Source organism: Pseudorca crassidens, chromosome 12 (assembly GCF_039906515.1).
Source record: "Pseudorca crassidens isolate mPseCra1 chromosome 12, mPseCra1.hap1, whole genome shotgun sequence".
NCBI classification, from domain to species: domain Eukaryota; kingdom Metazoa; phylum Chordata; class Mammalia; order Artiodactyla; family Delphinidae; genus Pseudorca; species Pseudorca crassidens.
Genome location: NC_090307.1, coordinates 17,486,063 through 17,558,151, shown reverse-complemented (window position 1 = coordinate 17,558,151; position 72,089 = coordinate 17,486,063). Strand labels below are relative to the sequence as shown.

General features: G+C 44.3%; 1 protein-coding gene and 1 long non-coding RNA gene across 3 annotated transcripts; one reads left to right on the top strand and one right to left on the bottom strand.

Annotated features, from left to right (window-relative positions):
• Positions 1–43,311: 43,311 nt before the first annotated feature.
• On the bottom strand, positions 43,312–59,113 carry LOC137203256 (uncharacterized). 2 transcript variants are annotated; one of them, XR_010933011.1, is made up of 3 exons: positions 58,935–59,113; positions 50,102–50,250; positions 43,312–44,266 (listed from the first exon to the last, which is right to left on the bottom strand). It is a non-coding gene; the product is annotated as an uncharacterized lncRNA (long non-coding RNA). The 2 variants fall into 2 exon arrangements; XR_010933010.1 differs by lacking the exons at positions 43,312–44,266; positions 50,102–50,250 and adding exons at positions 56,841–56,941; positions 57,458–57,650.
• Positions 57,909–71,648, top strand: ST8SIA3 (ST8 alpha-N-acetyl-neuraminide alpha-2,8-sialyltransferase 3). The gene is made up of 4 exons (XM_067698971.1): positions 57,909–58,585; positions 59,989–60,108; positions 62,517–63,074; positions 65,609–71,648. The coding sequence occupies exons 1-4, from the start codon at positions 58,407–58,409 to the stop codon at positions 65,889–65,891; spliced, it is 1,140 nt and encodes a 379-aa protein (XP_067555072.1). The 5' UTR covers positions 57,909–58,406; the 3' UTR covers positions 65,892–71,648.
• The last annotated feature ends 441 nt before the right edge of the window (positions 71,649–72,089 follow it).

Below are 72,089 nucleotides of genomic sequence, written 5' to 3'. Positions count from 1 at the left end.
CCCTGGGCTTCATCCTAGAAGTGAGTCACACAAGTCCTCTCCACCCTCAGATTTCCAAATTTAAAAGGGAATTCCAAGCAAAAGGAAGGGTCATTTCCCTACTCTGAACCTAACACCCTGTCTTTCTCATCAATTTCTCCAACCCTCCTCCTCCAACCTAGAAGGTTCTGCCTCCTTTAAGTGAAGATGGAAAACAGGGATGAAGATGAGTGAGGAGTAAGCAGAGGAACTGCAGGAATACAACAACCCACAGAAGATAATACTTCCTGTCTCATCACACCACATCTACGCTGGGTCCCTGGCACTATGTAGGTTTATGGGGCAAAAATAAAACATACACACAGTGTGAACGAAAACACCTCTGAGTTTACTATGACTTTTGGTTAAGACAGAGCCCCTTGGTTAAATATCCGGTAAAGTGCCTCTGCAGTAGATCTCAATCTTTCTTATTTTGCTTTCAAATTGTGGTAGTTGTTGAGACTTTGGAAATAGTCTCCTAATTGATTGTCCTAGTCAGGACCACCATGGTTACAAGGGACAAAGCTCTGCCTCCAAGTGAATTAAGCTAAAAAGGGGACTATTGACTTGAATAACGTAGACTTGTGGAGGTTTCAGGCACAACTGGAACTGAAACCACAAATGATGTTGTCAGGGCTCAATTTCTCCATCTCTCGGCTCCGAGTATTGCTGCCTGACTGCAGTCTGCCCACTGTGCTAGGCAAGACAGTTGCTGGCAGCCCCAAATTCATATCCCCCTGGTTTAGCAATCCCAGTGGAAACAGACAGGAGTTGACATAGCTCTGGCAAGAAAAGTTCCGGGAAAGGTTCTCACTGGCTTCGCTTGAGGCATATTCCCCACTGTGAACTAATCACTGGGCCACTGGACAAGAAGGAACAGGTTCTGCTCAAGGAGGAGGAGCTCTGTGGCCAGCTGGGAAGGAGCCTTCTGGTAACTAATGACAAATGTCCACCACCCTGGAGACCTCGCCATGATTCTTTCATCCCTTTGCATCAACAGAATCACTGTCCTAAAGCATGAATAAATGCTCGTAATGCCTCACCTCAATAGTCATGCACCCCAGTGTTCACTGCAGCTCTATTTACAATAGCCAGGACATGGAAGCAACCTAAATGTCCATCAACAGATGAATGGATAAAGAAGATGTGGCACATATGTACAATGGAATATTACTCAGCCATTAAAAAGAACGAAATAATGCCATTTGCAGCAACATGGATGGACCTAGAGATTGTCATACTGAGTGAAGTAAGTCAGGCAGAGAAAGACAAATATCATATGATATCACCTATATGTAGAATCTAAAATAAAGGCTAACAATGTAGCTAATAAAGGCTAATTCGTACAAAGGCTAACTCGTAGCTAATAAAGGCTACAAATGAACTTATTTACAAGACAGAAATAGAGTTACAGATGTAGAAAATAAACTTATGGTTACCAGGAGATAAGGGGGGGTGGGAGGGATAAATTGGAAGATTGGGATTGACACATACACACTACTGCATATGAAATAGATAACTAATAAGGACCGCACAGGGAACTCTACTCAGTACTCTGTAGTGGCCTCTATGGGAAAAGAATCTAAAAAAAGAGTGGATACATGTATCTGTATAACTGATTCACTTTGCTGTACACCTGAAACTACCACAACATTGTAAATCAACTATACCCCAATAAAAATTATAAAAAATAAATAGTCATTCTTACATTTAATAAAGTTTTTATTGAACACCAGCCATGTGCCAGTTGCTGGCTAGGTCTTAAAAATAGAGATGAACAAACAGACAAGGTCCTCCTTGGAGGGAGCTTACTTTTCTCGGGATGCCCTCACAAGCCTTGCCTCCTGCTGTCCCTCCAGCCCCATTTCCTCCTCCATCCCTCCAATCCTGCCACAGGTGGCTGGGCTCCTGTATCTGTCTCCAGGCCGGTTGTGTTACACCATCAGTCTGGACCAGGTTTGCTCATCCATATATACATCTAAATATTTCTACCACCTGCTCTACCTTTCACACCTGACTCACCTGCAAGGCCAGCTCAAATGTCTCGTCTTCCTGAAGCCACCTCTGATCGCCCCACCTGAATTAACTGTTCCTCCCTCTGCACTTCCACAGCACCAGCATTCTTACCCAACTTTCGCACATCTTCCGTCTTGTCCAGCATTCTGACTGTTTGCATGTCTGTTTTCTCCAATCGATTGCAATCACCAGCTCAGTGCTGGTGTCCACTAAATGCTACGTAAATGGGATAGCAGTGGCTAAGCAGAAAAATATTTCAATGCTCTCTGCCCTTCAGTCTGCCCTCACCTTGGCGATTTTGCTGGTATCGAGCCAGGCCATTGTGTGACACACACATAATTACAATACACCCCTGAGGGTCTCTGGTTAAATAAATGTGAATGCCATCACAGACTCCCCACTACTAAATATACTATCCCATACTTTGGTGGCAAAGCGACATGATGACCCAATGTGAAGTCAGGTTTTCCCCGTTGTTTGGAATTCCTGCTAACATCCATGGCTGAGAAGGACGTTCTTAGTCTAGAAAACACACAGCAGTTGGGTCCTTCTTCCACAGGTGACTGAGGGGTACCATTTTAAAACCTGCCCTATCACCCCCATCACTGAAGAAAGGGTACTGCAGTATAAGAAGAGGTCAGAAAGGGGTGAAGGGGATCAAAGGAATAAACTTTCAGTTATAAAATAAGTCACGGGGATTAACGTACCGCATGGCAACCACAGCTAATAATACTGTCTTGTATATGTGAAAGTTGCTAAAAGACTAGACCTTGAACGTTCTCATCACAATAAAAAAAAATCTGTAACTATGTATGTGACAGATGTTAACTAGACTTATTGTGGTGATTATTTCTCAGTATATACAAATATTGAATGAGTATGTCGTACACCTGAAAGTAATATAATGTTGTATGTCGATTATACCTCAGTTTTTTAAAAAGGGTCAGCATTTGGGCAAGGGCATCCTTTCTAAGCTACTCATTGGGAAAGGAAAATGAAATGCTTCCCCTCCCTGATCCAAGGGAGGCAACTGCATGACACTTCCTCATGAAAACGGAGGTGTCTGTAGGAAGAAGAGAACGTCTTTACATAAGTCAGGTCTGAGAAACAATCTCTGCAAAACCTCCTGAAAATAAGGTCCCCATGTCTCTCCAGACAATCCATGTGGTCCTCCCTCTCCTCTACTTCCTTGGCTGTGAACTTGAGTGCATTTGACCATGACCTGGCCTCCCTCAAGACTCTGTGAAGCCAAACTGGCAGTGATATTCTTCATAGCCAACACTTACATGGCATTTCACACTTTTCAAAGGCTTCCACATACAGTTGCTCATTGAATTCTCAGAGGAAATGCAACTCACCCTAGACCAGACGGCCAGTTTGAGGTGGAACCAACTAGAAGCCAGTCATCCTGGCTCCTGGATCAGTGAGGGCTCTTCCATTGGAACACAGGCCTGGTACTCTCTTTGCCCAGGCAGCCGGCATGAACACACGACTGACGCGTGGGCTTGCACACGACTGGTTGGTGCAGAACCACCATTTCCCATCATTACTCTTCCTTCAACCAAATCAGGAGAATTTTTATTTAAAAAATGGCATTTCCATAGGCAGGGTCAGGGGCCTACACAATCACAACAACTTACACTAACAAGCACCAACCTTGTTCCAGGCACTGGGCTGAGCCCATGATATCCATTATCTCTAATCTTCTTCAACCCTGAGTAGTAGATATTACCATCTGTCCTTCATAAACAAAGAAACTGAGGCTCAGAGAGGTTAAGCCACAAGCCTGAGTACTCCCAGCTAGGATGCGGTAGGACCTCCCACCTGGAATCAAGATAGCTCTACTTTGAGGTCAACACACTTCCCCTAACACTGGATGTGCTGTGATTACACGGGACATACTTGTCAGGTGGTCTAAAACCTCTCCCTGCAGGCCACTCCTTTGGGCCACACCGTTACCTTCGGGAGGCTACTGTTCAAGTAAAACCTAGTTTACCTACGGTAACATGACACAGACAAGTAGGGGTGAGGAAGGCCTTGAGGAGCTGGAACGTTGGGCAGATGCATCGTGACAGAGGAAGAGGGCTGCTGGAAGGTGTTGGGGTTTGGCCAGGTATACTAAGATTCCACTATGGGACCAGGATCCCAGGGCTTAGCGAGAGACATCTGGAAACAGAACATAGTATGGGCACTGGGAAGGAACAGATGCAGGCAGCTTCCACAGCTTCAGGTTTGCCTTCAGTCAGCCTTCTTTCTCAGTATCAACCTTTGGACAATTTCAAATCTATGGCTACAACATTGCTCCTCCCACTTCTAACAGGCTCTAAGAGCTGCTGGCTCAGAAGTAAAAGGAATCCTCTTCCTCAGTGGATCCGTGACCAGCGTCCCTGAAGAATGTCCTGGATGCGTTGCAAGCAGCGAGGGGTTTAAACAGTCATTGCATTCGTACACAGCCCTCTTCCATCATCATCTTTTATGCGGCATTAATTATTTTTCCTTTTCTTTCATTGAAAAAGCTTTCAAACAGGGAGGATCCTAATTAATTTGAGGCAAGAATAATTTTTCCTACATCTTGTTGCTTCCAGTCCGTGATTAAAATGAGCAATTTCAAAGTGGGCATCTTCAAACCTCGCATGTGATATTGAGTGGTTCTGCTAAATAGCTTTTAGATGTACTGTTCATGTGTTATTTTGATGAGAGCTGGTGATGGTGTTAATTTCTGATAGAACACTATAGAATGCTGGCTTCTCTTTCTGACTAATAGATGTCTTTGTGCAAAGGGAAGAACTCCAGCACCTCATTCAGTCAGATTCAGTTATTTTTTTCCATAATATTGCTCATGGCCTCTCCTCTTCTGTAAATTCCTTCACAGCTTGCCTTGGGATGTATTGTTTCACATACACATAATTGATCTTTCCAACTGAATTGTAGCCTTCTTCAGAGTGAGGCCAAGCTTTTCCCTAACATTATACGTTGCATTATCTTGATCAAAAGTACCAAGTATTCTGCTTGCTTGAATAGAAAAAAGAGATGATTTGATTTTAAGCAGAATCATGTATGTTTCACAGCCCTCGTAGGGCCCTGGCACCAGAAATGGAAAGCCATTCTGACTCCGAGGTGAGCATGCAGGATCGTGCCGTGATTCAAATTTGGGTATCAGTTGGCACTTAGAGGGTTATGAGAGCCGAGGGTATAAATGAAATTGCCTAGGGAGGGAACATAATGTGAGACAGGAAAGAGAGCCTTGGATGGTTCTTGAACAATACCATTTAGTGGCTCGATGAGCGCCCGAAAGGACAAGGAGAAAGGCTAAGACAAGGAGGAAGAACACAATAGCCCACTGCATTGGAGAAAGTGTGATCCAGAACAACTCAACTCTGTTAAATGCTGCTGAGGAGTTAAGCGAAGGAGAGATGTCTGTTAGACCTAGCTGCACAGAGACCTTAGTGAGAAACGTTTCTGTGCAGTGATGGGGGTGGAAGCCAGGAGTGGGTGAGGTATGAGCACCAGGTGAAGAACCAAAGATAGCAAATATGATCGAGGAGAAGTTTGTCTGTGAAAGGGAGGAAAGAACAGGGTGACAGAGGAAGGGGACACAGGATCTGGAGAGGTGTCTCTCCCAGTTTTAAAATGATTCCATCATAGAAATGGGAAAGTTCAAGACGTATGATTACAGAGAACATCCTCTTTAAATATGTACACTCCTCTCCCCAACCCCCCTACACACACATATACACGAGCGATAATGTAGCCATCAGTGTACGGTTTATCCGGCAGGAAAATTCTCCAGATGAAAAAGTAAAGTCCAAAGCTATTCCTTGACATTGATATACCACCCAGCTATCAAGGTTGGCCAACCAATCACATAATGATGTTTGAACCCCCTCTTCTATGAAGCATAGGGATCTCCTTTCATGGGAGATGACGGCCCCCATCCCCTGATGCAAGGATTCCTAGTGTTTATGTGGCCTTTGCCCTATGAAATCTCAGAGGGCTAAGTTCCACCCGGCTTCTAAGCCATGTGCTTTTTGTCTCTTACAAAAGGACCACAGTACCCCTGTGCATTTTTAAACAGTAGTTTGCACCATCTATTCTAAGTCAGACAGACAGGCCTGGGGGCAGGGAATTGTGACTTGCCATTGACAATGGCAGAATTGGCCCTGGACCCCATATTCCCCCAAGCAGGCCAGGGCCTTTCCGCAAAACAGATGGGCTGCTCCATTCTCCCCCTCCCTAGGTGACACTGGCTTCCTCCTGGACTCACAGAGAACTTTAGCTCGCAAAATAGCTCAATAGGTTCCTTGTCCATGCCGCTGCCAGGCCCACCATTTTACAGGTGAGGAAACCAAGGCCCAGAGAGGGTGAATGACTAAGCCAAGTGCACCCAGTTACATCTAAAACCAAGTCCTCCCAACCTCAGGCCAGCGTGCTTGTGTCTGCAACGTGAGTGCACATGTGTAACAGACAGACCTGGGTGCATCCCAGCAACGCAGCAGGAGAAGCAAAGACCTCCTTTTCTTAGAAATCTGACCAACTCCCTTCAGACCCCTGCCTGCACCAAGGACTTGACGTCGCCCCACTTAGTCCCTCTGGGAAGACCCCTAGGTTTCCTGAGCCATAAATATTTAATCCTGAGAGATTTCCTCTCACACTGAGGTGCAGCTAATAACGTCTAACATCTGTGCTAAGTATGACCTGAAAGGAAAGAGTATGAACTTTCAGGCCCATCAGAGTGCGGAGCTTTTTCTTGCCCCCCACCTTAATGAGCCAGCAGGGCCTTTCAAGACAGCAATCTCCACAAGTGGAAGATCTTGGGGCGTGAGTGGTGACTTCTGATCACCACGGAAACCCCCAAATCACCACACTTATTGCTGCCACAGTGGGGAGGGCTGCCTCCCCTTCTCAACCCGTTCCTCCAAAGGCGAGGCGGTCCCTGAGTCCACCAGCTTCTACCGGCCGCCCAGCGTGCAGAGTCTAGGCCCCCCACACTGGCCCCAGCTTGCTCCCTTCATCACCTTCCCTACTGCCCCTGAGACCCACTTTTCGCCAGCCTAGAAGCTTCCAGTGGATTAATTTCTCCTTTAACCCCAACTTTGCAATGGCCCACAGCCCTCTGTTCCCTGCTGTGATCCCAGTGACCTCCAAATCTTGGAAGTCATTCTTGGTTTCCGTGGCACCCGGCAGGCTTACCTCCTAGCCTCTTCCAGCTCCTCGCTCCCCAGTGGCACCCTGTTCCTCGGGTCTTTGTCTAAAGCTGTGGGCGAAATGAAAGGGAGCAGGTGGTTAGACAAGGTAACGTTACTTGTGCCCTTTAGGGCCATGGCCTCTCCTGCTTTGCTGCCTATTCTCCCTTCGTTTTGCCACTTGACTGTCACCACCACATTAGCTGAAACTGTATTCTTTAAGGCCAAACCTCAGGTGCTTCACCTCACCACCTTGCCCTCATTTCTCTACAGCATCTGACACTTTTGACAGCCCCTCCCACCTCCAGACACACTTCCTTGAAATTCCCTCTTCTGGTTTCTGGGGCTTTCTCTGCAGCCTTTCTACCACCTCTTTCTTCTACAGTCTGATGACTTCTGAACCTTTCCTCTTGGATGTTCTCAGCCTCAACATATCTATAGCTGAACTCATGGTCCCCCTTTCAAACCTACTTTCCTGTGTCTTGAACATCACTACCATCTCCAAGCTTGCCAGGCTGGGTACCAAGGTATCATCTTCGACTCTTCTCTATACTCAGCCTGCACATTCAATTAGAACCCAACTGCTATTGATTCTTCCTTCAGAACGTCTCCCAGGCTCACGCTACCCCTCATGCCCACCCCATTCTCGCCTTACTAACTCATGCTGCTCATCACTGAGGGATTTGCCACCTTAAACACTCCCTGAGCCTTTCCAACAGCGATTCCCACTTCCCATGTGAAACTACCGTCCTTGTTCTAAACTTAAAATCCCTAAACATGCCAGCCCTATCCTGCTTAATCACCTAGAGTTCCCATTACTCTAAAGCACGAATTATTTGCTGCAGTCAAACTCTACTTGTTATATTTCTACCTTCATGCAAATGAACATGATTGTTTGCTCTCAGGTTGCTCTCATCAACCTGCCTACAGGTTGATGGTGCTCCTTTCCACCTTAGAAACACTCTCCCTTCCCTTCCACTTGGCCTCATCTTAATCATCCCACAGGGCCTGTTCTAGCCTCACTTCCTCCTTCGTGCACCCGGTGACACCTGGTCACCCTGAACTCTAGTTCTTCTTGCTCTCACTGCTGATACTTCTTCTATTAGTATATAATGTTAATTATTTTATGATGGGTGTAACTATTCAATTCAACGATGTATTCCGACCAAGTCCCCGAGCTAGAGAATACAATAGGTGAGGAGGGGATACAAAGACAATTAAGTCTGTATCACTGGCAGGCTTGAGGGCAAGGAGAAGGATTTAGTCTTCCTATAATCTCCCTCAGCCACCCCCCTCCATTCTTTAGCTTGGATAATTTATGTTTCCTCAATTTTAGGTAAAATCTACGGAGCCTATGCAGATAGAGCTTTCTCTTCCATCCAGATGGAAATTCTGGAACCTCCCTTTTTCTATTATAGACCAAAAAGGAAAAACTGTCATCATGTAGAGTATTTTCACTGACCACAATGCAACACAGTTAGAAATCAACAACAAAAAGTTAACTACAAAAAATATCTGTACTTGTGTTAAAACAAAATAAGATGGAGACTAGACTTAACAATCCTCCAAGCACACAAAGCCATTTAAGCCATGTAAGTAAAACTAAATCTAGCTTATTTTTTATTAAATGAGTGAAACTTAACTTACATTATTTCTTGTAAATGTCTCTGATAAGCGTAATAGAAATTTAAGTCATCTTCCAAAAAATGGTATAAGATAATCACTTTTAATCAATCCCCTGCCACCTGGAAATCCCCACTGTAATAAGCAATCATTGTAAAAGTTTAACTGCTTCCTCATTTACTTATACTTTATAAGCTGTCCTGTAATGTCATGCCCCTGAGTTTCACATCAATTTTGAATTTGGAAACTCCCAGTTCAAGAACTATTCTTTTATGCACAATAAACTCTTACTAAATACTATTTTACTGATCTGGTGGTTTTAATTTTGCTATTTCTGGATTTCTGACACTTAAAAATGTTAAAACATATTTTTAAGTAACTCCCAAGCTAGAGAGGAAATACAAGCAAATTACAAGCTATTTATAACTCGAAAACAAAAGCACCACTTGGCAAAATTTATGGGATGCAGCCAAAGTGGTACTGAGAAGCCAATGAATAGTAATAAACAAGTTTATCAATACAAAATATAGATTGAAGATAAAGGGACTTGACTTTCAAATCAGGAAGAAATAACAACAAAACAACAAAATAATCCAAGGGAAGTAGAAGGAAGGAAGTATAAAAGAAAAAAAGAAATTATAAATTAATCAATAAAATAAAACTGGTACATTGATGAGACCAACCTTTGGCAAGTTTGACTAAGAAAGAGAAAGTACTTGAACACATGGTAACTGAGGAAGGCACGAAGCTAAATTTCAGCCTGAATTTCAGACACAGAGCAAGGACTGTGCAGTCTCAGGCGAGTTCCTTAACTTCCTTCAGTACAGGCCCACCATCTATTAAGTGCAGATAACAAAAAATCCTGCCCCGGCAGTTGCTGTCAGAAATAGATGAGACAGCATTTGCAAAGACTCAGCACATTGCCTGGCTCAGCGAAACCGAAAATAAACACTAGCTATTATGATGTCATTTTAACGTCATGGACTTAAACATATAGAGCAGTAACTCTCAGTCCTGGCTTTACATAAGGATTACTTGTGGTAATTTTTTTTTTTTTTTTTTTTTTTTTGCGGTATGCGGGCCTTTCACTGCTGTGGCCTCTCCAGTTGCAGAGCACAGTCATCCAGACGCGCAGGCTCAGCGGCCATGGCTCACGGGCCCAGCCGCTCCGCGGCATATGGGATCTTCCCAGACCGGGGCACGAACCCGCGTCCCCTGCGTCGGCAGGCGGAATCCCAACCACTGCGCCACCAGGGAAGCCCACTTGTGGTAATTTTTAAAAAACTCTTGTTGAGTGACTATTTCTATTATTAGGGGCAATCTGATTTTCTCATTGAAGAAATAATTTTTATAATTCTCCAAATTATATTGTCAACACAACTGTGCTTCGTGTCCTCAAATTTGGGGATGTCTGATTTTGTATTCTTTTATTCTTTTTTTCCCTGGATAGTTCTTTCCATGAAAAGCTTCAAGATTGGGAAAGTCTGAAACTGAAAATTTTTTCAACTTTTCCTTTCTTTTCCTTTTCCACTTCCAAGAGTCCATATTCAACGGTTAGTTTGAGCAACAAAAATTTTAAAAAAGGAGAAGCTGTCTTAATTTGGGTTCCCCCAGAAGCAGACCCTGAGACAAGGATTTGAGTGCAAGTGGCTTATTTGGAAGGTGATCCCAGGAAGCATCAGTGGGAGTGCAGAAAACTGAGTGAAGGAAGAGAAGGAAGCCAATAAGGTAATGTTGCCACTGTGGCATGTATTTAGAAGTCAAACTCCTTTTCACTATTTGCAAGTCAGGGTAACTGTAATGTCCCCACCCATCTTTTTTTTAAAAGCTATTATTTTCTATTTATGACAATGCACTAACCAAAAAGAGAGAGGCAATCAATCACAAAAGAGCAGAATACAAACTCCTAATGAGCATCTTGGGGTTGAGACTCTCCCTTTCATTGAATAGAGCATCTCCTTGGATTCAGATAGGGGTTATCTCTGTTTTCTGAAATATAATAAGAAATGAAAGTAATAGTAATACTGTGATTTGTAGGATCCCTTTAACTTTCCAAAGGGTTGTCATATTCACTTATGCATTTATTCAACATGCTTTTACAGTGGCGTTACATTTCATAAGGAGCAGTAAGCTCTAAGAGTGTGTAAGATGAACGTGAACCTTAAAAATTTCTTAAATAACCTAGAAAGTACCATATACATGGTCTGTGCATTCACCAAGGAGTTGGTTTGCATTTGGACACTATATTGTGTTAAAAACATGCATCTTTAAACACTTGGCTGATAATCACATTTGGCACAATGAGATGCTCATTCTCAGGTGCTCAAGGGGATGAAAACTAACAAAAGAACAGCAGGTTCAAGTCTATCATCTCATACTCTCTCTCTAGAGCAGGAGTCCACAAACTTTTTCTGAAGAGGGCCAGATAGTAAATTTTTTAGGCTTGGCAGTCATTGTTACAAGTACCCAACCAACTCTGCCATTGTAGCAGGAAAGCAGCCACAGACAATATGTAAATGAATGACTGTGTTCCCATAAAACTTCATTTACAAGGACAGACAGCAAGCAGGGTAGGACCCACAATCTGTAGTTGGCAGACCCATCTTCTAGTTGTCCACCCACTGCCTGGGATTGGTAAACAAAACCACAGGCACTATTTTGATGGTTTTCTCCCTCCCTTTCTCTGTGGCTAAATTTACAAAAATTAAATAAACAGATGATGCAAGTCTACTGGATTGAACATCTGTGTCAGGAATGATGTAGGGTGCTAAGACTAGGAAAGACAGCCTCCTACCCTCACAGAGATCTCAGGTGTGGAAGAGACAGTTAACTACCCACCAAAGACTAAGACTCGCCCTTTCATTGAACAGAGTTGTCTCTGGTGCAGCTGCCCAGCCAAGGACTGTAGTTCCCAGCTTCCTTTGCATCTCGGTGGAACCATGTGATGATTCTCACCAATGAGAGGTAAGCAGAAGTAACACGAGTCACTCATAAGCCAAGAGAGTTAAGAAGCAAGTCTGCATTCTCCATACATTCATCCCATGTTTTCTGGCTGGGTGTATAAGACTCCAAGGATCCAGGGGATAACAGAGCCACAAGATAGAAGGAACCTGGGTCCCTGAATTCTTACATGAAAGTGCTCATCAATCAAGTAATTGATAAATATACAACTATTGGGCTAAGGCTCTCAAACTTGAGGGTTTTATTCATCATGGTCACTAACTTTACCCTAATTCACACAACAGTCCGGCAAAGAACAGAAACTATGAAAATTGTCATTACTCAGTGTGATAAGAGCTATATAAACAGTGTGCTATAAGAGTACCAAAGAGGGAATGACGGGAGGGAAAACTTCCATTAGAAATTAAAGGGATATTTTTATCACAGAGTCAGTGGGCCCAGAAGGATTAGCCCATCTGATCTTCACCAACAACCCTGTCATCACCGTTTGACACATTAAGACTGAGATTCAGAGCTATTGGCTTGGGCAAAGTCACTGCACCAGACTCCTGGCTCAACTCCAGTTCTCTTCCAGTGTCTCTTTGTGACACTGTCTCAAATCTCTTTTTGGAGAAGCACAAACCCATAATCTGGACAACTGACTGGACCTCCCAGAACAGGGTTTAACCAGAGCTACTTTGTCGGCTCCTCTCCACACGACAGTTCATGCCCCACTTCCAGAAGTGATCCTGCCCAGGGATTCATTAATAAGCCAACTTCTTTCCTTCCTCGGGGGCCAAGCTAATCAGAACAAGCGACCTTGGGCAGTGTGAAGGGTCTTGTTCCCGGGCAGAGGTGCTCCCTGCTGCAAAGCCCACCACAGACACTGAGGGACCCTCTCACCATCCGACAGCAGCCTGGCAGCATGGGAGTCAAAAGGCAGACAACAGAAGGGAGCATGGCAGGGAAGAGAGAGGGGGAGATATTAACTGCTTCTATTTTTTACTTTGACATATTAAGCAAAAGAATTTTAATACATCTGCACACACTAAAAAGCCAGTTCCCAAATGCAGCTCTTCCCCGCACCTACATTCTTCCTGCCAAGATAAAACAGCTCACACATCACCTTGCTTTTTCTTTTCCTTGAGCATCTCAAAATAAGATTTCTTTTTTTTTTTCCTTTTGAAGCAACCACCCCTTGACTTAGGGGCCGGAGGGGTGGTGCACTGTGAACTACAAGATGAATTCACACACCTCCCCCCACACACACCACAACCCAGGGCTCTCCAGATCACAGGGCTTGTGCCCATTTGAATTACGCTGAAAACAAACCCATCTCCTTTATACTCATGCAAAGGGATGATTTCAGATGTTTGGCATCAGACAAACCCAGAATCAGACAAAAACTGGATCTAAACCCATAAGTCTGTTCTAAAGAGCAGCAGAATTCAACCAGAGCAGATTGAATTAAGATAAACAGCTTTAAAAATACATTAACTTTAAATTCTTTCTCCCCATCCTACTTCTCCCCTGTTTGTATCCACATACACAAACCTATTTGACTGAATAAACTTAAAACTAGCTAGAATGCTGGCAGGAGGGTACATTGGTGTGACCTTTACGGCTACAGGTGTCAAACACCTTTAAAATCTACATTCCCTTTGACCTAGTAATTCCACTTCTATGAATTTATCCTAAGCTTGCATGCTTACGAGAATGTCCATCAAAGAATTTATAATAGCAAAACAAAACAAACAAACAGAAAAACACGTAAACAATAGATAACAATAGTTTTCTGGACTACAGTGCATTTCTATAAAATGGAATAATATGAAGTCCTTTAAAATGGTACTGTCTGTGATAGAAAAATGTTAAGTAAAAACCAACTTATAAAACAGTATGTGTAGAGTATGTATATTAGAAATGTATATTTCGGCATTGGAAGGTCTGGAAAAGATGCACACCAAAATATTCAGAGTAAGTTATCTTTGACTCAGAGAAATTCACATGACATGAAAAACAATGTTTGTTTGCTTATCCATATTCTCTCATTTTTCATTAAACAAATATTACTTCTTCTACAAAAAGTAATGGAAAAAATAAATATATGAATGAAACTAAGTGTAGTGTCTCTAAAATATTTTTGATCACCATAATTCCAGCTACCTGGGATGGCTGAATTCTCACTAACCTGTCAGCAGCTATAGCATTAGAGCAGAAATGGCTGGTGCGAGCTATGCTGCTAACCAGTATTCAAGCCCCTTGCTCTGGGTCTGAGCTTCCAAGACCCCTCATCATGACACTTCCATGAGACCTTATAACATAAATATATATTTTAGAATGCAGGTACAGTAATTGGAAGATACTTCTAGTCCATTCTTCCCCAGATAGGTGGAGAAAGAGAAACAAGAGCCCTCGAGAGAGGGGTCTACTGTGGGTTGTTTGTTTTGCAGGAGGGTCAAAGAGAACAAAGAATAACCTTCACTCGACAGGTCACTGATGGATGCCCTGGCCATCTGAGAAAGGCCCGGAGTGCCTTGGATCCTGGGAAGTCAGCCAGGACCTGGCTGACAAGGAGGGCTCTGCAGCCTAGAGGCTCAGACATGGGGCTCCCCCGCAGCAAAGGCTGGGTTGGTGGCGTTAAAGAAAGGCTGCAAGATTCATCTGTTTAATCAGCGAGCTCCCAGATGATGCCTGGAGTTTGATATGGATCATTCCAGCCCCTCTCAGATCGATCAACAAGTATTGATTGAGTGCCTACTGTTTGCTGGGCTTGACGCTGGGCATTTTGGGAGATGCAGAATGAGTAGAGAACAAGATCTCTGTCCTCTTCAATTAGCGCTACAAGCCCATGTGTAACATAGTGGGAACAGCCTGAGTGTGACAATGTAAGGTACAGAAATGCAGAGGACGGGGCCCACTGAGATCAGGGGGCCAGGAGGACTTGAAACAGAGGTGGACTTGAGCTGGAGTTAGGGGTGGGAAACATCACTGGTTGAGGGAACATGAATATGTATTAGGGGAACACTAGCTACAGTAACAAAAGACTCTGAAATATCAGTGCCTTAACACAATAGGAGTTAATTTCTTGCTAACATAAAGGCCATTGGGCAGTGGGGATGGATATGGGACTCTTCTCCATACAGTCATTCAGGGTTCCAGGCTGTGAGGGGTTCCATTATCCCCAATACATGCCTTTCAAAGCTACTCAGAGCTTCAACATCCACCCAGCAAATGGGGAGAAGGTGGGCAAGGGTCACGTGGAAGGTTTATATAGTCCAGGGTCGAAAGGGGCTCACATCCCTTCTCCCACATCCCATTGGCTTAAAGTCAGTTTACTGCCCCACCTAGACGGCAAGCGGATGAGAACTATGATGTCTGGCGGGTCACCCACTTTCCAGCAACAACTCTCTGAAAAGGGAAACACAAAACATTGGTGGAAAGTTAGCCACGGAGGACAAAGGTCAGAGGTCGGCCCAGCACAGCAGCATGTAAAACTCAGGAGACAGTCACAGTGGAAGAGCTAGAGTCTGATATGGACTACTGAGACCCAGGTCAGGAGGAAAGAAAGAGCAAGGTGCTTTAGGGCTATTTACACGGTGATGACAGATCGTAAGCCTGGAAATCTCCATCCAGGCAGAGACCAGCCTTGGTGATCAGCACTGTGGGGTTTGGGGACTGGAATGACTTCAGAGAGGGCCTGCACTCCTCTGATGTCACAGTGACAATCTCTTAAAGTATCTCAAACAGACCCAACACCCATCTTAGTTATGCTTGGCCAGGAGGGCCAAGGAGTTAGCAACCCCTTCCTTAAACATTGTTTGGATCTTACAGAATGTTCACATTCCTGAAGGAAATCAAAGAGAGGCCAGGAGGAGCTCAGCTGGAAGAGGGGGTTCTAGGGAGTCCTTAGCTAACCTGTGAGAACCTCGTGAGTGGATTTTCAGGAAAGCCCAGAGCACCCTACCCTGAGGCTGTTGGGGGTCTCTGCTCTAAAGGCTCACAGGGATTGAAGTCCCACCCCATCCCAGGGCAAGAGAGGGGATGAGGTGCTATCCTAAAACTCCATGAATTCATATAGTTACATTGTTTTCCAATGATGGCACTGTGGACAGTGGCCTTAGACAAGTCATGAACCTCCTCAGGCCTCAACTCTCCAAGAGACAGATGAGTCTGACACCATGATCTCTATTTAAGGCCCTTCCAGCTATAACGTCCTGTGCACGTGAGTTCTTTCCACACAGGAAGTGACATATGCATTAATAAGATCTTAGGAAGTTTAGAATTCAAAATTAGAAATCAAAACAAGGGGAAAGGAAAAGAAGAGGACCTTAGAGATTGATAGACTAACATTTCCCCAAACATGTTTCAGGAATGTTAGTTCTTCAGACTCACAATAGGATGTGTGTATACATGTGTGTTTGTGTGTATATATTTATCTATCTATCTATCTGTCTATATCTATATATTACATATAGATTATATATTAAAATTATATATAACTTTTTATATAAATTATATATTAAGATATTTTTAATGATATATAAAATTTATACATAAATATATAATTATATATAAGATACAGACCTATATAAAGATAAATATATCTCTATATATAGCACATAGATATCTTTACAGTATATATTCCTATCTCTTCACCTGTCCATCTATCTGTACGTCTATCTATCTATCTATCTATAGTAAGGGCTGACATCCATAAAATAAACCAAGCACTCTGCAAAGAATTTTTCATGCATTGGTTTCTTTAATCCGCTCAGCAACCCTGTTATCAACATCATCCCCATGTTATAGATTTAATGATGTTTTGAAAGGCTGAGCACTGTCCAAGGTCACAACAGTTGTATAAGTGGAAGAGAAAGATGTAAACCCAGCCATGTCCGACTCTTGACTTTGCGCTTTCAGCCACCGCACTCTGATGCTTCCTGAGGGCTCTTTGGTCAAATCAGTTTGGGAATTGCTGGGTTAAACGAAGTTAAACTGGTTTGTTGCTGCAAAAGTTCTCAGAGCCCTGCCTCACTATTGCAGTGTGCATGGAGGGGGCATGATGGTGATGAGCACAGATTCGGAAGCTAGAGCCCAGCTTTGCCCCTTACCGGCTGTGTGACCTTGGGTACATCACTTAACCCCTCTGTACCTCATCTGTAAGATAAGAATAACAACAGCAGCTGCTTCACAAGGATTGAATGAGTTAATACGTTTTGATACCAAGCCAAGCACTATTTAAGTGTTGGCTATTGCTAGAATGAGCTGTGCTGTCAGCCACATTGATCCTGGAGCCCCATTTTCACAGAGCATCTCTCAGGACAGTGGCTCGGTCTGGACCATCCTCATCACTTAATGATAAGGAAGCTGAGGTGATAGGTCTGGCTTAAGGTTTGAGAGCTGGTGGGGTCAGAAGTCCAGTCCCCAGACTCAAAGCCCAGGCCAAGCTCCACAGATCCACCCAGCCTCTCTCTGGCAGACTGAGACATTTTCTGCAACTCTAGTTATAACACTGGAACTAAAGAGAAAATCACACAGCTCCAGCCTGCTTTCCCCGCTGTGGTGTCCTTCCAATGCCCAGGGCAGGGACTTGTTATCACTCAGAATGAAAGGGGCCTCGCACTAAGTTTTCTGCAGCTCCTGCCTCCCAGGGGGCTGTCTCTCTTGCAGCCCCACTACTCTGGCCTTTGAGCGACCTGAGGCAGAATGGGACTGTCCACCAGGAGTGCTGGGTACTTGCAGCCAGCAGCACTGACATCGCAGCAGCAGCTGGGGCCGCTAGGGCAGCCCGCTCCTGTCCTAGCACCGCCCAGAGCACCCCTGGGAACAGGGAAAGGAGGATGGAGAGAAGTAATCCCTCTTGGGCTCTCAGAGGGAAGCATTTTAGAAAATAGAAAGGATTAAATGTGACAATGACCATAAATCGCAAATAAACTCAGACAGGGGTAAGGAGGAAAACCATCCTGTTTGGATGACGCCCCTTCCATTTGTGTGATTTCTTTGCGCATCTCCATGTGTGTGTATCTCACTGCTCTGGTCTGGCAAGTCTTCAGAGCGGTTGGGCTGTGTGTGTGTGTAAAGAGAGAGAGAGAGATTCAGAAGAGCAAGCAAGCAAGAAGGAGGGTGGGAGGGAGAGCCAGAGAGAAATCTAGGAGCTTCGGGGCCCCATCCTGTAGTTCTTCCTCAGCCCAAGGCCCTGTTTCATCTGCTCCCTGCTGTTGAGCTATGCCTGCCTGGTTTCAAGGTCTGAGATCAGCACCCAACCTGCTATCCTCTCCCATCCTGACTGTCCAGGAGACAGCTCATAATTTCAGGCACAGGGCCCTCTTTTTTGTGCTGAGAACACTGAGCAATTTCCTGGACCAAATGCTCAAGTGAGCACCATTTCCACTTAAAGAGGAGGATCCCATGGGCTCCCCGTCCACCGAATGGCCTTGGGAAGGCTCTGCAGGCATTGGCTTGGTCAAGGGATGAGAGTTAATGGACTTCACGGAGTCTGTGGGTCCCCTCAGCTACTCTTGCCCACCTTCAGGGGCACACACGTTGAGAGGGGTCTGCGAGGTGCTGAGAAGGAAATCTCTCTCTCAGTTCCGCCAACCAAATTCAGCCTTCACGTGAGATGCTCCGTATATACAAACTGACACAATTCATTAGGCACTTGCTGGCTCCTTCTCTTGATTCCAAATCAGAGAGCATTTTTTATATACTAAACCAAAAAGTAACTAAATATGTACAGCTTGTCCATTGTCTTCAATACACTCAGGAGGTTTTGACTGAACTAAATAGCTTTACTATTATCCCTCCTTTTACTATTTTATGCTCTGTGTAGATTCAGGCAGAGCATGAGCATAGCATATGGACAAGAAAGATGAAAAATGGTAAGAACCGCTCAGCTTGCCCAAAGCATCTCGTATAGCTGTTAAGTCCCCTTATTACTCATCTCTCCCAAGAAATGTTTACGGATCAGCAGCGTCTACTGATGGTCACAGCTGCAACTGCTGAGGGTCATTTATTAAACAAGCACTTACTGAGTACTTACTAAATGCCAGATACTATGTGAGGCACGAGGGACCCAGCTACAAACAGAAGGATACCGTCAGTCTCTGCCTCTGGAGTCGCCATCAAGGGGCTCAGGAGCTGAGACCATAAGACCCAAACAGGACACCGAGACCCACAGAGGAAAAGAGATTTGCCCAAAGCCATCTTGCACCTGAGTGCAGGATCCAGAGCGGAGATCCAGGTCCGCTAGCCCTAGGCCGGGCTCCCCCTCAGCGTGTGCTGTAATGGAAGGAAGTGTCCTCGGTCAGCTCCTCTGTGTCTGTGACACATGGCTGCTCATAGGACCATGACAATGGAGAGCCAGAAGAAAGTCACATTTGACGTGGCTTCTGCCCTCTGTTTGCGACCTGCACATGCAAAGCAGGTCACCAGTTTCCAAAGGGCAGCTGCCCAGGCTCGCTAATTATACATAGATATTTAAAAGAAAGAAAAGTCCTCAAAATATTCATAGATAGAATTGCTTAAGAAAAAAATATCTTTCTAGACCAACAGATTGGCTCTCTTTAGATCTCAAGGAGTTTACAAGTGAATTGGCCTGAGGTGGAGGTCACAATGGACCTCAGCACAGAAGTCACTCCTTTCGAATCCCTGGTCCCTGGTCCCCCAGGCCATCAGTCTCGCCCCCTCCTCCAGCAACTCAGAGCAGGAAATTAGAGAGGGAACCAGAGGTGAGCCAAGATGCAAGAGGGAAGAGATATGGGAACATAGGTATATGTATAACTGATTCACTTTGTTATAAAGCAGAAACTAACACACCATTGTAAAGCAATTATACCCCAATAAAGATGTTAAAAAAAAAAGAACAAATAATGACACTAGCTAATACTTATTAGGACCTTCCGTATGCCTGCAGTTTTGTTACTTTCAACATGTCATTAGGATCCCATTACAGCCTGGGAGGTGGGTGTTAGTTCCCCCTATCTTACAAGGGAGGAAACTAACTGGGATTTTCCTTCCACTTACTCAGCCAGTAAGTAGCAAGACTTGGCTCCAAACCTGAGTCCATCTGACTCTAACGAACATCCTTTGTCCATCACACAGCAATAAAGAGGAGGAGTTTTCCTGGGAAGAGGTGATGGGAACAAGGAAGGAGCATCATTAAAGTGAGGGGTAAGGGAGAAGGCTCAGGTGGTGAATCAACAAATGTTTAATGAGCACATGCTACACACAGGCGTTCTGCCAGGTGTCTGCTGGGAGGACACCAAGGAAATCGGTCCCTCCTGGCATCTCCCACCCCGGCACGGGTCCAACGTTCACCTACTAGTCAAGCCAGGAACTGGGGCAACACTCATGACTACTCTCTGTCCCTTACCCCCCACTTCTTGTAACTTCCACCGTCTTGATCCTTCTGTGTGCCATCTGTTTACTCTGCTCATTTGCAAAATGGGGATAGTCAGGTGCCTACTTCATTAATGCAAAAGTAGGTAAAGTAATTAGTACAGCCCAAGGCACACAGCAAGTTCTCAGTGATAGAACATAGCCAGAATAGTCACAGAAAGTTCCCAGCTCGATCATGTTAGCTGTCACTATCGTGCTTTCTTTCCCTGCACATTGAAATGATGGTGAAACTGACACTTGAGTCCTCAGAAAACAAGATCAAATACAGAGAAAACTAGGGGTGGGTTTGTGGCCAACAGGGCTATTCTCTTTTGCTAAATACACCTTGTGGTGTCAGGTATCTGCATTTTTCCCGTGCAAGATCTTATTTTCCTCTTATCTATTCAGAGTTTATAATTTCTTCCAGACCTAAATGAAATACAAGCTTGCTAGGAATGGGCTCCCTGACAAAGTATCTTTTAAAGCAGCAATGTACAATAGAAATATAATGTGAGCACATATTTAGAAATTTTTAATTTTATGTAGCCACATTTAAAAGATAATAATAGGGCTTCCCTGGTGGCACAGTGGTTGAGGGTCCACCTGCCGATGCAGGGGACATAGGTTCGTGCCCCGGTCTGGGAGGATCCCACATGCCGCGGAGCGGCTGGGCCCATGAGCCATGGCTGCTGAGCCTGCGCGTCCGGAGCCTGTGCTCCGGGAGAGGCCACAGCAGTGAGAGGCCCGTGTACCGCAAAAAAAAATAATAAAATAAAATAAATAAAAGATAATAATTATTGTAATATAAAATTTTTATTTAATGCAGCATACTCAAAATATTATCATTTCATTGTCTACTCAATATAAAAATTACTAATGAGGGATTTTACACTCTTTTGTTTGTACTAAGCCTTAAATACCTGGTGGCTATTTTAAACTCACAGCACATCTAAATTTGGACTAGCCACATTTCCAGTGTTAATAGCCACATGTGGCTAGAGGTTACCATTTTGGACATTGCACCTTTGGAGCAAGCTAAGACTGTTGCTTTAAAGACCAAAACATCTCCTGCATTAATTGCAGACGTGTGTGTGTGTGTGTGTGTGTGTGTGTGTGTGTGTGTATCATTAGAGTAGCAGGTGGTCTGGCTAGTCTCTCTGCCCCCAGGGATTGTGTGAAGAAGTAGCCTGCTTCTAGCCAAAGCAAATCACACAACCCATCTAAGGCCCTGGTGATAGTGCATTCATAGAGTTTCACACCCCAGCACACAAACAGGCTCTGGGTAAATAGGCTTTTAAAACTATCTTCAGGTGTGTAACCACCCCTGCCCAAAACCAGATTCATAGAGACAACACTTCTGCATCCCAATACTCCCTTTTAAATAAGCACTCAGATCTCTCACTTTCTCTAGCTCTCTGGCAAAGACACAGTTCTGAATAATTTATTCATCTTTTACAGGTTTCCTGAGCACCTACTGTATGCTGGGCACCATGCTAGATGAATAAGGTATGGCTCCTGGTCTCAAAACTGTCAATGAGGGACACAAGTAATATTAGGACCAGCCTCTTTTTCCTGATCTTTTTTGGAATTCCAATAGGAATTATCATGAATAGGTCCCAGAATGGGAACTTTCCTGACTGCCTGGCCTGGGAGCTGGCCTCTGTTCTTGGCTTGGGTTTCATTTGTTCATTTGCTATACATTCTCTCCCCTCAGGAGCACCTAAATTAGCTGCCTTGAACTACCTCCATTGCTTAGTTCAAGGTCACAGTATGTGTCAGTTCCCCAGGGCCATCCAGGTAACCTGGAGAAGGGATGCTTATCTAACTGTGTCTCTGACCCAGGCTGGTCTGGACCCTTGGAAGATGCAACTGCCCTGTGGAAGCTGAGATGGGGAAGCCTGTGAGAGGAGCAAGTTTGGAGGTGAAGGTCAGTAGTTCAGTTTCGAAGATGACAAGTGGAGGCATTGAGATGGCTACGGAATATATGAGTCTGAAGTTCAGGGATGAGAACCTGGCTAGAAATAGAAATTTATGAGACATCAGCATATAGATGATATTTAAGCCCAGGAACTTAGATAAGATGACTGAGGGAGAGAGAAGACAGAAAAGATTAGAGGTCCAAGGACTGAGCCTTGGGGCATGCGAACATTTGGGGGCTGGAGGAATGATGAGACCAGCAAAGGATTGTGAGGAAGTGTAGTTCACAAAGTAAGAAGGAAGTCAGAAGAGTGAAGTGACAAAGACCCAAGTGAAGAAAACGTGCCACAGAGGAGAGAGGGATACACTGAGCAAAGGGGATACACTTTAGTTCTGTGGCAAATAAAATGAGGACTGAGAATTGCTCAATGGTTTTAGCAACATGGAAATCATCAGCAAACCTGATGAGAACAATACCTTTGGATTGTTGGAGGCAAAAGCCATATTATAGTGGATTCAAGGCAGAATGGAGGATAGCTATTGAATACAGCAAGTATAGACAACCTTTCAGAGATATTGCCATGGATGGAAGCAAAAAGATGAGGCAATGGCTAGAGACGGACAAGAGTTTTGTGTTTTAGTAAGAATGTAAGAAATTACAGCTTGTTTACATGATGATGGGAATGACCCAGTAAGGAGGGGGAATTTTAATAATGCAGGAGAGAGAAGGCTAATTTCAGGAACTATGTCCTTGAATAGAAGAGAGACGATGGGATCTAGTGTAAAAGTTGAGATTTGGGACTAAAAGGAACACAGATTGCTCATCCATAGCAAAAGGAGGGAAAGCAGAACTTTCTGGTGTCAAAAATCAAGAAACAGCAAAATTAAAAGCACCAAATAAATAAAATAGTACTAAGAGTTTATTGTGCACGTAAGAACAGGGAGTTTCGCAACTCCCATTGTGAACTGGGAGTTTTCAAGTTCAAAACTGATATGAGGGACTTCCCTTGTGGCGCAGTGGTTGAGAATCTGCCTGCCAATGCAGGGGACACAGGTTCGAGCCCTGGTCCGGGAAGATCCCACATGTCGCGGAGCAACTAAGCCCGTGCACCACAACTACTGAGCCTGTGCTCTAGAGCCTGCAAGCAACAACTACTGAGTCCACGTGCCACAACTACTGAAGCTTGCGTGCCTAGAGCCCATGCTCCGCAACAAGAGAAGCCACGGCAATGAGAAACCCGCGCACCGCAACAGAGAGTAGCCCCCCGCTCACTGCAACTAGAGAAAGCCCACGTGCAGCAACAAAGACCCAACACAGCCAGAAGTAAATAAATAAAATAAATAAATTTAAAATAAAAAATAAATAAAAATATATAATGAGATGTCTTTAAAAAAAAACTGATATGAAACTCAGTGGCACGATGTTAGAGGTTGAGGAAGTGGTTTCAGCTTTGCAATAATTGGTTATTACAACAGATGTTTCAAGATGACAGGGGACTGGTTAAAAGTGATTACCTTATATCACTTTAGGAAGATGACTAAAGTTTCTCTTATGATCATCAGAGACATTTACAAAAATAATCTAAGTTATGTTCCACTTTTGTTCATTAAATAAGCTTGATTTAGTTTGCTTAGGTGGCTTAAATGGTTTTGCATGCTAGGGAATTTTCAAGTCTGGTCTCCATTTTGTATTTAAATTTAATAATTCCCCCCTTTTGGCCATTCTCTGAGCAGGCTGAAAGTATGACCAACTAGCAGGGCATTACTCTCAGTTACCACTTCCAATATAGTCAGGCCGAAGAAAAACATAATCACTGTTTCCACTAGCTGAGTCATCTGGACAGAGGGTCACGTCATCACTGTTACCATCATTGGTACGGTCATTGTTGAGTTCTTCCAGTTGTCTGATCCTGGTGTGTGAGTGGCTGCCTAAAAAGGCATTTAAGACCCTTGAAAGAATACAACGTACTAGAGAGGTTAATATGACAACTATAAAGAGAATAATAGCCAGGGATTGAAAAGTTCCCTGGAACAGAGATTCCCAGGGGCCGGTATTTAACCAATTAAATAAACCAAATAGGTTACAATCAGATTCAGGCTTTATCTTTCTAAGTCAACCTACATTTTTTTGGGTAACGTGTAACTGGGTTTCTTTTTTTTTTCTGAGTTATTTAGAGAAGAACACATGATATACGAGTAGTCACTTGTCCTCATGATTACTTGGGACAGGATAAACATGAGGGGATATTTTATTTTAGGAGGTGATCTTACAGGTGAGCTTCCACATAAATAAGGCCACTATATGGTGTGGTCAATCAGGTAATTTAATAAAGGCATTTCTATGGAAATGAAAGAAAAACAAAGCTTAGTAGTTGGAACAAATTATAAACTCAGTTTCTGAGTTTGGAGAGCAGTCAGTTGAGAACATTCCTAGATTTGAGCTCGAAGCATCTTTAGATGGTGGAATGAGGAAAGCAGTTTCAATCTGATGGATTTTCCTTCTTTGCAGTTTGACTGTCTTTGATGTGTGTGCTGGTGAACTCTCTTGAGTGGCCCCCACAGCAGCAGGCATGAAGCTTGTCCATATACGATCCACTGTGGTGGTTTCTCTGAGGTTACAGGTAGATGACAAAACCTCAAAGACAATGGACAGGACTAGAATCTGATAACAGGTACACTATAGTTTTTCTATTAAAACATAAATTTTTTCTATAGTCATCCCGTTTTTATCAAAGAAAATTACAGTGAAACTAATTTGTCTGTAAAATAAGTCTCGATCTATTAAATGTGGCTTGATTATTTACATAAATTTAGCAATCATAATGATTCTACTCATATTCTCAAATATGACATTCCGGTCAAAGCTTTGGTACTATCCAAGGGGCTTTGTTGGCATAAAGTCAACCTCAGTCCCCTAAAATTGTCTGGTAATAGGGAATCTCAGATTAGATCTTAAAAAGTCTCTGTAGACTAAGAAGCCAAGTTAAGGATTTGTCTAATTGTGTCTTGTTACAAAGAGAACAGATTCTTATTGAACTTATATAAATACATACATTGCTCTTTTATAAGAAGAGAGAGCAAATCTTTTGAAATCTTCTGGAAAACCCAAGTTAGTTTGAAGTCAAAAAGAATTCAGAATTTGATTTGGGGAAGTTCGTCAAAAATGTCAAAAGATTTAAAACACTTGTTCAAATAGGATCACAGATAACTGAACTAATACTCAGTTATACATTCAACCAAAGTGACAAAAGATTTCAAAGGCAAATACAGAAAGTTACATAGTCGTAAAAAACAAAGAAACAAACAAACAAAAACACCTAGATTGTGTAAACTTGAAAAACATTTGGGTTAGTTTCTACATTTCTAAGAGTTTTAGGAATACTTAATTTATATAAGTACTTATTTGTATTCAAGCCAATTTAGTAGTGCTCTTTTAAAAACATCACATACATGTAATATACATACATAAATATATATACACAAACATATAAACAGACACCTTATAACTTTCATTTAAAATTTTTTGCCATGTCTCAAGTACAATAATACAAAACTCAGAAGAATCACTGGATCCAAATCGTGTTTCTGGCAGAAGGACTAAGTTAAGATTAGCTGCTCAGATGCCAAAGATTTTTACTACAGATTTTTTACTTGCATGCTGTAAGGATTTTTTTTTTTAATTAGAGAAGCTGTTTTTGGAGTCATTTTGTCTTTTAGAAGCTTCTGCACACCGATCCAAGAATGCATTTTCCAAAAAGCCAAAGGACCCTGTCCGTATTCAGTGTACAAACAGGAAGCAGGAGTTTTTAAGGGAGAAAGAGTTTGGATCCGGAGGAACCCATCTTTGTCTTTAGATTCCCTAAGATGTTTTAACTATGAGAGACCCTATTTTTCAACAGCCACTCCAAAACACAGGGAATCAGTGTTTCTTGCCTTTTGAACAGAATAGGATGACTTACCAAGAAGCTACAGCAAACAAAACATAAGTACGCACAATAAAGTCGGGGCACTCAAAACGCAAAGGGAGCAGAGCTCGGATCCAAGAGAGACCTGCCCCCAACTTCAGGTCGGTGAGAAAGCAGTGACCTCAGGGGCTCCGTGGGAACCAGCACCTGGTGGCCCAACGGCCTTGGAGTCATTGGTGACATTTTTTGACTCCTACTTCTGATGTCAGAAATTGTCAAAAATCCAGAAGTAGCAAAATTAAAAACGCCAGTTCAAGAAAACCGTATGAGTAAGAGTTTATTATGCATATAAGAACAGTTCGTGAACTAGGAGCTGTCAAATTCAAAACTGGCATGAAACTCAGGGTGTGATGTTACAGGGTGGCTTATAAAATGAAAATGAGAGAGTTGCTTAACCTTTACAATATTTGGTTATTACAGTGGGGGTTTCCAGACAGCAGGGGATTGGTTAAAAGTGATTGTCTCATACCATTTTAGGAAAATGGCAAGTTTCTTTACAGCACAACTTATAAAGTAAAAATGAGGAACTTGTTTAACCTTTACAATGATAGGCTATTACAAGTGGGGTTGGGGACAGCAGGGAATTATTTAGAAGTGAGTATCTCATACCATTTTAAGAAAATGATCAGGTTTCTTTTATGATGATCAGAGGCATTTAAAGAAAGAACCTAAGTTAAGTTTTGCTTGTGTCCATACACTAGATTTAGTTTTGCTCTGTGGCTGAAATGGTTTTGTTTGCTCAGGGAGTTTTCAAGTCTGGTCTCCATGTTGATTTTCACGCTGGGCACAAATGCATGTTGGTGGATGGATCTGATAGTGAGAATGCGCGCAGGCTCTATTCTGATGGCTTCCACCTTCTCAGTGAAATAGCGAGCCAAGATCATCAACCGTAGTGTACGTGGGGAAGGTTTGAGGAGAGAGAAAGTAGAAATTCATCAAATGTGAAAGTGTAAGTGGACCCAAGAGATGTAGTAGAACTGCCCACTGGAAGTTAGTGGGCGTGAGTTCAAGGCCAGGGGCTGTGTGTATCTCTCCCGTCCTGTTCAGCTGCATGAGTGCAATTACAGGGCAAGGGGACCGTCGGATTTAACCAGGGCTGGAATTTTGAGAGAGAAGCTAGCAAGGGGAGCACATACGTAAGGGTGTAAATATAATTATGGGGCCACAGAACTGAAGGTGGGTAAGGAGGGAGTGCGGCCATGATGGGAGGAGATGAGGGCCAGAGAGAGGATGGGAGAGGCTCAGTCAACTGCAGGGTCTGAGTCAGGGTTACTTCTTAGATTTGGGGAACAGACGGAGTGAAATGAGTAGATGAGATGTGAGGTCACAGAGTAAGATGACTGGAGACGAGGGGCTGGTGACTGGTAATGACAGTCAAGGGTATGACTTGGGAGGATGGTAGGGTGGGGTGAGATGGATTGGAAGTGGAGAGGTCAAGGAGCAGGTGGGCTAAGGTAGAAAGGATCCTCTACCAAGAATTATGGCAGGAAGATCGGCTAGGGTGATGGCCAGCAGGAGGTAAGGGCTTCAAGAACAAGGGGATGTGTGCAGGGTTGGCGAATGTCAGCAACGTGGAGGGGAAGCGGGTGGTAGAGGAAGACGGCGCAAGATCAATGCCAGGACTTTAGGGGGCAACGAGCCTAACAGCCAAGCGCACAGGCCAGAGCCAGCCTGCCGGGGTTTGCATCCCAGCCCGGACGGTGATCCTCTGTGTGACTTGCCGTAAGTCATGTGACCTCTCTGAGCTTCAGTCTCCTGGTCTGTAAATTGAGGATAGTAACCAAGCTGAAACACAATGGGGTTGTGAGGACTGAACAGACCCCAGTCCATGGCGAGTGCCACCCAGGTGTTTGTCATTGTCACTATTAGGGAGGCTGTGGATATGGACGCCAAAGCACAGAGCAGCATTTATGAAGCAGTACAAGGTCATTCAGCTCGTAAGTTGTTCCGGGACCGCCAACCCAGTCTGTCCAGCTCTGAAGCACTGGAGACACTACTCAGATGATAATGGAAGATAGTTACAGTCAGCACAGGTGACAGACGTGACGCTCCCCTGGCCCAACCAACTGTGAGCTGAGAGTCCTTTGCCCCCTTCTCCCCTCTCTGTGATCAGACACCCTCTCCACGCAACAGACCTTCCCCTCAAGGCCCTGGTGCTCTCGGGAAAGCACCTGACGTTTATCCCTGCTGAGATGGGAAGGACTTGAAATAGGATGCCTCGTTCCCTCAGACCTTGGCTTTGACACAAAAGGAATCAAGTACCAACGATGGATTTCCCTGATGAGAAGGGGGTCCACTGGGGATGCTGCCAGGCCTTCTATAGTCCCCTTAAATCCCCGTCCTGCCTTTCCTCACGGCTTCCTCTCATGGCCAACACTGGCCTTGCTGAGCAGCCTCGGTGGACAGCTGTGAAGCCCCTGATCCCAGGGTGGGTGGCAGCAGTGGGCAGTAGCCCCGGAAGGTCAAGAAATGGGGGTCGGCCATTGGAACAGAGATCCAGTGGCCTTACAGGAAGTCATATGGACCCAGAGACGTGAAGCCACTAGCCTGAGGTCACACAGCTGCTTGCTGGTAGGCAAGGGCTGTGACCAGGTCATCTGTTGCCCAGCCCTGAGGTCTTTCCACAGCCCCACACTCAGGGACAGACTCGGGAACTGACAGCCAGACAAGGACTAGGGGTGTCATTAACCACATTTAAAACACCTTTTTTAATGAAAAGTCGTGGCGATGAGCCTTCCCCCTCACTTTGCTACACTGAGAGTTTTGTCATTGCACCATATGCCACAAGGACCAAGTATAGATTTTTGTGACAAAATTAGCAAGGCTACTAAAGACTGTTAAAGGAAATCATCAAAAAGCCGGAGTTAGAGGCAGGGCAGCTAAATTGTCCTCCTGTGCTCTGCAGCACGTCCAGACCACCCATCCAGGCCACCCATCCACCATCACTTTCCCACGCCATGCTCCCAGGTGGATGTGGCCTGGGACAGAAGAGCAGACAGAAGAGCATGATGGAGAAGGTGGGGGGAGAGGGGGAGGGATGATAACAAGCACGTGTCATATCCTGCTAACTATGTGCCAGGTGCACTCTGCTCTCCACAGCCCTTTGAAGCAGCTATTGTTATTATCCCCATTTCACAGATATGGAAACTGAGGCACAGACAAGTAACAAGATTGAAAATAAACCAGATCCTGGCCTAGGAAGATCGAAGAAGCTTTGTCCATCACTTTCACATTCTTCCCTCCTAGCTGGTGCCGACTTCAGCGCATAAACACGCTCAAGTGCTCCATTTTAATAGAAAGAGTCCTTCACCTTGTCCACAGCATGCTACTGCTTCAAGAGTTTTCTCCTTCTGCCACCAACTTGCTTGAAAGAGAAACAAATCCTCCCCATTCCTGCTTTCTTGGCTCCTGATACCGTGTCACTTCACGCAGGCTTCCATCCCCCCATCACACCCTTACGATGACTCCAGTTGAACTCCTAAGGGTTGGAACCAGCGCTCCCTCCTCCCCAGTCGCCCTCGCTCTCTCCGTCGCTCTCCTGAGACATCACTGACCACCCCTGACCTTGGCACACCCTCCTCCATCATCGGTCACACCTACATCCCCTTCTACCTCTCGGAAACTTAGCCTCAGTCGCCTTCACTAGCTCCTCTTCCTTTGCCCACCTCCTAACTAGCTCTTCCCCAAAATCCCAAGAAGGTTTTTGGGCACAAACATTTGGGCAGTGGTTCTCAGCCCTGGTGAGACATTAGAATCATCCACCCCAATGCCAAAGGCTCTGAATTCATTGGTCTGGGATGCGCCCATCATATATATATATTTTTTTTTTTAAAGTCCTCCACACAATTCTAATGTGTAGCTGGGGCGGCAATTCACTGATATAAGACACTCTCCACATCTTGGAGGAGGGGGTACTGGGGACACACTCAGGTAAGAGGAAAGGGCAGAGGAAGTCCCAAGAGGAAGGCAGAAGAGGCTGGGGAAACTTTACCCCCACTCGAAGGGGGTGCCTGATATCTGTCCTGCTTCTGGTTCCTTAAGCCACTTCTAAATCTTTCCACTTCTAACTCTTCCCTAGTAAATCCTAGGGAAGCACCAAGCTCAAAGCAGGCTGCTAGGAAGGAAACAGGGAGTAGAATAGCCCAATTTCTCCTCGTTAAGACAGCACCATAAGAATCGTTTTATTGCTTTATTTGGAGCTTGATTTTTTTATATAAGATCAGGCAAAAATGGTCGTTAGTATTCCACACAACCACAGAGGTGACCCTTGGTATTCAAGGAAAAATAACATAAAGCAACAGACTGTTCACATTAGAATCATGTTCGATGCTACTTTTTTTCCTAACAGTCTTTTCATGATTCAAATCATTAAATGGGGAATTCCATTCCATGAGGAATCAGTGAGGCTTCATTCCAGGAGCACGGACTGGCCATCAGACCGACCTGAGTTTTAGTCCCAGCTTGACCGCTTTCCAGCTGAGCCACCTTGGACATGTAACTTATATAAAGGTCACTCAGTTTACTTGTCCATAAAACGGGGATCATGACACCCACCTCCACCACACCACAGAGCGGTCGTGAAGAATAAATGAGTCAACAATAGATGTTAGTCCTCTTAGTTGAATTTTGAACCTTGAATGTGACTTTTGACCTCGAACCCTGACTACACACTAAACATTCTGTGATAGCAGTTTGACACCATCAGTTTCTACCACTAGCACTTAGGGTGTCCTGTGGCATCAGCCTCATTTGTAGGCAGTGTACGGGGCCACCTGGCAGAAGACCCATCTGCCAAAATATCTTCTCCCAGCAGTTTGCCACAGTGCCGGGAAGCTCGTCGTTACTCACGTGACGGGACTAGAAAGCAGCGTTGTAAGGTGGGAGGGGACCCACACTGGGGTCTAAAGAATTAAACTGACCCCAGTTCTACAAATTTCTAGCCGCGTGACCTCAGGCAAACAACTTCACCTTTCTGAGCCTAAGGGTGCTCTGCCCACTTGCATATTATGGCGGGTCAGATGAAACTGCGTATGGCGGGAGCTCTGTCAGTGTCAGAAGAACCATGGAGAACATGGGGACGTTAACCTGACATCTCCATTTCGATTTTTCAAAGGCACCTCAAACCCAACAGGATTAATACCAGATGCATGCCATCCTGAATCCACTCCTTCTCCGTGGATCTCTGCATCTTCCAATGGCACCGCCATCCATCCGTCCACATGGTTGCTCAGGCCAGAAACCCAGAAGTCATTAACTCTTTCCTCTCGTTCACCATTCTCATCCAGCTTATCACCAAATACAGCCAATTTTCCCTTAAAAATATCTATGTCTATGGACTCCATCCACTCCTCTCCACCACCACCCTAGTCCCAGCCAATACTACTGAGATCTCATGATACCCCCTCTCTCTGTCTCTCTCTCTCTCTCTTTCACACACACACACACGCACACGCACACGCATGCACACACACACACACACATTAAAGCTGTTAACAAGGGCTCCAAATGCTTTTGAGATAAATACCAAAGAAATCCTTACCGCAGCCTGGGCCCTGGCCTGACTCTCCAACTCCGTTTCTTACCATTTTTCCACCTTCAGCACTGGTCAGCCAGGTGAGGCTTCTTCCCATTCCTAGAAACCACCGTGCCTCACGGCCTTCCCACGTGCCTTCCTTTATTTTCCTGGACACACTCCACTCCCTTCCCCTGATTAATTCCTGCTCTTCCTGCAGATTTTTGCTCCCAGCACTGAGTCACCACTTCCTCAGGGAGCTGTTTCCTGACCTCCCTGACCACGTCAGTCCCCCCTGTTATCCTTCCTGTGGCCACCATCATCTCTCCTCCATAGCACCCAGCATACTGGAAGTTTTATGTTTTCTTGTAAAAGAGAATGTTCTGATTTCTTGCTGACCATTGTATTCACAACATGAAGCACAGTGCCTGGCACTTAGCAGGAACTTTATAAATATTTGTTGCATGAGTGAACATGGTTCACAAAGGCAAATTTGTAGTCAACTCTTAAAAGCAACAACAAACCCTCAGGTTCATTTTTACTTTTTGTTAAATAATTTTTTTTTTTTTTCTTTTTTTTTTTTTTTTTTTTTTGCGGTACGTGGGCCTCTCACTGTTGTGGCCTCTCCCGTTGCGGAGTACAGGCTCCGGACGCGCAGGCTCAGCGGCCATGGCTCACAGGCCTAGTCGCTCCGTGGCATGTGGGATCTTCCCAGACCGGGGCACGAACCCGCATCCCCCGCATCGGCAGGCGGACTCTCAACCACTGCGCCACCAGGGAAGCCCTGTTAAATAATTTTTGAACCTCTTCTGGGCCAAGACTAGTTTGGTGCCTGTTGTAATATCTTTATGCTAGAATGTCTGAAATGCTCTCCCATTCCTCTGAGCACACTTAGGCAAGCATGTCTGGTACAGAGAGAGGGTATCAGATGATCTGCCTTCCCCAGCACCCGATCCTGTTTCCCGGGATCTTCCCGGTGGCTGCTGGTAAATCTGCTGACAGCTCTTCCCTCTGGCTTAGGAGCCAGACTTGCCCTACGGAGGGACTCCTTTCAGGAAGCTCTCCTGAAAATTATCTGGCTGACCTCTGCTCTTCCTATTTGTAAAATCCATAACCAGTAACAGAGCCAGGAACAAGGTTCTGCCCACCGAGGCCTGGGTGGCGGGTGGGGAGCCTGCCCCATCAGCTGGGAGATGATCCTTCCATCTCCTGTGAGTGGACCCCTGGGAGCCCTGAAGGGAGCCCACGTACTTCTCTCTGCATCCTACCCCAGGGGGCAGTGCTCAGATATGGCAATGTTTGAGAGAGATATTTTTCCACAAGAAAATGAGCTTCTGACCCAATGAGATTTAAGCGGACAAAAGATGGAATGTGCTATTTTTTTTCTCCTAAGGTCCTCCATGTCACATCCAGCAAAAATAGGTTACTCGTACTGTGGTACCTATTGTCGAAACGCTTATTTGTACAAAAGGAAATGCGGGGTCGGGGCAGAGGCTAACTGGCAAGGAGGGGGTTGGAAAGGGAAGGAGAAATGAAGGAAGAAAGCAGAAAGAAGGGAAGAGTAGAGAGAAGATACAAAGAGAAAGAGAAATGATGGAGGGAAGGAAGCTCATTCAGGGGAATTTTTTTTATTAAATTCCAACCCAAGGAAGCTGTGTACACAGGCTCCCCGTTTTCTCCTCCTGAAGCCCGAAGGCAAACCAAGATGCTGTGTCAATTATAGAAAAAATCAATGAAGATACTGTTCAGGAGTCCTTTTCACCATTCAGCACGGATGGTATCCTTCACTTTCTAGCACTGATTCATTTACTTTCAGCCTCTCTGGGGGCTGCTGACATATTGCTGTCTCAGAAGAATCGGAAGCAAAATCACCTTTGTTTCTTCCTGCAACTCATTCCTCTGTATGCTTTGTTAGAGGAGTTATGTGACCTCGCTAGGCCTGTAGGGCTGAAGGGCGAGACCTCAACGGATGAAGCTGAGGACTTGGGTGCCTCCTTCCACCAACCTGGCATCCCCTCTGAGGTGTCCAGGGCCCCACAAGGCCTCCAGCCTCTAGGCTGAGAACCTCTCATAGTTTCACAGCCCATTCCCTTCACTGTATCTGTCTGGATGCTAATAAATTAAAACCTACCCCAGTGCTAGGACCCTCCCAGCTCAATAGCATTAAGGAAGGAGCCTTCTTAGAGAAATAAAGCCATATTCCAAAACAATGGCATTGATGAAGGAGGTGTAGGCATTACAACGCGTGAAGAACGTCCCAGATGCAGGCCTTGTAGGTAAGGTATGGCGGCCACCTGTGTGGCTGAAACCCACCATTACAGAGTCATTCATTTGAATTAAGTAATACTCTTCTCCTTTGGGTCTCTTCGGATTTCAAACATTTCTAGGGAGGTCAAACCTTCTGTCCCTGCACCGGTTTCCTCTTGCTGCTGTAACAAATTACCAAAAACTTATGGCTTAAAACCACACAAACTTATTCTCACAGTTCTAGAGGTCAGAAGTCTAAAGTGGGTCAGCAGGGCTGCCTTCTTTCTGGGGGCTCTAGGAAAGGATTTGTTCCTTGCTATTTTTAGCTTCTAGAGCTGCCTGCATTCCTTGACTCATGGCCATCTTCCTTCATTTTGAAAACTGCATCATAGCACCTTCCAATCTCTGTCTCTGTCTCTTTCTGTCTCTCTGTCTCTGCCTCTGTCTCTGTCTCTCTGCTTCCATCATCACATCGCCTTTTCTGACTCTGCTTCCTTTGTCTCCTTCTCTGCCTTTGACCATCTAACTTCCCTCTTATGAGGACTCCTGTCATTTCACTGGGCCCACCCCATAATCCAGAATAATCTTCCCATCTCAAAATCCTTAAATGAATTATATCTGCAAAGTTATTTCTGCCTTATAAAGTAACAGATTCAAAGGGTCTGAAGATTAAGATATGGACATTTGGGGAGAGGCATTATTCTATCTACCACATTCCCCAATATTTCATATGAGTGAATGATGCAATCATATTTCTCCCCAGCTAGGTGACAGGGGAGATCAGGGGAGACACTCAAGAGCTGGGTAAGAGAAGAACATTAGGTACTAACAGGGGGTAGAGAGTGAGGAAATGAGAGGTGGAAGTGACACAGTGTTGACTTCAATAGCTTTTTTCCTGATTTTACATGACTAATATTCAAGGAAAAAAGTACTCAATAGAATGGACCCCATTCTCCCCAGATGATGGAAGAAAATAGATTTATCAAATTCTGGTATTTTTCTATGATGAAGTATTACTCTGACTAAAATAAATAAATAGATAGATAAATAAATAAGAATGAGCTACTGGTACATACAACATGATTGAATCTCAAAAATATTTTGAGTGAAAGAAACCACGCACAAAAACTGTATTCTGCATGATTCCATTTATAAAGAGTTCAAGAACAGGAAAACTAATACATGGTGGAAAAAATCAGAACAAGTGTCTATGAGAGGTGGGAATTTCTTGATGGAGGCATAAGGGAATGTTCTTGGTGATGGAAATGTTCCAAGTCCTGATGGGGGTTGTGGTTATACAGGTGCATACATTTATCCAATTGTACACTTAATGTCTATGCATTTCTCTGTATATAAATTTTACCTCAATTAAACAATTGTTTTAAATAGTGAGGAAACTTAGAGAATAAATTGAAAGACTCAAGTATACATGTGCTCAAACTTCTAGAAGAAGGGAACTGAGGAACTGATGGCAAGGCAATATCCAAAGAAGACATGGCTAGGAATTGGTGAGAGATGATGAATCCTCAAATTGAGGGTATATACCAATTGCCAAGCAGAATAAACAAAGAGAAATCTCCACTTAGACACAGCATAGTGAAACTATAGGATATTAAAGACAAAATCATAAAAGCTGTAAGAGAGAGATGAAGGTAGAAAGAGAGAGAGAGAGAGAGATTAACTACAAAAATATGCTCACTAAACTGACCTCAATCTTTTCAACAGCAGCAATGGATGCCGTAAGACAGCAGGACAATATCTCTCAAAGTGCTGAAGGAAAATGTAACAAAAAATATGTACTCTGCTAAATGATCAAGAAAGAGCAAGGGCAAAATAAACACATCCTAAGTGTACAAAAAATGAATAATTAGTTTTTACCACCCACACCCCCTCTCTGCATAAATCACTTAACAGGTGTTTTTCAGCAAAAAGAAAAATCAAACTAGAGGTAAGATGTGGGCTACCCAATGAACTCAGAAATTATAGAACACATTGGCAACTTTCATTAAGTAGTAACTATAGTCAGTCAAAGAGACATCTCGCTTTTATTTTAAAAGGTAAAATAATTTGAAAGTAATATAATTAGTGTTCATTGCAGAAAACTTGAAAAATACAGAAAGTTCTAAAGAAAGTAGAAACCACCCACAGTCCAGCATCCAGAGGATCACATCACTGTTTCCACTGACCCTGTATTTGTCACTGACGCCCTAAGCTGGTGCATATTCTTCCCCAAGAATATTTTGAATGACATAAATTATTACATTGCAAGGTTGTTACATAATGGATAAAACCAATCTGCCTTTTGATTTGTCTCTATTTTACTTTTCCCATAACATTGCTATAAAGATCCGTGCGCATATATTTTTCTATGAGTCACTTTTCATTATGACAAATCTCTAGCAAAGACTCTTCTAGGAAATTCTGACCACTGCCTTGTTGGAGCAGATGGACCCTTTAATTACTCTCAAATGAAAGGCCTTGGAGAAGTGCAAACAGCCCTGGAATGACGATGCCAAGAATACACAATGGGAAAAGATAGTCTCTTCAACAAATGATGTTGGGATATCTGGATATCCACATGGAAAATAATGAAATTGGACACTTATCTAATACCATACACAAACCTCAACTCAAAATAGATTAAAGACTTAAATGTAAGATGTGAAACTACAAAACTCCTATAAGAAAATATAGGGGACGATCTTCACGACATTAATCTTAACAACAAATTCATGCATATGACACAAAGGGCACAAGCAACAAAAGCAAAAATAGACAAGTGGGATTACATCTAACTGAAAAACTTTTGCACAGCAAAGGAAATAATCAAAAGAGTGGAAAGGCAACATGCAGAACGGGAGAAAATGTTTGCAAACCATATATCTGAGAAAGAGTTAATTTCCGGAATATATAAAGAACTCCTATAACTCAACAGCAAAAAAACCTAATAACTTGATTTAAAAGTGGGCTAAGGGCCCGAACAGACATTTCTCCAAAAAAGGCACACAAATGGACAACAGGTATTGAAAAGATGTTCAATGTCACTAATCATCACAGAAATGTAAATAAAAACCACAGGAAGATATCACTCACATCTGTTAGGATGGCTATTATCAAAAAAAAAAGACAAAAAGCACTGTGGAGGATACAGAGAGATTAGAACCCTTGTGCAGTGTGGGTGGGAATGCAAAATTGTGTAGCCACTATGGAAAACTGCATGGAGGTTCCCCCCAAATTAAAAATAAAACTCCCATACGATCCAGCAATCCCACTTCTGGGTATGCATCCAAAAGAATTGAAATCAGGATCTCAAAGAGATATTAGCACTCCCATGTCCATAGCAGCGCTATTCACGATGTCAAGATATAGAAACAGCCTAACTGCCCATCATCAAATGAATAAAGAAACTGGGGCAAGTATATTCAATGGAATACTGTTCAGCCTTTAAAAAGAAGGAAATCCTGTAATAAGTGACAACATGGATGAACCTTGAGGACATTATGCTAAGTGAAATAAGCCAGTTACAGAAGGACAGATACTATATGATTCCACGTATATGAGGTATCTAAAATAGTCAAACTCATTGAAACAAAGAAAGGAATGCTGGTTGCCAGAGGCTGGAGGGAGAGACAACTGGGGAGTTGCTAACCCATGAGCATAAAATTTCGGTCATGCCAGATTAATAAGTTCTAGAGATCTACCGTACAATATTGTGCCTAAAGATAGCAATACTGTATTCGTACACTTAAAACTTTGCTAAGAGGATAGGTCTCATATTAAGTGTTCTTATCACAATACAATTTACATTTTTTTAATTAAAAAAAAAAAGATGTTATTGTGAATCTGCCTCTGCCACTAACCAGCCAACTGCTTCCCTAGGCTCCAGGAGGCTCCTACGTGACAATGGCGTTAGGCAGAGGATTTATCAGGTCCTCACTGCTCTGACCTTCAGTGATTCTACAGCCCAATGAGCAGCCCTGACCCTCTCTAGAAAGAACTCTTCCCTCCCCTAGAAAAGGCCCTGGCTCTGACACAGTGGAAACTTCTCCCTAGTTCCAGCTCCCTGGCCAAGTGACACCAAGAAGCAAGAGCTGCTTGCAGAGAGGTGAGACTGAAACCACACGCCTGGGTGGGATCGGGTTTCCCTGGCAAAGACTGACCCTGACGCCCAGGCTCTGCTCACGGCCTGGGCTGCTGGTGGGAGGCCAGGGCAGCTCCTCTCGAGTTCACATCCTGGGGCAGAAGACGGCCTGTCTCCGCCTCTGGCCCTTCACACCAAACAGACCCACGGGCAGATGTTCTGGTGCAGTGCTTCCCACAAGCAGATGCCAGGGAGGCAAATCCTCTGGGGTCTGGGAAGAGGCATAAAAAGATCTGCAGGAAAAATCTGTTTTCACCTTTAAAATGCATGTGCTTTTTGTACTTTATTCCATACTCTTTCCATATTTATTTTAGTGTAAAAATCTTTCCCTCATTCTTCAAGTAAAATTGGTACCCCAGGAAAATGCATTTCTCTTGTGCTTTAAGTACCCCCAGCACATACGACACCTCCCATGGAGGGTACACATAGCTCAGTCAGCGAAGCAGGGGGTCCCTCAGGACTCCTCCCCCCACCCTCTGTGCTGGCTCTCAGCATCTGCTTCTGGTCCCCAGTTGTCACTCCTGCATTTATACTTGGTCGTCTCTCAGGCTCACAGCCTTGGCAGTTCCTTCAACCCAGACACACACCCCCCCCTTAGTTCTAAAGGACGCCCTGTTGCTGTCCTTAGACCCACAGAACCCTACTTCCCAGCACCAGAGAGGAGGGGGCATTTCTGACACCACCTCCCAAAATTCAGTGCCCAGGGGACAATGTTGGATCAGGACACCCTGGCCAGACCCCTCCCCCCAACATTTGTATGTAGATAAATCTGGCCAAAGAGAACACCTAGGGCAGCTGGAGAGATGAAAAATGGGGTAGGGTGGGGCAGAGGGTTGAGCAGAGCAACAAAAGAACAACTTACGAACTGGGATGCTGCTGGGAGAGGTGTGGTGGCAAAACCGCGCGGCAGGCAGCCAGCAGCCCCGATACCTGTGCCGGTTGTCTCTCCAGGGGCACCAGGTGTTCAGTTCCGGTGGGGAAGGGCTGGCATCTCCCACTAATGTTGGTCCAGGCAGAAGCTGACCCACCTCCCCAGAGAGAAGCCAACCCAGCTATTTGGGCCCTTGGGAAAAACCAACTATCAGCATATTTTGCAAAAACATTTGCTCAAAGCACTGATGCCTTAGAATCATGTTTCCTTCCCCCTCTACTCCAGGAGGGACAGCCTGGAATTTTCCTGATGGTTTCAGCCAGGAATTTCCAAAAATCAGTGGTCTCCAAAGTTTTTTGATCATTCATCTCTGTTAGTAAATATGTTAGATGCACTCTTAATATATGTGTATCTAAAAACTTATAAATTATATACAATGGTACCTATATATTTGTACATTATAAAGCGTATTCAAAAATAGGCATCTTTGAAGGATGAGTTGAAAATTAAATACAAATAAAAGATCTAATGTTTCTTTCTCCAGCCAATTCTCTGGTACAATCCAGGTTGGAGGCCACAGCTATAAGCAACCTCGTTGTCTGTTACTCTTTTGTTCTTTAAATTTTGTTTGAGGTTCTGTGCTTCTTTTCAGCCATTAATCTCAGACAGGAATGTCTTTGTCACCTGGATGAATGTGTCTGACAGTGGGAAGAAGAGATGAGAGGATTAACTATCGCCCTCAACTCGAAGGACCAGCTACACGTTCTACAACAATTCCAAGTGCCTAAGTGACCGCTCTGCACTGGCCCTGTGCTGGGTATGGTGGGCCAGCCAGAGCACAGAGTCTGCTCTCCGGAGCACTCCATCTCCACTGCCCTCCGCTACCCAGAACTCAGATTTGGAGCAGCCAGGAAGCAAGAGAAGTGATGGACCACAGGGCGATGACAGAAAAGCGGAGAGGTCCTGCGGTCTAAGCCAGTCTCTGAAGGATGGGCAGGACACTGACATGTGGGATAGGGGGAAATAAGACTCCCAGCAGAGGGGCTAAATGTCTCCAAACATTTAATAAGATATGCCTTAAGGGGCGGCCCTAATGAATATCCTGTCCCAAAGTCTGCTGGAAACAGGAAAGCACAGGAAGAACATGCCGCCGCTTTGAATCAGGCCTGGACTCCAGTGCTGGCTTTTCCACCTTCTGGCTGTGTGACCCAGAGAAAGCCACTTCACCCCCTGAGGCACAGCTATCTCGTCTGTTAAATTCAGATACTATAGCTCTCAGGGTTGCTGCGAAGTGCAAAGAAAATCACACGCATCAGTGTCCACTTCGGTGCACAGTGAATGTGAGGTCCCTGTAGAGAACAGTGCTGGGGGATGACCACGGAAACAGGAGTCCCTCTGGACTGACCATTCATGAATGTGTGCCACACCTTCCTGACCAGTTTGTATTTTCATTCTGGCCCATCTTAAGGCCCAGTGAGTGACCATCTGTGTTGCAGTTAAGAACACAAAGTCAGAAAGCAGACTCCCTCAGTCCAAACCCTGCTCTCCCATGCGCTGCTGCACGCCTGTGAACAAGCCCCAACTATCTCAGCCTGCTTCCTTATTAAATGGGGATGGATGCGTTCATTCAACAAGTATTCGTTTTGCACCTGCTGTGCACCAGACACTATTCTGGCACATACAACAATGCTGAGGATACAGCAACGAACAAAACAGATAAAGATCCCAGGTCAGAATATGTACAAGATGAGTCTGGATCATCGTGTCACCCCAGAAAACAAGGCAGCCATCCGAAGTCCTGTCAAAAGATCTTGGGACCCAAACTGAAGGGGCTTCCACTAGCTGAGGAACAGCATCAATAAGACTAATGCTGGCAATGGATTGAAGCGCATCACATTTGTAAAACTCCATCAGTTCATACTCATGGGAATTTCCAAATGGCCACATTATGATGATGCTAGATGTATTATTCTGAAAACTGAAAAAAATCAAGCATTTAATTCAACTTTCCTAAATGAGCTGTATCTCAAGGTAACTCAAGAGTTGATGCGGGGGGCTTCCCTGGTGGCGCAGTGGTTGAGAGTCCGCCTGCCGATGCAGGGGGCACGGGTTCGTGCCCCTGTCTGGGAAGATCCCACATGCCGCGGAGCGGCTGGGCCCGTGAGCCATGGCCCTGAGCCTGCACGTCCGGAGCCTGTGCTCCGCAGCGGGAGAGGCCACAACAGTGAGAGGCCCGCGTACCGCAAAAAAAAAAACAGTTGATGCGGGGATGTTTCACTCTACAGGAATGTTCTGGAAAGTAAAGAAAAGAAATGATAAAATATCACCATCTTACAATGCCCACTGAGTCCATAAATCTGGGCATGATCGTCAATGCCCGCTCACACCCCACAGAAGAGATAACCGGACACCACGTGACTCCTGACACAGAGCACCAATGAAGTACTGCTGGCAAACAGCCAAAGCCCAAACCTGAATCTGAAGAAGCCTCTGGGTCTAACTCCCAGCTTGCAAGAAATACAGGGGACAGAGGAACATGTTAAATGACATGATGGGAATATAACCAGCAAGATCCAAGACAAACCACCCAGTTTCTTCAACAAAAATTACCAAGTGAGAGGGGTGAGAAAGAGGGAGGGGGAACCTATGAACTGAAAAGAAATAATCCCATGCAATCTATGGATCTTACATGTTCTGATACAAACAAACACACTAGTAAGAAGTCACTTGTGTGTTTGATGGGTACAGAGTTTCAGATGGAATGATGACAAAGTTCCGGAGAAGGATGAGGGTGATGGCTGCACGATGTAAGTGTACTTAATACCACCAGGCTGCACACTTCAAAATTATTAAAATGGTCAATTTTAGGTAATGTATATTTTTACAATTTAAAAAATCATTTGCGACTATTAGAGAAATTTGAACACTGACTGGATATTCAACAGTATTAAGGAATTGCTATAGTTGTATTTTATGTGTTCGTATATCTTAGAGATACATATGGAAGTATTTATAGATTAAATGGTATGATGGCTGTAATTTGCCTCAAATTAATCCAGTGGGGTTGGAGGGATGGTGTAAATGATACAAGATTCAGCAGGAGTTGGTGATTATCGTAGCTGGATGATGGATATAAGGGATTTATTGTATAATTGAAATGTTTCATAATACAAAGTTCTAAAAAATTATCCCTTCCCTCCCAGAGTTTACATGTGACTGTGGGAAAATAAACAAATAAGTAAAATCTGTAGATGGTGATGAGTGTTACGGAGGAGAAATAAGCCAGGAATATAGGAGGAGGTGCAGGCTGGAAACGTAAATTTGAACATTGTCAGCACATGTAGGTATTGAAGGTCATGAGACTGGGTTTAGTCCATCCAGGGAATGAGTGTAGATACAAGTTAGTAGTCTGAGTTCTGAGTTCTGGGGTTCCCCGCAGTTGAGATATTAGGACGATGAGGAGAATCCAGCAAAGAACCAAGAAAGAAAAATCAGTGAGGAAGGAGGAAAACTCACAGGAGCATGAAGTGTTCCAAGCAGGGAGTGATCGTCCATGTCAAATGATGATAATGGCCCAGTAAGCTTAGGACTAAAGATGGACCCTTCGATTTAGCAATAGGAAAGCCTGATTAGAGTGGGTTCTGGGGAGAATGGGAGACATCAAAGCATATAACTTTTTTCAAGTATACAACACCACTGTTAAGTGTAAGGAATTGTATACTTGAGAGTTGCTGAGAGTAGATCTGAAGCATTCTCACCACAAAGAGAGGGGAGAGGAAGTTGACTATGTTAACTATGTAAGCTGATAGGTATATCAATTATCTTGATCTTGGCAATCATTCCAAGCGTATATGTATGTCAAATCATCACGTTGTGTACCTTAAATATATACAATTATACTTGTCAATTATTCCTCAACAAAGTTTTCTAAGAAAAGGACAGACAACTCTTTTTAAGGAGTCTTGCTATAAAGGAGGACAGAAGTGCTTCCCTGGTGGCTCAGTGGTTAAGAATCCGCCTGCCAATGCAGCGGACACGTGTTCGAGCCCTGGGCCAGGAAGATCCCACATGCCTCAGAGCAGCTAAGCCCATGCGCCACAACTACTGAGCCTGCGTGCCACAACTACTGAAGCCCGCATGCCTAGAGCACATGCTCTGCAACAAAAGAAGCCACCACAGTAAGAAGTCCGTGCACCAAAACCAAGAGTAGCCCCCACTCGCCACAACTAGAGAAAGACTGCGCAGCTATGAAGACCCAAGCAGCCAAAAATAAATAAATGTATAATAAAAAAAAGAGGACAGAAAATTGGGGTGGCAGCTGGACGAGTGAATGGAGTCAAGAGACGAATTTTTTTTTTACTTTTATTTAATTTTTGAATTTTATTTATTTTTTTATACAGCAGGTTCTTATTAGTTATCCATTTTGTACATGTTAGTGTATACATGTCAACCCCAATCTCCCAATTCATCCCACCACCACCACCACCCACCAGCCGCTTTCCCCCCTTGGGGTCCATACGTTTGTTCTCTACATCTGTGAAGAGACGAATTTTTTAAAGTAGGAGAAATTAAAGTGTGTTGGCAGGCTGCTGGGAGGGAACAAGCAGAGAGCAACATTTTGATGATGCAGGAGAGGAGCAGGGCTGAACCACTGCCCTGGAGTAGGCGAGGCCAGGGACAGTCTAGTGCACAAGTTCCAGGGCTGCAGCTCGTCCAGGGGAATGGATGAGAGGGAGGGTAGATGGTATCGTGTTGACGCAACATGGTGGTAGAAGATATGCAGGTGCGGAAGCTCTGCTCTGGTTGCTTTTCGTTTCTCAGAGAAGTCATCGGGTGAGAGCGAGAATGAGGAAGGTGGTGCAGAGGCTTAGGGAGAGAGGAGAAGGTGTGCCAGGCAACCACAGGAGTGGATGCAGATGAAAGGACCCGGGAAATACAGATGGACCACCCGAATAATACCCACACCTCCGGCATAAAGTTGAAAAACTTCAGTTAGATGACACATGAAAAAGTGCTTAGAATAGTGCCTGACACAATCAACACAATAAATATTAGCCTGTCATTTGTTATTACTAGGCCACTCTCCTAAATGCTCTTAATTCTTAATTCAAGAATTGTCACTATTTCTAACAGACAGGGTTGAGTGAAGTCCCATGTTGTCTCCATTTTACAGTTCTTAGGATGAAAGCCTAGAAAATAGCCCCTTCACCTCAAAACCAATGGAGCCACGCCCGCTGAGGCCGACCCCCTGCACATGCCCGGGAGGAGTCTCTCCTGGAAGGCAGCCTTGGCCGGCAGCGGGCACGGCCACAGAACACCGTGTCCCGCTTGCTGAGAGGAGAGACCATTCCGATCAGGTAGCTCCTTGGTCATTACCGTCCTTGCCTTGGAATTTCATTAGGACCTGGTGTGGCTCCTGGGCTCCCAGTTTCCAGGGGCTTAGAGTGATGCTGCCTGTGGTACAAAGACAAAATCGCAAATAGCTGCCTGGTGTGCAGACTCGGGGGACTCTGTAGTACAGGGTCCTCTGTGGTGACCTGCCAGGCAGGAGGTGGGTTAACTATGAAGATGAAGATGAGACATCCATGCGGCGACAAGAGCAGGATGGCTGGGGAAATGCTGGGTGCGGTGGTGGGAAGTTCTGAACCAGGAGTCCCAAGGCTTCCGATATTATCCTCGCTCTGTCCTGATGCATCGCATTACCTTGAACTGTTCAGGGTCCTTTTTGTGTAAATGGGAATGATGATGATGATGACGATGGGGATGACGGCTTTACTCTGATTCTAACAAAACACAGTCCCTGCCGTTCTAAAGTCGGTGCTACAAAAGGAAGGGAGGTGGGAAGGGGCACGTTTCCTGTGTCAGCTGTCTTCTGTCTGCACCTCCACAGCCACTCTCCACTCTGATCCACTCTGCTTCGTGCCCAGGGATGCGGGCCTGGATCTGGAGTGCATCTGTGGGTTCACTTGCCTTCTGGCTTTAGGTTCAGCTAAGGCAAGACCCCAGCTGGAGACCAGAGACTGGGCACAGCATGAAGTCAGGCAGTTGTTTGCCAAGAGTTGGTCACTGGAGGCCACGGCTCCTGCAGGCTGGCTTCCTCATCACCCACCCTCCCTGGGTTCTGGTGGCCCCTTGCTCTCCTGCCCTTCAGGAGGGGAGTAAGAGCTCCCCACGGCCGTTAGCCCTGTGGTGCTTCACATCCCTTACTCGTCTCCCTAATCCCTGCCCACACCTTTATGAAACTCTCTTCAAATGCCTCGTTTGGTTTTATCTGCTGTTTCCTCCTGGGACCTTGACTGAGTTCCTTTTCTAGTAAGGTCCAGACTCTCTTATCATCTCTCGACTGAGTGCAGGAATCACTGACAAACACTGACTAGTATTTATTGAACGGTTAACACATACCAGCTTCCACTTAGGTTACAAAAAGTAAAAAGCATCACTTACTGCAAAAGACCTAAAATCTCACTTGAAAGTCAAGGCATGTGCACATCAAAAAGCACAAAATGTGCCTCACACATGCTTGAAGAAGCTGAGTTCTTTCCCTCCCTACTAGAAGGAGAAACTTGCTTTCCAGTTGCTCAGCCCCTGGGCCTCTTGCCAAACTAGGTCCCCTACAAACCAGGTCCCCACAGAACCGGGAGGTGTAATAGAGAAACAGCAGGATGCCGGGTTGTAAGCTTTCCTACTGCAGCACATACTCTATCAGAATGTCCAGTTTGTTTATCTAGGTCCCCAACCAGACAATGAGCCCTGTGAACACAGGGACCCCAGTCCTCTCATCAACCATCCTCTTCTCCTCTGGACCACTGTGCTGGGCTCCCAACCGTTCTCCCTGCTTCAACCCCTGTCCCTGTCCTGTTAACTATTCCTCACGTGGTATCAGGAATGGCTTCCAAAATGACACATCTAATCCTGCTGCTCCACTGCTAAGACCACCCAAGGGCTTCCCCCTGCACCCAGGATAAAGTCCAGCTCCACATGCTACAGGGGCCTACGGATCTGGTGCCAACCTCACCCTCACCACGTTCCCAACCACACCAACCTTTCCGTTCCACAAACAAGCGAAGCTAAGTCTGACCCCTGGCCCATTGCACTTGCTGTTCCTTATTCCTGGAACGCCTGGCTGGCTCTTTGCTCTACTCTAGGCATCAGCTTAAACTCACACCCTTTATCACATCTCCTCTTACAGTTTCTACATCGCACTTAGCACCATATGCTCCCACAGTATTAGCACCATGAGAGTGGGACCTTGTGCGTGTCGTTCGCCACTAGATCCCCAGAGCATGGAACTTGGGCACAGAGTATGTTCTCATTACATAAAGAGTGGGTAAAGGCCTGCTATTCAGATGAGCTCAAAGATGCTTTGGAGGAATGTATTAGGAGCATAAAATTCTTTAAGTGAAAGTAAGGGGGAAATTAACCTGATGCTTTATGTTATTTTGGCAGGTTACTGACAAGAGCTGGCTAGCCAGAAAGGAAGAGTTGAGTCCACATGTAGGGGAGGTGTCGGGCTATGCCCCTGGGGGTCCTTATAAGAAACTTTGGGGGGTTTCCCTGGTGGCGCAGTGGTTGAGAGTCCGCCTGCCGATGCAGGGGACACAGGTTCGTGCCCCGGTCCGGGAAGATCCCACATGCCGCGGAGCGGCTGGGCCCGTGAGTCATGGCCGCTGAGCCTGCACGTCCAGAGCCTGTGCTCCGCAACGAGAGAGGCGACAACACTGAGAGGCCCGCGTACCACAAAAAAAAAAAAAAGGAAGAAACTTTGGGGAGCTTCTGTCCTTCACATAGGTTGGGTGGGGGCAGGGAGCTGTGCAGAGCCACTTCACTCTCTTCTCCCCACTCCCCTTTATTTTCCTTTCTCTCTTTCAGTCTTTCCTTCATCTTCTCCCATGGGTAATGAAACACTGGCCTCATCTAGCACTACTGCCTCTCTTTAAGACTTCAAAAGTCTCTCTTTAGGAGGTCCCAGGGACATCAGAGGAGGGACCAGATTTTTTTAAAAAAATAAACATCAGAGTTTAAACAATGTGGCATGGCATTATGTCAGTTAAGATGCCTTTGGTCAAATTAAGCCCAGACTCAACTGGTTTAAACAGTAAAGAAGATTTATTTTCACATATAGCTAGAGGTCCTGGTAAAGGGAAGCTGCTAGATCAGTTAAATCAATTCCTTGCAATATCCTCAAGGACCCGGTTCCTTCTGACTTTCTACCTTATCATCCCCAGTGTTAGATTTGTCCTCAGCTATCTCCCCTCATGGTCACAAGGTGGCTGCCACCATTCCAAACCTCATGACAAACATGACAATGTCCAGGGGAAGAAGAGTGACTGCTTTTCCCTCAGGTCTCATTTTAAAACAGAGGTAATCTTTCTCAGAAACTCTCCCAGACACTTCCTTTCATGTCCTATTGGCCAGAGCAAAGCCAAATGTGGCAAGAGAATGAAATCACCATAGTGAGATTAGACTCATCGAGAATTGTTCTTGAGCAGGAGATGAGGGTTGGGGAGTTTGCCAAAGTGCCTATTCCAGGTACCAGCCAAGAATCTCACGCCATTCTGAGGTTATTAGGTAGAAGGTGCATAGTTAGCCAAATTTCAGTGTAATGACCATTGTGAAATGCAGAACGCAAAAGATTGCTAGCCTATAAAATAATGGGAAAATATATCATTGACGAGAACAGAGAAAACAAGTGCCTAATTCTAACTCTTTGGTAGAGAGTGGGGAATGAACAGGAAACTGGGGATGCTTTCTCAGAGGAGATGCCAATAACAAAGCCAAGATACCTTGATATTTACTGTATGCCCAGCACAGAGCCTGGTGCGTTACATAATTAACTCATTTAATCCCTTCAATAGCCCTATGACGTATGTACCACTCTTTCCCATTTGAGTAAGGAGACTGAGGCATGGAGAAGTTAAATAGCTTTTCCCAGGTCACCAAGTTAGTTAACTGGCCTCTGGATTCAAGTCCGGGCAGGCTGATTCCAGACCCGTTCTTTTACTCAGTCCCTGGACTATTCGTTCTCCTTAATCTTGAGAAAGATTTCCAAAGGGACAAGCATAAGCTCCCCATGTGTTTACACTGAAGTAGGAAGTCTAGGCAGAAGTGACAGCAAATAAGATGAGTTGAAGGAGACAAGAAGGTTCAAGTACACCTGCTAGAAAGTGATTACCTGGTTCAGGTAGGAGATGGTTAGGAATTTGGTTAGGTGGTACAAAAAGAAAGGAAGAGGCAAATTGAAAAAAATATACAATTTTCAAAGGAAGAAATACTACCACTAACACTGATATAATTGATTATGGGTATTACCAGAACAGAAGTTCATGCCAGCAGATCTTAAGAAAATAGAATGTCTATAAAGGATTCACAGGACATAGAACCAAACCTAGAAAGCCATTCAGTGTCCATGCAAGTTGGCTGCCAAAGTCACTCTGGTAGCTCCTCAGTCTCTTCCAGTCAATGTTCCCCATGTTCTCCCTCCACGTTCCAAGGGAACTGAGAGCCTTTCTCCTTGGTCACCGTAGGGGCAACCAGCCAGTGGATGGGTGGACCCACTTCTACTCCAGTCAGTGCACAGAGCACAGCCTCGAACTGCTTCCCTACCAGAGCTACGGGCAGGGCAGTGTCAGCCAAATGGGGTGACCATGATGTAAGCCTAGGTAAAGGAGGAAGAAGATTCAAGGCTGATTTACAGGATGAAAAGGATGAGGCCCTTGGGAGTGACGAAATGGTTGGGAAACATTTAAAAGAACTAGTTTGTAGGAGGAAAGAAGATGATGTGTTCAGTTTCGAACAAGTTAGGTTTAAGAAGATGGCACATCCAAGAGATGGCATTAGAGGGACGAGACTGGAATGCAGGTCAGGACTGTATACGCAGATACGAGACTCAGTCAAGTAGCTGATCATCCAGTTATTGGGCATGTGTCTATCCTAGGTTCTAGAACTGTCCTAGGTTCTAGAGCTGCAGCAGTGATCAGAATGAGGCCTCTGCTCTTGTTTGGCTTGCTTCCTAATGTTTAAGCCCTTGAAAATAAGTGACCCTTTGCACAAACCCTCACACTGTTCCCTGTATCCTGTGTGACCATGCAGAGAAAAGAGAGAGGTTGAAGTCATGTAATTTGGGAAGACAAAATAAAGATGGTGAAGAAGAAATAAGACTGGGAGGGCACCCTCAGAGAAGAACAGGGAACCGAGAGAATGTCATTTATGGAAGGAGGAGTGAGTTTAAAGAAGAAATTAACATCCATTGGCTCCCGGCTAATAGTGAAGGAAAAGCCACTGAATTTGACAGGAGGGTTGCCACTGGTTTTCGGTCCTCACTGTGCATCAGAATCACCTGAGGCACCTTAAAACATACAGATGCCTGGGAGCTACTGCCAAGATCCAGTTGCATTAGCAGCTGGTTTGGGATGTGGTCTGGGCATTGGTATTAATGGTTGCTCAGGTGACCTAAACGTGCAGGGCGAGTTGAGAAACACTGCTCTAAATAAAGTGATTTCAACCGTAGAGCCTAGACTGCAGAGAGTAGAAAAGGAGAGGGTTTTTGTAGTGGAGAGACTAGCAGTCTTAACATCAGACATGGATGTTTAGTCTCAGTCTCCTTCTGCCTTGCTGTGGGATTTAACCTCCTTGTGTCTTATCTATGAAATCAGGATAGAAAGACTTGCTGTGCCCAACTCACAGTTTCCTGGGGAGGTCAAGATGGGATAATAGATGTGAGAGTACTTTGAAAAAAGATTGAAGTGCTGTAAAAATGTAAGATTTATATGGTTGTCAGTTTTTTGCCCCAAAGATCGCGATTATCAATTGTAATGACCTACGTGGAACCAGCATCCCTTTCCACTCTGAGCTCACAAAGAGAGCATCCTTTGATAAGTGCTCACAGCCACTGTCTAGAGGTCTAATGCTGTCTGCAACCCTCACTTTTTCACAGCTAGTCTTACACCAGATCTATGATAGATGAAGTTTCCACAGTTCTGCAAATCCTACCTAAAATTGCTAAATGCACAGCCATCCAACATAAAACTAAAGAGTTGAAGGATACTGCTGTAAAGATTCAAAAGTTTGATGTTACAAGGTCCCCATTTAGTTGTCAGTCCTAATTGTCATAGAGAATGGGGAAGGCAGAGAACAGACTGGGGGACATCTGGGAGTGCAGACAATGCTGCAGGGTCAGAAAAGCCTAATTCCCCTGGAAGATGGGGAAGCATTGTCCAAAATCTAAGCCAAAACCAGCAGAATTCAGTAACCACCTTGGAGTCTACGTCATACCTGGATATGCCTACATACCTAATATATGTCATGCCAAGTCTCCAAGAAATGAAGCAACCTTCTCAGCGCTCCGCACTCTGATTGCCCTTGAGGTAGCACCTGTCCCCAGGTGAGCAGTGGTACCTGTTGATGGTGACTAAGGTCCAATTGGGAGGCTTTCTGTAATCCTAGATGATCACAGAGGAGAAAAATAGCATTACAACATGCTCTCTACTCACTTTTGTTGGACGTTTTCCTTTGGGAAAAATACAAGATCAATACAATTCTTTGTGAAGGACATGGCATACATAATGGTTGAGTTTCTTTTTTCTAATGAGCAGCTTGAACTCAGAGCAAGAGTAAAGCTCCTCCATGGGAATTCAGCCAGGTGTCAGGTAACAGGTGTAAGCATCGGAGAGATGCTGGGGAAGATCAGTTACCTCCCTCTCGCCTCTGAGTCTGCCCTGGCTCCTTCTACTCGGGTTGCTGTTAGGGAGAAGGTGGTAATTACATTCTCTATCTGCCTGCAAGTCTCCACCCAACCTCTTCTACCTGCAAAAAAGGCTTACATCAAAATTGCCCTCCTCCAAACACAAGTACAGACACCCAAAGCTAGACACTCCCTCATCTTACACCACCTCCAACAGGACTTAGAGTCTTTGCATGTCAAACTACCAAGTAAAATAGAATTTTGAAATAAAGATATAAAGGATTCTTCCCAAGTTTACATCGATCATCTCATCCATTGAGAAGCCACTTTCCTCATGTTCAACCATCCTTGTAAAAAGCTGACCATGAGGAGAAAGGGATACAGAAGCCAAGGTGGACACTATATCCTTGACTCTTTTTTAAATGAGAAATATTCACTTTGAGGAAGCATCTTTCATGCCCCAGTGTATAGACCCTAAGCTTCTGGCATGGAAGGCAACGAGGATTGGTGAAAAGAGGAGTAACTATGCAGTCATTAGGTCCTATATTAAAATCCCATTTTTAAAATAGCTGCTGTGAACTTGGCCAAGTAATTTAATCCCCCTTAGTCTCTTTTTCCCTTATCTGCAGCAAGGGATAAAATACTATCATATAGCATTATTGTGAACATGACACAGAACGTGGAGGTCCATAGTATATAACATGATGTAGCTCAGTCCCCCCACTGCCCTACTGAGACTGAGTTTTTCAATATTGGGAAGTCCAGTGACCACTTATTCCTGTGAATTTCCTGTGAACACAATACGAGAAATCTCAGCTAGAGGCATGCGCTTATAATCGGGAGAGGGGGGTCCACAGACAGGGGAGGGGATACTTAGCAGTCCATCCTTCAACAATTCCTACCATTTCCTCTGTGGAAGCTGTACTCATCAATAAATCAGCACGTGGTAGTGCATTTTTTTTTAATTACGTGGAAATTTTGTCGCTTTTTGTTATAATAATATACAAACAAAAGTGTTTTTCCCCCTGCTCTCAAAGATATGTTGTTGACAACTACAGCACAAGGAACAAAAAACTGCCCAAAAACTCAAGATGAAGGCTAAAATGAGATTTTTTTAAAAAAACACCTCCCCTGATGGTACCTGGGAAATGTCACTGTGGCTGCTCTCACCATGGATGATTTCCTTACCCACAGTCAGTGCGATAGACACAATAGACATAAGAATAGCTTAAAGCTTAACTGTAAGATTATTTTTCAAGAAGCAGTAGCTTCTCCAAGTACAATACCTTAGCTTCTAGAAAAAGTAATCACTGCAAACATTTGAAAAGTCGAAATTCTATACAAGGACCCAGGAGATTAACACAATTGAACGTAATAGCTCTTCCCAACGATTTCCTAGGGATTGGACCGCAAAAAGCCTTAAGACGGCTTTCCAAACATATTTTATTTATTCATTGAAGAAAAGGCTATTTGAAGTTCTTGTATTCCTTTCACATAGAGATGCTTCACTGAGCTTTATGAGAAGTCTGTAGGTGCAAAATGAGTAACTCCTCAGCTTCTGGAAAATGTAATCATTGCAAACATCTGAAGTGTTAAAATTTTATGCAAAATGTCTTTTGTAAAAGATACAGATAAATACCTTGAAACAAAAATCATTTCAAACTGGTCTCAGCATTTATGTTTTAGAAATTAATTCAGGGGACTTCCCTGGTGGCACAGTGGTTAAGAATCCGCCTGCCAATGCAGGGGACACGAGTTTGATCCCTGGTCCAGGAAGAGTCCACATGCTGCATGTGCCACATGCAACTAAGCCCATGTGCCACAACTATTGAGCCTGAGCTCTAGAGCCCACGAGCCACAACTGCTGAGCCTGCGAGCCACAACTACTGAAGCCCGTGCGCCTAGAGCCCATGCTCTGCAATAAGAGAAGCCACCGCAACGAGAAACCCGCACACCGCAATGAAGATCCAACGCAGCCAACGATAGATAGATAGATAAATGAATAAATAAATTTTAAAATATATATATTAAAAAGAATAAAATAAAATAAAAATTAATACATACTCAAATGCCTATGAATGCACAGAGCATCTCTGGATGGTAACAGTAGCTGTCTCTAGGGAGATAAGGGTAGGAGGGCGTTTCACTGTTCAGTGCATCCCTCCTGTGCTTTATATTTTGTATTTAATTAAACGTGTTCTCTTCAGTAAGCAAGCCAACTCGCGCATCCCATTCAAGGTGAGTGATCTTTCCCTACAATCAGTACTGGAAACTGACCTTCTCCCTAACCTGCACCTCAGGTATGCTATAGAGCAGAGAAGCTCCTTGCCTTCTTTCCACACTGGGCATCAGCTGTGTTGGGTGCTGTGCTGGCACTAAAGTATACAATGAAAATAAGATGCTGTCTCCTGACTGTCCCCACGGGATGGCTGGGCACCCCCCCCACCCCTGTGCCCAGGCTCCAGCCCTACTCAGTTTTCTCCCAGCCACAGAGCAGGCCACCGCCTTTCAGATGTATCACTGTGGTCTTTTCCTTGTTGCCACGCACCCCCCCACAACCCTTGTGATTAAATGGCTTTTTTAAAGAGGCTAGTATGCATCCTCTTCCTCAGTAGCCCTGAGACACAATGACCAAGGGAGGAGGTTTAAAGCCCACTTCCTCTTGGCCCTGGAATACCAGTGGACACATTAAAGTCAGTAGCTGTGTGACCTTGGCAAGTTGCTTAACTTCTTTGAACCTCAGTTTCTCATTCTTGAAATGGCGGCAGTCATTATACCATCAGAGGGATGGAACGGAGATTGAATGAGATTAGTTATGTAAAATGCCTAGTATAATACCCAACACACAGCAGGTGTGCAATAAAAGTGAGATGACGAAATCATCATCATCTTCAATGGTAGTAGCATTAACTGGTTCTTACTGTCAAAAGATGATGCTTTCAAACTTCCCAGGCCTGCACATATTTCCAGCTGTCTGTCTCTGGACCTGCTTACAAGCAGTATGCAGCAGTAGAAAGGGTGGGCTTTAAAGTCAAAGAGGTTTCACCTTGAGCAAATCCTTAACATCAGTTTCTTCAGCTATAAAGTGAGGAGAATTATACCTTCCTCACCAGATCGGTGCAAAGGTTACAGAAAATGTATAAAAAGCACCTGGCACTTAAGAAGTGCTCTATACATGTTGGCTGTTTTCACCTTACTCTAAGGGGGCTTATTTATTCACTGGCCCCAACACGCCTTTCTCTCTTCTGCCTCTGCATCTTTTTTCAGCCTCGTTGTCCCTGACTGCCTTGCCCCTGTTACCATCTCCATCTCTGGAAACTTCCATGTATCTTTCTAGTTTCAGTTCCATCTGAGAGCTTTCATGAAGCTCTCTTTGACCACAATGGCTTTTCCCACCTCTGAACTCATAAAGTATTTATCTTCTGTGGGGAAATAGGAGGTAGAAATCCAGAGGACCCCAAGATCTTTCCTCTGTGGCCACTGTTAGACCTAGTAGAAATGAAGGAGTCAGGCAACAGTGTACAGAAAGAACTCCATCACATGTGGCTTGGGGACAGTCCACTGGGAAACTGCTCTTTGGGAGTTTCCCAGTGGACTGTCATCTGGAGGGATCACTTGCCCTTCCAAAAGTCAACTCCATGATGCCTTATTCAAGAATGTTTCATAGGGCTTCCCTGGTGCCCTAAGATCCCACATGCCGCGGAGCAACTAGGCCTGTGAGCCACAATTACTGAGCCTGCGCGTCTGGAGCCTGTGCTCTGCAACAAGAGAGGCCGCGATAGTGAGAGGCCCGCGCACTGCGATGAAGAGTAGCCCCCACTTGCCGCAACTAGAGAAAGCCCTCCCACAGAAACGAAGACCCAACACAGCCATAAATAAATAAATAAATAAAATTAAAAAAAAAAAAAGAATGTTTCATAACAGAAAATGGTCAATTTTTTTCATTCATAAATTAAGGCACAAAACAGGCTGGCGGGCCACTGGACACATCAGCTGACGTCCACATGAGCAGTCGCTGTTTCCATCTCTCTGTGGGCCTGACCCCAGCTGCTCCTACACCCATTCAGTTCAAATGCGATTGATTGGTTCCTCTCTACAAACTTTGGACAGTTCTGAACAGCACTGCTGAAGATACGGCATCTCATCAGGAGCCTTCGTGGGCTCTTCTTTGTGGCAGTCAACTCACACTCTTGCTGTTCCCCAAGCCCACCATAATCTTCCCTGCCTCCTGTTTTCCCTCTACTTGGGACACCCTTTCTAAAGTTCTTTACCTAATGAACCCCACTCATGATTTAAAATCCAGCTCAGAGGTTGCCCTCTATGAAGAACCCCACCACCAACCTCTCCAGACACAGTTTATAACCCAGTTACATAGTACTGCCAGAATGCTTACTCCTCTCTCCCCTCACAAGACCATGAGCATTATGAGGTCAAGAATAATTTTATAACCCCTGAGTCTGCATATCAGAGTGTCTGACAACCAACACATTTGATTTAATGAATTGATGAAAAAAAAAACAGAAATAAATGAATGAGTGATGTCATTTCTAACAAAAGACACTATCCCTCCCAGCTTTCCCATCCAAGTGGTGCCTATAAGTTATTCTTGGTAGGTATGGGTTGGTGAGGAACTACACATGGGTTGGTGAGGAACTACACATGGGCTGGTGAGGAACTACACAGGGCAACGGAGCCATGTTTGCAAAATGTGGGTACTTTTTGCAAACAAAAAGTGGGAAAGTACTTGTATCCAAAAATAACAACTCCCCTAGGGCTTCCCTGGTGGCGCAGTGGTTGAGAGTCTGCCTGCCGATGCAGGGGACACGGGTTCGTGCTCCAGTCCGGGAGAGGCCACAACGGTGAGAGGCCCGCGTACCGCAAAAAAGAAAAAAAAAAAACTCCCCTAGAAAATATTAAGTCAAAGGAGTCTTCCATTTCTGTATTTCTTGTATTTGCCCTCCTGAACTACTATAGAGGTCTGGTTTCCAATGAAATCTGAAAAAGTGATATTTTGTAAAAGTACCCTATTTTTTAATTTACTAAGTAGCTATAATCCCAGGCCTGAAAAATACCATATTCAGTAGCTGCCGTTACTCTGTGAAGCAGCATTCCCAAGATGTTTTCCTCTGGTAATTACTGAGCAATCCATTGTCACCCTTAGGCCTGGCATAGGATTCCTGCGCCTGTTTACTTTCTGGCTAATTTGGTTCCTTTACGTCACATGACCTTCAGTGATCCATATGCAATATGGGAATTATCCTAGCAGGACTTTCCTTAGAGGGCTCGCAGAGGTGTGCTGAGCATAAGTAATACATCAATTTTTAAATCCAGGCAGAATGAGTCCATATCATATGTTCCAGGAAAGCCTGTAATGCTGTAAGAGAACCAAAGAGCTTCTCGATCTTTGTCATTTTCCGTAGGAAAATGCCTCACCAAGTACATCCTTTTCTATGCATTCTGAAGCAGGATATTTATGGGGTCAGAGAAAGACACTAACAACTTGCCCAAGCTGTTTAGCTCGTATTTATTAACTGCTTATTACAAGCCAGGAGCTGTACCTAGGACTTTACATGCCTTGTTTAATTTTCCCCAAAATCCTGGGAGGTTTTTATTTCAGTTATGTAGATAAGGAGCTTGAAGCACAGAGATGCTGACAACTTATCCAAGGTCACAGAGTCAGCGTTTGAGGTCCAGTCTGCTGACTTCAGAGCCTGGAGCTGTAACCAGTACTCTGGCCTCCACGGTGTGTCCCTCTACTTCTTGTTCAAGAAGAGTTTTTCCAATATGTGTAATTCCCAGACAGCTCTCATAAGATCTTATTCCCTTTGGCATTTTACACTATATTCATATGAGCTCTTTTAAAAAAAATAGTATTTATTCAAAAAATATGCTTCAAGTATTCATCATGCGTGGACATGTAAGACTTCTCTAAAATTTTTACTTAGTTAAAAAGTTCCATGGGGAAAAGATTGTGTCCTCTTAACCTACATTTTTAGATTTTGATATAAAATATCTTGAGTAGGTGCAAAATTACTAACTCTCTGTTCCAATGGAAAAAGACAGCTGCATTCTGTGCGCTGCTGTCCACAGCCAGACGTGTTTCACAGGGAGCTCATTAGGTCCTCGAACACTTATTAAGCATGTCTCTCCATAGACAGTATGCAGGGAGTATGCAGAAACAGGGCAGAAGAAGACATGGTCCTGGATCTGCAGGCGCTTACAGCCCAGGAGCTCACTGCTTTGAAGAATTCATAGCCCACAGACAGACCAGAACATCAGGTCCACCAAAGCCCATAAAACCAGAAGTTCAAGAGAGAAAGAAATCATAGCCAGCTTGGAAAATATCAACTTGCTTTATTGGAAAAGGCTCCTGAAGGCCGATTTCTCAACTCCAGCTTCTTTCTTTCCTTAGTGCTTACTGTCCTGGGAGGACCAGGCCAAGGGTAAAGCTAGGGGGAAGACGTCACAAGTTACTTGCAAAGGACAGAGCTAAAGAAACATGTAGATTGCCTTCTGAGCATCCAACAGCATGACCGAAAATGAATTAACTTTTATTTCCAATGTATATTAAAACAGATAACATGTGAATATGCTAAAACAAATTGAAACAGCAACACAAAGTGTTAGGCAGTGAGCTTTCCTTCCACCCTCGGAGGCAGCATCTCTTACTTGGTTCCTAAGTTCCTCCAAAAGAGAGTTCTGGGCATTTATAATGGACAGAGGTTTGTGATGCCCCAGCTCCTGGTCTAAGCTAAGCTAAGCTTCAGGGCAAAGTTGAGTGGCCCATCCTGAAGGCCTGGCCACAGGGATGAGTCAGAAAAGTGGGCAATGGAGAGTTTAATCAGAGGGAACTGCTCCGTCCTGGTTACCTCTGGGGCATGCTGGTTGTCTACGTGCAGGGTGCTGGGAGTCAGACACTGGGAGGAAAGGGAGGGGAAGCCGGGCCCTCCACACTCACAGCTCACCTTACAACTCTGCTAGGCACCACCCATCTTTTAGAGAGAAGCGTAGCATGCACTGGGCATAGGAAGCAGATACGGGAGAGATTACGGAAGATTCCAAGGAGGTTTTAAGCGCTCACAAGGCCCAGCCGCTATTTAGGGCTTCCTTGCTGGGGTGCTGGGGCAGGTGCTGATCCGTGGGGCCCGGGGCTGTGCTCTGTGGTGAGGAGAGAAGCTTTTAAATCTCTACTCCTAAAACCACTCTCCCTGCATCTCATAAGCACCCAGCTGCTGCGATCCTCCAGGACAGCAACTCCAGTTATTTATCTCTATATTCCACGATTAACTTATAAAGTAATGAATTGTCCATTGAACTAAGTTTGGGCCTCTGTCTGGCCAGAGACACCTCCTCGCCCGCACCCTCAGCTGGGAAAGCCATTGACGTGGGCTGCAGCCTTCCAGCCTCAATTCCCCTCCCTCTGCCACCTCCCCTTCATCCCTCCCTCTTCCGCCCCTCCCCCGGTTATTTGGGAGATTAGAGTTCATTAATTAAATCCTGTGCTTAGATCGAACTGTAACGTTATTCCAATCACATTTATCTTGCAGGCTGCAGAGGAGACGGCAGCCTCGCTGGAAACGCGCTGGGGAGCCTGAGCCGGCGGTCGGAGACGCACGGCGCGCAGCTACATCGCCACGCCGCCGCGCAGACCCTCCATCTTCCTGTTCAGCCTCCTGGCCCGCTTGCCCCTGCCTTGGGGGCCTGGCTTCTCTCTGGGGCTCCTGCCCGCCCCTACGCCCTGGCCCTCCGCGGCTCCCCTGCTCGGTTCCCTCCCCACCCCACCCCCGGCACATACGCTGACACGCGCGCGCGAACACTCACACACACACACTCACACACACTGACACGCCAGCGAGCTGCTGGCCGCTCAATGGACCGCTTTCCCCGCTTTTCCTGATCCCAACACAGCCCGGGATGAGAAATTGCAAAATGGCCCGGGTCGCCAGTGTGCTGGGGCTGGTTATGCTCAGCGTCGCCCTGCTGATTTTATCGCTCATCAGCTACGTGTCCCTGAAAAAGGAGAACATCTTCACCACTCCCAAGTATGCCAACCCGGGGGCGCCCCGAATGTACATGTTCCACGCGGGATTCCGGTGAGTGCGGGCCTCTGAGTGCCCTCAGGTATCTGGTTTATGGGGGCGGGAGGTCAGAGGGGGGTGTTTTGCCTTCTCCGAGACACTTTGGGCAAGAAAACTGCGTGGTCCTTCCATTCGTCTCTCTGATTCTTACACCACCACCCCTCCCGTGCTTTTTTTTAACCCAGAGCCCCTAAAAGCCGTTGTCCTAATCAATGTGATTGCATTCTCGTATTCTTCTTCGGCATCCCTTCCCCCATTTCAAAAATGGGGGGAGGGTTTAAGGAGAATGATGGTGGAGGGAGAGGCCTTGTGTGTATTTGGGAAGGGGCATGGAGAGATGGACATGCGTTAGGTGAGTGCCTACCCCGCGCCCCTGTCCGCAGACTCCACGGCCGGGCTCCGGGCGGTCCGGGGCGATTTAATGGCGCAGGCGCCAGACTCCTCTTGCGCTCTCCTCCTTTCCTCTCCCCAACCCTTCACCCCATCAGATGATGCGCGGGTCTGTTCTCCGGGAGCCCCTGGGGTATTCGACCTCCATCCTTCCCTCCCTCCCCCGCACACCGCGCCATCGCCCCCCCCCCCCCCCGCCTTTCCGGGATTTCTGCAATTCCCCCGCCCTCTGCGGGAAGCGAGCCTCCTAAGGGCCGCCTACGCTCATCCCAGCTCCAAGTCACCAACGGGCGCAAGGCAGGACTGAGAAGGCTCCGGGCGAAGCTTGGCGCAGCTCGTCGAGAGCCTCTGCCCCAGTGTGCCCCCATAGGAACTCCCCCAGCAGAGCCTCTGAGGGGCGGGTAGGAAATACAGACTGCACCCTGTGGTCCAGGCCAGGCCAGAACGCGAAACCTAGAGAAACCCCACCTGGGCAGAGGAGTGGCGTTGGCCAGCGGCCTCCAGGGGGGTCCCCAGTCAGGGGACAGGGAGTGAAACCAGACCTAGGCTCGGGAAGGAAGAGGTTAAGGAAGGAGCCACCCCCAGCCTTCCCCTAGGTCTCCGGTTCATCTGTCCGTTCTACAAAAATCAATCCGGCCGGACCGCGGGGGCGGCGCGGGTAGGGCTAGCAGTGGTGCGGCCGCTGTCCGCGGTGCTGACTGCCTGGTCCTCTCCGCGCATCCGTTTCTAGCAGAGCGCCGGGCTCCCGCCCCTGCTCTCCGTAAGACGGCCATTTTATGGTCTTTCCCGCACCCGCAGGGATGGACAATGGAGACGGATTTCCCTCGTTTTCTTTCTTCCTCCCGGGTGTGTGTGGGGAGCAGAAGGTGGACCAGATGAGAAGGGGCTCTGGGGCGGGATGTAGCCAGTACGTGTTCCAGCCGCCCCCCATCCCCGCCCCGCTCCCAACCGGCTGGACTTTAATGGCTACCTTGGCTTCCCCTAGCTGAGGCCAGCACGTTTGTTTGTGTACTCATACTCCTCTCCAGGTCACAGTTTGCGCTGAAGCTTCTAGATCCGTCATTTGTGCCCTTTCCGCATTCTCTGACTCATGAACTCCAAGCCAGACCTAAGTGGACATTTAATCGGACAGCGTTTTTACATCAAAGGTAGGATAGGGGGAAAAGATCCAAAAGGTGTTCTGAATTCTGGAGCTCAAAAACAAAACAAAACGAAATAATACAAAACAACAAAAATCTACACACACACCCCCAACCCGAGGTGTATTTGCATTGTCTTCTTGGCCTGACTGAACAAAGGCTGATTAGCAATCTTTTTTAATTTAAACATGTGGTGCCCTCTCATAAAAAGAAAACTTCAAAAAGACCAATTTGAATGGAAGGGAAAAAAGATATTTCCAGTATCCTCCCTAACTTGAGCTTAATTGAGCACCATGATGTATAGTTAACATTATGGCTAATACTGCCAAAGTCATTTATTTTAAAAAAAAAAAGTTAAGTACAAAAATACCACGCAATGCATTTTCATTCCCTGACTAGAAATAAAATTTTTTAAATAAAGTAAAAAAGTATTGTCCCACTGAAACACAGAAGACACTACACTTCATCCCTAACAAATTACTAGTGAAAATCTCTGCCCAAATATATGCAGGTATTTTATGGTTTTGGTTTTTTACGTGTTTCTTCTCATTAAATTTTTATAGCTTTTAACATATTGTAAAAGCTACCCAACATTGTTCCTAATTGTCTTGTAGCGGCTTCATTTATACATGAAGGAGTTTTTGTGTTATGTGTGTGGGGTTTTGTTTTGTTTTGTTTTTTTGGAGGTGGGGGAAGAAGGATGAGATTTATACAAAAGTATTTATTCTCCTCAGTGATATCTGGTCAACTCTTAGCAATTCCAGATAAGTCATTTCTCCTTCCTCTTTGGTGGGATTATTATGCTGCTAAATGGAATGTGAGCCATCTAGTGTATTCATTAGGGGTATGAATACTTATTTTACAAATACTTATTTTACCACTCTATTTAGGGTGTTGTGTTTTGGTCATAGAATTTCTAGTTATTGCACTCTTTTATTTTAATCTAATGATGGAATTAAAACAAATTCAGTAGCTATCCATGGTGTCATGAAAATATTTACTTGAAAGGTTGACACACAGTCACATGATTATGGTTAAAAATTTTTAAACATTAACTAGAAGTTAGTCCATGACAACAATTGATTAATTCTAAAACTCTGAAGTTCTTTTTTAACTTTTGTGGTTTTAATCCAATATTAATTTTATAGTCAGCCCAGAAATTTTTCATGGGTCGAATACAGTATACCTTTTCCCCAAACATATTTCTGACTCAATAAAAATATTCTTCCCACACTAGGCCATGTGACCCAAATAACCAGTTAGAACAATATTGCCTTCTCAAAACTTCCCTCCTTTTAATCCATTTAGGTAAGCTTTAATTAACTTTCCCAGTATCACTTTAAACTTACTTTACCTTTGTAACAGTTTGTAACGAACACTGTTAGTAACTTTGGAAGTTCTGGCTTAAAGCTTTCAGTTTATGTTTCTCTGTATTTTGTCAAATGAAGTAATTTTTAAAAAATAGGATTCCAGGTAAAATGATGATATGCAAAGCATTTAGTTTCATTCCTGCTATTTTTTTTAGGCAAAAGACCCAGGAGGTTCAATGTGGTTTCTTAGAACTGAAGAACCTACTAGAAGAGTAACATATGACCGGTGTCTCTTAAATATTTTAAATAGCAGAGACTTTAAGAGGATACGCTTAATTACACTTAATGCTCAACATGAAAGCAACCAGAAATTAGTACTAAGTATCACCCTTGCCTTGTTTATCCTCTGAATTCTTAGAATATGCACACATTTTCAGGATTTAAAATAGCTTCTTTTTCTAAGAATTAGGTTTCTCTAACTTAAACGGGTTTCTATATAATCAAGTAGAAAAATGTTCCGTTTTCATTATTTAAAGGACATTAATGAGATTATCATCTCATTTCTATTAAATATTCAACTACACCCGCTGCTATTACCATTTTCATATCTTAATAATAGTTAGTACCATACTGACTCATATCTGTTTGGCTCTTATTTGGACACCAGTGATGTTTGATATTCGTTGAATGCTGCAGTCCAATAGCAAACAAGTAGTCCCTAGTTACAAACTCTTAGCCACCAATGTTTGTGCATTAATGTGAGCTCTTTGGGGCCTGTGTAAATTGTCTCCCTGTATTTTCTGACACAGTTTAGCCTATGCCTCCCCCTTGATCAAATACACTTTTCAGGTAGAGCAGAAAACCAAAGAATTGGCAGCTAAAAACCATAAATTACAACATTTACAAGCTTCAAAGGACTATACCCAGAATTTGAGAGACCAGCACATGTTTGTAAATTCTGAAGCAGTTCTTCCTTCAATTATGAATGTATAATCTTTCTTGGGTTCAGTGCCTATGGTTCTTGTCTAAATGAAATAGCATAAGACATAAGATGGAAAATCAGTTCTTTTGAATGGGATATATTTAATGAATTTCTTTTTATTTTAGGCAAGAAATTCTTCAGCATGTCGATGTAATAAAAAATTTTTCTTTGACCAAGAATAGTGTTCGGATTGGACAACTGATGCACTATGATTATTCCAGCCATAAATATGTTTTCTCTATTAGCAATAACTTCCGATCGCTGCTTCCAGATGTGTCACCCATTGTGAATAAGCATTATAATATTTGTGCTGTGGTTGGAAATAGTGGGATCCTGACAGGGAGCCGGTGTGGACAACAAATAGATAAGTCAGATTTTGTTTTCCGTTGCAATTTTGCCCCTACGGAGGCTTTCCAAAGAGATGTTGGAAGGAAAACCAACCTTACCACCTTCAACCCCAGCATCCTGGAAAAATATTACAACAATCTTTTGACCATTCAGGACCGTAACAACTTTTTTCTCAGTTTAAAAAAGCTCGATGGGGCCATTCTTTGGATCCCTGCATTTTTCTTCCACACTTCAGCAACTGTTACCAGGACACTAGTTGACTTTTTTGTTGAACACAGAGGTCAGTTAAAGGTCCAACTGGCTTGGCCTGGAAATATAATGCAACATGTCAACAGGTGTGTATATTTTATTGCCTTTAACTCATACCCTACCAGATGGCAAATCAATATTGTAATCTCTTGGGGGTGGTAGCGAACTGATTAGTTAGTTGTTGCGGTTAGCTTAGTACCTTAGAATGAACGCTTATGTTTTGTAATGAATGAATGGATCATTCTAGGTAAGAAGTTCAGTCTCCTACCCCAGCTGGTAACCAAGTGTCAAATGGAGGGACTGGTGCTTCATCAGCTTCTCCTCTCCATTCCCTGTCCCCTTCCTTGGTGGTAAGCCTAACAAGCAGTCATGGAAATCACCACAAATCAATAATTTTCTTTGAATGGATAGCCATGTCCCAATAATGCCAATGACTAAAGTGGACAAATCAATTGGTTTTTTTTAAAGATGGAATCGACTTTAAATGTTCCTTTTTATTTGATAGTAGGGTGTTTGTCAGATGTCCAAGATTAGAAAACCACCTAGACAAATCAAAATTGTATAATCTGCTTTTATAATTCGAGATTTGAGTGCCAAAACATGTGAAAAGTATTTTATCAGCTCATCGTTATCCCTTGTAATTTGAAAGACAGATTAACCAGGATGCAATATTTTCGTCTAGTCCAATGAGTCTTAACTCTGGCTGTACCTTAGAATCACTTGGAGAGATTTAAAAAATACTCTTGCCTGGGCTCTAATTCAAGAGATTCTAATATAATTTGTCTGGTGGGGGAGGAGAGAGGCTCAGGCACTTGGTATGTCTTAATAACTCCCCGGCTGATTCTAATAAGCAGCCAGAATTGGGAGCAGGCATTTGTAAAATGCAGGGCATTTTATAAAGGAAGACTAATTGCAGAATTTTTTTCTTTAAATAATCTGAGGAAATTGCCTCAACTCTAATTTCCCCTATGCGAATAGCCCCAGTGTCCTAACATACTGTCCAGATGTTACTGCAAGTTAGAGTGGGTTCTAGGAGGTCTGGTAAACAAGGACTGTAATATTTTTATCCCATGGTAGATGGGTACATAGTAGTGTATCCTGTAGTCCTCTAAAGTCTTCCAGATTTAAGATCTGTGTAGTTGACCTCTCATATAAGGAGGAATTATCGTGTAATCAGCTGGTATGTATCTAACAGGTAGGGTGATGCCACAATTTACAGTCCTCACTGGAACCTTTTCTTTGAAAGAAAAAGGGCACTATTAAGAATTACAACAAAGACAATAGGCAAAAACTGGGACTGTTCCAGTTTCGCAGGATGTATGGTTACCTTCTTTAGAGGTGATATAACCCAACTCCTAAGTTTAAAGATACATTAACTGAGGTACAAAGAACGAGTTATTTACCCAACATCACTGCCCAAAATGGGCAGAACCAGAATTAGAAGCCAGGCCTCCTGCCAACCTGCCCTGTGGTCTTTTGACCATCGTTTTGCTCCCCTCTTGCTCTATTTAAGTACAGCTGTACCAAAAGAAACATCAGAAGCCATTCTAACTCCTTAGGTAAGAATATTAAAACAAAGACTGAACTTCTGAATTTCACCTGGAAGGGAAATGGCCACATGAAGCCTTCAGGTAGTGAAGAAGGAACTGCATGTGATAGAACCTTCAGGGAGCGGCCTGTGTGGCCCACCTGGCCCCCAGCCTTTCAACAGCTCGGGCTTGAACATGCTGGTTCAATGAAAACTTGGAGGAAGTACAGTCCATGAAAACCTGATTCATGAACAGTTTGATTATGCCTGCACAGCCAGTCATAAAGGCACACGTGTGTGCGTGCGCGCACACACACACACACACACACACACCCTCACTCCACGGCAGTCTCAGATATTTGGCAGTTTAGGTAGGAAGGCTTCAAATTACTATCTAAACGTGGAAGGAACAACCATAATTTAGCATTTTTTAAAATTCGGAAAGTGTGTAAATACTTTTCTTAGGTTCTGGCACGCCAAAGAAGGGCTTGGGAGCATTTGGTTAAGACAAAGGAACAGGGAATGTGATTTTTTTACGAGCGGGTAGAAAAAAAATAAGGCCCTACAATCTTTCCAAACCCAAGAAGACAGATTTAATCTCTAGGTTTGGATAAGGAAGTAACAGAGGAGGTCCCCTTTGACTAAACAACCTCCTCCCTAGCCCAAGGGCCCTTTATGTGTGAGAAGCACAGTCATTCTCACTGGTGGGCTTTTATGGCATCACCACTGAGTCAGAGACACCACTCTTTAGGACAACCCAGAGCAGAGATGGCTTCAAACATGTGTGACTTCTATAGTAACACACGAGCCCATGCTTAGAAAGGCCGATGCTTGGTTTAATACTCTGCTGTTGCCCTCTTGAAATTCTCAATAATTTTTAAAGTAAGGGCCCACATTTTCATTTTGCACGGGGTCTCACAAATTATGTAGCCGGTCCTGCCCTGAGGTGTTCTGTGGTCTAAAAGACAGATTCAAAGCAAGTACTGGTTAAGTTACCTGGACAAATTCACTTCCCAAACCAGTCACAGTGACCCGTCTGACCAAAACCTTCAACACTGGCCTCTGAATCCACCTGTACTTATTGTTCCACAGGTACTGGAAAAACAAACATTTGTCACCCAAACGGCTGAGCACAGGTATTCTTATGTACACCCTTGCGTCAGCAATATGTGAAGAGATCCACTTGTATGGATTTTGGCCTTTTGGATTTGACCCCAACACAAGGGAAGATCTTCCATACCATTACTATGACAAAAAAGGAACCAAATTTACTACCAAGTGGCAGGAGTCCCACCAGCTGCCTGCTGAGTTTCAGCTGTTGTACCGAATGCACGGGGAAGGGCTCACCAAGCTGACTCTGTCACGCTGTGCCTAAGGACTGCGAACAGGAAGTGCCAAATGGCTGATTTAAAGTGCCCCAACTCACACTGAATAGACGACAGAATAGAACCCTAGAGAATGTCTTATAAGGATGGTCTGCCACTTAAAAGGAAAGATGTCTTCTCTCCCCCTTTTGCACTGCTCTTTTAAGGGTCTTAGCAGGACAGATGCTTGGAAGCCACCTGACTTAAACTTGATTGATAAAGGGAATGTTGCATTTGGAACTATGCTGCTAACGAAATGGTCTGAAGTATTTTCATGTTTGTATTTTAATAATAAACTGCCTCCCATTTTTTATGAGGATTAGGGCTGTAGTTTCTGCAGCTTTGCTCAGATACAGCCCTCGTAATCAGAGGCCTCTGGCCAACTTGAGCAGGATTTCAGTTTTGCCTGGGTGGGATCAGACTCTTTAAAATGATAACATAAAAGACTGGCTTGCGTATATTGTCTCTCTCTCTCTCTCTCTCTCTCTCTCTCTCCCCCCCCCCCAACCACTCCCCTGACCCCCCCCCCACCGTGGAGTTTAATATTTTTGCTAGGAATCCTATTGAAATAGCTTTGCTTGTATGTCTTGCATCTGTAATTGATATGTTCAAGGCTCTGGGTAACTTTGATATTTCATGACAAACTGAGCAAATCATGCTGGGGATCCCCTTATGATTACTTTTATAAGAAACGCCTCTTATGACGTTCTCACTAGTCCGTGAAGTCATTCTGCAGCAGCGTGGTTCCTCTCTGGCGAGAGGTGTATAACAGTGCATCTTTCACTACCACGAAGAAAGCCTAGGTCGTGGGCAGCATCTCATCTCTTGGCGTGAGGGCTGTTATGGCAGATCATTTTGTTGCCACGTCTGCAGGGCACTGCAGCCTGGGTTTAGTGCCTCCCACAGTCCCAACCCCAGCACTGGGCTGGGAATTCTCTCAGAATATAGAGGCAAGGAGTCAGCTTAAGAACCTGGAAGGAGAATACTTAGAAGTTGCTATGGATCCCATATCCCCTAAAGTGTTGTAACTATGATTAGGGCCTCTGAGAACCAGCAGGGTTAAAGCAGAGTAGATGCTCTGAGGCTGGCCAGGTCCCCATGTGAATAGCACTGAGGTGAGGTCATCTTGAGTATCACTGTGTCCGTCAGCACTGCTCCAAACTTCAAGACAATCGTAGACACCACATGCTCCCTGTTGCCACGGAAATTGGATCTTTACACCTACAAATTAAGCCTTTCGAAAGGAAAAGCCACTGTGTGGTGGCAAGATCGCTACTAAATAAACCCTTGGAATTGGAGATGTATAGGCCTGCTGCAGAGGAATTCGCTCGCTGTTCTCTTTTCCATTATTTCAGCCTTAGGAGTAGAAATCCCATCACTCCTGTCTCTGGCTTTTCACTGAGCAGCACTTTGTTCTTCCAGTTCAGCCCAAAGCCTGGCCAAGTTGATGTTAAATTTTAATAAGAGTTTCTTTCTTCTTTCCAAATACCAGTCAAGCACATTTATAATACATTGAGGTGGGGTAGCTTGTTCTTTTCCAGAAATCTTCATCTAGACTGCTTGTCATGTTACAAATACCATTTCAAATAATTACTATAGCTCAGTAATCAGCTCACTGCCCCTCCTTGAGAAGGTATCATCACGCCTAAAATCAAACCAAATTCAGTAAGGAAAGACTCAGTCCTTATGCTCATGTTCTGCCTGGTCCTAAAGGGGGGCTGTTTTATTCTAATTTTTTTCCAGAAAGCTAATCAGAGCAGGTTACATAGATCCAGTACTAACCAGTGAAAGAAAAATCATACAGGTGCAAACGTGTTACCAATTGTGACACATCTCACAATGTTGTGTGAATGGCAATCATCCAAACAGACAGGAAAAAACAGGAATAGATGTTTTAAAATGGAAAACACTAAAACAGATCGATGCTTGAAATAATTAGAAGGGGAGATATTTAAAACATTTTAAAGTTCAATGGTATGATTTGATGGGCACCGAAACCACATGCTTATTCCCTATCACTTTAAAGAGGAAAGTACTACAGTTCTCATGCTGTTCTCTGTTAGGGTCACTGAGAGACGGATAACTGACAGGAGTGTTTAGCTGGCTCTTCCTAAGCACTTAGTTCATTTGGTTACAGCTAAGTGATATTAATGCCAATTATATGAGCCAACTTCTGCCTCTGGAGTTTTAATGCCAATGTGCCCATTAGATTTCACTAAATATAAATATGTAAACACTTTGAACCAGGAAAGTTAAAAGAGCAAAAGACCAAAATCCCTAAAACCAGTTAATTGTCTGTTAGTGGACCATTTAAATTAGATATCAGAATGGCAAGTTTGGGGATTTTTTTTTTTTTTAAGTTCACGGAGATTTTGTAAATCTCACTTCACTCTTGGCTCCATTTTAACCTAGAGTGAGAGGACTTTGCCATCTCCCAACATCATTTCATCCATCACTTTCAAAAAACTTAAAATGTTGAAGAAACAGACCTGTCTCCCAGAACTAGAAGAACTTAAGAGATCAGGCTCAACCCCTGTTTCCAGGTAGGACTTCCTGGAGCTGATCCAAAAAGACCATACTTCCCTTTTCTTGAAAACACTCTGAAGAAAATCCCAAGTCCTCCCATAGTGGTTAACCACAATTCTCATAATTATAAATTCTTTATATGCAGCCTATATCCTCCTTTTGCAAAAATTAGATTCAATATGTGAGTAAAGCATTCATCCCAGTTTTCGGCATGTAGTCAGCACTCAATAATATATGGCAGCTTTTACTGTTATTTTTATTGTTAGTTATGCCCTTGGCCTACAGTTCCAGCATAGAGAAAAACAGCCTCTAGCTGATCATACAAAAACTCTTCTTGTTTTTAAAGACCGTTTCAAAGATTAAACCTATATAACCACTGTCACGACCAAAACAGTTGGTGGGTCCCATGAGTCCAGGTTAGAAAGGCAGTGGTGTAAGTAGGCAGAACTCCCGGGGCTGTGTGGTCAAGAGCAGGGAGTTGGGCAGACGGGCCTTTTGGGTCCTCCCTCCTGATTCAGCTACAGGTACAAACCCCTGGCATTTGCATTGCCCTTGCTTTATTGGTTCTAGGTTAAGTGCATCCTTTTGTCAGAATCTTTGCTCTTTTCAGATACGGCAGAGCCCACCCCCAGCTATTGGAATAAATATCACCATAAAGCCCCCAAGTCTGTCTACACATGACACCAATACAAATGACCAATTCACTTGCAGAGGAAAAAAACCCACAAACATTTAGCCACCTGTTTAATGCTAGTCCCTCAGTTTTCATCAGTTGTTCTGAGTGTCATGTGCAGACAAGCAGATCCAGGTGAGGCAGAGTTAAGGTGTGGTATTATGAATCCCTCCCAAACCCAGAAAACATTCCCCATATTTGACAATTAAACATCTGTGCTTCCTCCGCCTTTGCTCCTGTGTCTTAACTGTCCTTGATCATTGTACAAGTTCCGTGCGTTTAGTAGTGCGTATGCCTAGCAGTGCTGACTGTGACCACTGTGCTGTCTGTGTGTAACTTTGATGTCAGGCACTGACCATGGGGTTACCAGCCAGGATGTGCAAAAGAAGAGGCTCCCCCAGCCTCCTTGTGCCCAGGCCTCCAGTTATCCATGAATGTGAGTGCCAGGAGTAACCTAACTTGGTGGGGAAGCTGAGGAATGGAAGAGCATTTCTTCTGACTTAGGGCAAATTACTAATTATTAGACACTCACAGACAGTAAAGAGGTGTTGACTTGAGGGCAAAGGTAGCAGGGACAGAATTCTAGAGCCCTAGGACACTGGAAATGGAAGAGCCTTTGAGTAGCTCTAGTCCTAATTCTTGACTTTCCAAATGAGACATGAAGAAACAGAAAGGCTAAGTGATTTTCCCAAGATTGCACAGGAAATCAGTGGAGGGATTCTGCCTCCTCATCTAGTACTTCTTGGCTTATCAGCATCAAATAAAAATGGGCTCAAAGGGAAAGTGATTATGGTCTTGGGTTCACAAGGCACAGAAAATAAGCTATAAAAGCTGTAAAAGAGGAAAAAAGATTCTCCCCCCACCAAAAAGAAAATTATTTCTCAATGAAAAATGGAAAAGGAGATGCTTGCCTAGGTATACAACAGTCCACTGGTAATAAGCTACATTCTCCCCTAAAACGAGGAAACCTACTTGGTAAATCATGATTCTGATAAATCTGGTAAATCCCAGTTCAGTTACTGACAGTTCCCAGTTGACAGATGGACTCTTATCTAATAATCTATTCGTCTTAATAAAATCGTGTTTTAGTAACATGTATACGTAATTTAAAAGTTGAATACTGAAGATGGTTATGTACTTCTCGATATGTATGATTTTCATTTGAGGCCACTTGAGGTAAAATACATTTTGTCGATGCCTCCCATATTATAAGTAATTTCAACAGCAGACTCCACGTTATTGCATTTAGTTCAATATGCTAAGAAGATGTGCAAATAATAATGAATAATTTGAGCTGGGTCTTCATGTGCAAAATGAGAGACTTAGCAATTTTCTGTATAATTCTGGATCCTTAAGTCCTTTTCCCCTCAGTTGTCTGAATGTGCCAGGCAAAAGTTTCTGTTTAGCCTCTACTTCTCCCTGAATGTGTAGAACTATGCTTTTGCTTACAAAGAAAATTGGGGTTATGTGTATGTGGCTGAAAAGCCCAGATGCAGGATCATAGGTGCTGGGGACTTAGAGCCCCTGGGCCACTTGATGGACCTGTCTGGGCTCTGTGGCCCAATTAATCGAGGCCACAGGTGAGTTGATACCAAGGACCAAAATGACTAAGTATGCCTCTCTCACGCTTTGAGTGCTTTGCCACATAGATATAACATTTGAAATGGGAAACATTTTAGAATGTCATCATTGTATTATGCAGTATTTCTTAAAATTTCTTTTCATTGTGATGACTTATTATTGAAGATATATGTGTTTGAACAGATGTTTTTATCCTCAGTGAAGCTCACTCTCTTGTTGTTAATTACAATGGACTCACAGTCTGGCAAGCAAAGCTGAATGACAGGAGAAGCTGATACAATCCCTGCTCCCCACCCCAGACCTCTGACTCAGAATGTCCTGGAATAAGCCCAGCTTACAAAGATTCCCGGGTGATTCTGTTGTGGCCACAATTTGAGAAACAAAAATATAGAGCAAAGTCATGTATGCCATGTTGACCAAAGTAGTTGAATGCTTATCACGCTTCAAGCAGTTAATATCAGATCTGTTCCCTGGAGTTATCATGGCAACACAGACACAGTCTTAGTGACTTAACCATTCAACTATTTTGGCTAAACTGACCAGTCACTAATTCGTAAGTGAACAGTTACTGGTTAATTTAGTCAGAATGGATGCAAGCCTGAAAACAGTCAGAGCGGGGAACATAGCTTTAACATACTTTACCTCAAGGCCAGCTCTTTATGTTTCACTCTTTATATTTCAAACTAAGAGACAGATCTCAGGTCACTCATATTTATAAATAGATAGACTGAGAAACAGGGAACTTAAACAATTCATTCAGATTCTATTTAGATGTCATTCCCAGAGCCTAAAATATTCCTCAAGTGGTCTGATCTCTCAACCCCCAGGTAATGCCCCAAATGCACACATCTTCGGGTTAAAATGAAACCAGTCAAAAAAGAAAAAAAAAAATCAAGAAGCTAAAGTTCTAAGACCAAGTGAGTATAAGAGAGGTGGCCGGTTGGCACTGGCTGCCTTGTGCCAGGCTCTGTTGAATGAGGCGTCTCCATCCTAGTGAGGCTGTAGCCAGGCTCCTTACTATAGCTGTGCACATGCAAAGCCTTTAATCATCAGAGATAGTAAAGACCTCCTTTGAGTTCCCTTCTGTGGGGTTAAGAGACAGCTTTAGCTCTCTGGTGTGCTGCTAAATATTTAACAACTGGCTATGAAGAACGATGAAGCCCTGATCTGTAGGACTTGCCAGTTTCCATGGTGTAAATACTCTCATCATAGCCAATTTCAAACTACTAACTTGATGTCAACCAGCTGAAAATGTCACAATATGTTCTCAGGAGCCACTATGAGCTGGCTCCAGCACAGCACTGCCTGAACAATTTCTGAGTCAGTGATACCAAATAGGACGACTAGCAGTGGCTTTGGAGGGACTCCCGAGGGCCCCCCCGCTGCACAGAGAGGCATTTCCACCTTGATCAGTTCTACTACTTTTTAG

What these genes read in the sequence shown, in the direction of transcription:
- ST8SIA3 (XM_067698971.1), top strand. Translation starts at nt 58,407, where the DNA reads ATGAGAAATTGCAAAATGGCCCGGGTCGCCAGTGTGCTGGGGCTGGTT. An exon ending in ACAGCGTTTTTACATCAAAG is followed by an intron (nt 60,109 to 62,516) that starts GTAGGATAGGGG and finishes TTTTTATTTTAG; the next exon opens with GCAAGAAATTCTTCAGCATG. An exon ending in ATAATGCAACATGTCAACAG is followed by an intron (nt 63,075 to 65,608) that starts GTGTGTATATTT and finishes ATTGTTCCACAG; the next exon opens with GTACTGGAAAAACAAACATT.